We start from the raw sequence: 72,089 nt of genomic DNA, 5'->3' as shown, positions 1-72,089 counted from the left end.
AATATGTAAAAAGTTAAACAGATCTACCTATTGTCATGTGACTGAATTTTTTCAGTGAAACAAGTTATATCAGTAAAAATTTCTCTTCTGAAAGAATATTTTACCTTGTAGATATCCTTATTCATTTGTCCATCAACAACCCACATATTTTTCAAAAAACTAGGATTTTGCTCCTCCTCAAAAAATCCTGTCTTTAAAAGGATGTGTTCTATTGAGTTACAGTCACAATTAATAATCAACAGGAAGCAAACTGGGTGCAAAAAGCTACCATGACACTAAGGTTTGGAATTTAAAATAACAATTTTCAAAGCGGTATCTGTCAGATGCAAGACAATATATCTAATCTTACATATCTGCTTGAAACTAGGATGTTCCATCATTATTTATTTATTGATTTATTTATTTATGTACTTTAAAAGCTTTGTGGATATTTTGCATCATATCCAGATGAATTGTGGCAAAATGCAACCTACCCTCTTATTGAACAGACACTCCGTTAAACCAAAACAAAATGCCAAATCACCTTTTGTACCATAATCTGGAGATCATCTGTTCCAGAAATAACTATCTGTGGCTCTATAGTTAGGGAAGATTACACACAAAGAACTGATATATTAAGGAGCAATAAAGACAATAAGTATGAATGTAATCTGTAAAGTTGAAATTTTAAGCAAATTTTGAGCAATAAAGACAATAAGTATGAATGTAATCTGTAAAGAGTCAACATAATTAGTATTTGCAAAAGAAAGTGCTTATTTTAAAATTTGGTTAATAGGATTTAAGCAAATAAAGTTACTATTTAATTCTGAGTTTTTATAAGTAACATAATTAACATGTCATTAAGGCCCCTTGTTAGTTTCACTGGGAAATTATCTTTTCATTGCATATGTCCAGGCTGACTACAATTCATTTTATTGTCTCCTATAACTCACTTCTTCTGGTTTTATGAAAGCACACGTAGCAGTTTCACCTCTGGCTCTACCCTCCATCACAAACTCATTTAAATAGTGATATTAATGATTTTAGAAATCACTACAAATGGTTGGCAGCATCGTTGTCGTTAATGTCTCAAGGGAGCCACACAAGCGAGTTTTATCAGCTTGAGGCTGAGGTATTTGATGAAATAATAACAAACTAGCTCTGAATTGTCTTTCATTACCCTTTATCTCTCCTAGAGAGAATATAATCTTATTCAAATTATAATGGCCTTTGTTATCAATGAGTTTTACTATTTATTTACCTGCATCCACACATGCAAATGCACATGCATTCTGCTTTTTCAACCTACCTATAATGAAATTTCTTCATTATTAGAATCATGCACAATCACAAATTACAAACTAGTTACTAGTATAATTTGCTTAGTATAAAAAAACCTTAGTCATTCTTTTAATATACTATCTTGATTAAAGGAGTAAAATCCAATCATTAGGGTTGAAATACAGAATATGCTAAGCAACTTTTAAAATAAGATCACTATTTCAATTATAAAGTAGTTCTGTTTGGCTTTTCTCTTAAGCAACATATGAAGTTAAATTGTGCTGAGGCTAACTTAGGTTAAGTAGAAAATTGTTAAAGACTGTGGTTCTCCTGTTTGGCACAGATCACTTGGTATCTAGATAATTACTTTTAGTTGTAGCCTAGTTATCTTTATTTATGATAATATTTTGGTATTTGTGTAAGCTAGATAATTTCAAAGAGCTTTCATACTCCATATCAATTTTATCCCCTTAACCAATCTGTAAAGCAGGGTAAGGAGGTATAATTATGTAGAGCTGACAGAGAGGAACTACAATTCAGAGATGTGCTCTGATGTCATATAAAGAGAATCAAGGCAAAAGTGTCCACTAGGCTATTTTTCTTTTCTCTCTGCCTAGTCTGCTTTTCACCTTGACAATAAATCTACCTTCCTTGTCTCTTTTAACATATGCTAACAATGCAAAGAATAATTCTTACAATGAAGTTAATGGTGATCTGTAAACTAAACCCCTTTTTAAAATTTATTCATTCATACAACAAATATTTACTGACTACTTACTCTGTGCCAGATACTGTTCTAGATATGGAGGATAATGCAGTGATGATATCAAATCATCTAACAATTCCAAATATGTTCTAAGCATCAGTAACTAGAAAGCACTTGAAATTAATAAAACTCATATTCATTATATCAGGTTCTTTTCTTAGCATTAAATGATTGAAACACCACTACTGTTATCGTGTTTCAGGTCAGAAAAGTGAGCCACAGAGAGAATTTTTCTAACAGCCAACAACTCTCAGTACCAAGATTTGGGTACATAATCTTAACTACTTCACTCCATAAAATTCCTCTTTGAACTATCCCAAAAGATTATGAATGTTTCCTTTGAATTATTATAATTATAATATTTCCTTTGAAAGATTGTAAATGTTTCCAATACATTGCCCAAGTCTAGGGAGTGCCATTTGCATTATTGCTACATAACCACAGAAAATAATGTGAATAATTTCCCTTGGGTTGGACAGTATGAAGGTCATTGTTTTATTTGGAATGCTTTGAACAATGTCATCTTCCTCCTAATTCTACTTTCTCCTTCTCTTTCTGACTGGTGAGTAGTTAAATACTTGCCCACAAACGCAATTTATCATTTTTCTATTCACCACTAGAGGAAATGTTAGAAAAAGTGTAAATATAAGAAAAAAAATGAATATCTTAATTCTATAATATTTGTATTTAAATATGCATTGGAAAGCTTGGATTTATACCTGGAGGAAGGAGGAAACCCCATCAAAATCATAACACAAATTTTGGTGATAGTTGCTAAGAGTTGGGGAGGCTTATGCAAGACTTTTCCACATACTATGAAAAGTGAGCTCTTTCTTCTTTGCCTTAAGGTGAAAGGAAAGGTGTAAGATAGAGGAAGCATGTCATAGCTTGTATGCTTCATGAGGATCTACGTAATGGCATGAAGCTCTATACTCTGTGCCCAGTACACAATGTTTATGAAATCGCAGAAGTGAGTAATATTCCTCAGTGATCTATATTAGAGTTATTCAAAGTATATTCTGCAGAGTACATAAGTAGAATATTAAGAAGTGTTATACAAAACAAAATTCTAGCAGATACATTTTAAAAATGCTTAAAGAAAGTTAGTCAAGTGTTATTTTTGAAAAACTTCTTGGAAGTTTTAGTATTCCAATGTGAGTTGTAAGTATTCAAGAGGCGGTTATAGGTTGCAGTGCTCCCCACGTTAACTTGAAGTCAAAATTACGTTTTCATAAAAAAGAATGATGAACCTTGGAGTTTACTTGAGGTTGTTGATTATTCTGATTGGTAGTGACAGGAAAAGCAAGTTAGCTTATCTCACTCACCAGTTAATCATGTAAAAAGAGTAACTAGTATGGTTATGATAGATAGAAGATAAATGGAGAGAAATTACTTGATAGGATTTTGATATAAGGTGTTGACTGTTCCTAGAGGTAAGATTCTCTATATTCAAATACAGGTTAAATTACATTGCTATCATCTTAGAAAAAACTTAGGATATATAAAACTATAGTTGAAGATTTTAAGATTATTTCCAAAAATTTATTTTAAAAGGGTCTTTTTATACCTAGATATATGTATTTCTTTTAATTCTTCTTAGAATTAATTATTGTTTATATGTATTATAAAATTTAAAAGATTTGTAAAAAATCATTAATAATTACAAAAATGATGTGTATTCCTATAGGTTCTATTTTTTACCTAAATGACAAATTTAGCTTTTTAGACCTTGAGCTCATTGTAAGAATAGATACCATTTATAAGTAGCCGTTTCCTCAAATGTAAGTACTGGTACCCAGAAAGAAGTAGCCTCTAGCGTTCTAATTTTGCATATTCAGTCAATAAAGTAGGAGAACATATGAGACTAAAATTCATTAACTAGGTCTCTTCCTGAATCTAGGATATGTAACAAATAAAATACTGAAGAGATGAGTATGAAATTTATTTCATAGAATTTTCTGAGTCTTGGAAATGAAGAGGATTATACCAAACAAATGAAAAATCAAATGACAAATAAATAAGAGATCAAATAAATGAAAGATCAAATGAGAATACTTTTACCTCCCACTTCCCACCTGGCCACAAACAAGCCCATAGGCTTCCTTAAGTTAATGCTCAGAGCAAATATCTTAAGGGACCTCTTCCCTTCAAATACTGGATGTGACCACCAAAGTAACTAAAGATAAATGGTGATGCCTGGCAGAATATTAGAGGGGTTTAAGGTAGGAAGGAAAATATGGTGAAAGAAAGGGGATTCCATAGAGCTTGACCAAGTAGTTAATACAAATATAGTGTTTGGTGAACTTTTTAGGAATTTCTAAAATATGTTTTATTGAAGGATAACACACAAAAAAAGGAAAGAGTAGATAAATCATTAATGTGCAGTAAAATTAATCATCATAAAGAGAACACAGCCAGGTAAAGATATGCCAGGGAAATGCCCTTGAATCCCTGCCAAATATAACTACCCCTCTCCTTTCCAAAAGGAACATCATAGATTTTCTTGTCTCCTTTTGAATCTTACATAAATAGAATCATATACTATGTACTCTGCTTTCACTCAACATTATGAGATTCATCCATGTCATGCCATCATGTGATAACTGTACTGAGTTGAAATTTTAAAAAATAACCAAGTTACTTATGGCAAATCATAGAAAGTAATATATAAAATTTCCAACATTTTGAGACAGATGTTTATTTGGGTAAACCAATAACTTTTTTTTCTTTATTTCAAATACGGAGCTGATGATTATTAACTAAATGTAAGCCTTTAGTTTCTTTATTTTAGTTTCTTTATTTTAGTTTCTTTATTTCTTTATTTCAAATATGGAGCTGATGATTAATAACTAAATGTAAGCCTTTAGTTTCCTACATTAAACTGGACATAGAATAGGGCTAAATATTTCCATTATTGGGCTATCATCAAAAGCCAAAGAATTATCCTGAGTGCTTTACACAAAATTATGATAAAAATTAAATACAATATCACATGAACATAGGAATTCTCTTATGCACATAGGAAGTGTAACTACAATGTAGAAAGAGTGATTTTCCTGTATGGTCTATAGGATGCTTTTTGTTTCTTGGCCTTTGAATCATGGGACCTTTTGAGAATCTGGAGATCATTTACATTGGAAGATCATTCACTGGAAAATTTTCCATATCTACATACACAACATTCTGCATTTAGCTTCAGAGTGTCAGAGATCACGTGAGGGAATTCACAAATCTATGATGCTGAGATGAAGAACATTAATTTTGAGTTATACTCTTGCAAATGTTTCTTTAAGAAACCACGAAAGACTGTTTAGAACAATACTCATACTCTTCTGTAGAGAGGAAAGTCACAAAGGCTTTTGTCATCTTTTAAAATGTAATGATAAGTCGGCAAAGAGTTTGCTTTTCTGGTAACTGAAATGAAGCCACTGAGGTAGAACTGGTCTCGTCTTTGAGTTGTCTAAGAATTGTCTCCTAAATCATTTCAAATGCCCTTGTTCTATGCTTGTCCCACACTTGTCCCCAGATACAACGTATCGGGATTCTCTCTCAATCTCTTCATCCTTCTCCCTCTCTCTCTCTCTGATACTCTATTCTAACAGGTAATTTTTTCAAACATCTTCAGAAATTCTTCTCTTTGTTCCCATTTTATCACTGAATCATTTTGTGAAAATACCAGCATCAGTCAGGGTCTAGCTCACAGCTACCAGAAACTGCTGTAGGTATTTCTGCAGAAAAGGCACTTAAAAGGAATTCAATGCTAACAAAAATCAATGTTTAGGCCTCCTTGAATAATTCCAAAATCACGTCACAGAATTGACCACTAGGCTGCCAAAATCAGGAAATGAAAGGAGGACACTGCTCTCCCAAAGTCTGGCTTCAGGATCACAAGATCTTAGCAGGAACTTGGAGAGCAGAGAGCTGCATTGTAATTGCTGGTTTGGGGAACACACGGCCTGTTGTGAACCAGGAATAAAGAGGCTCCACCAGAATGGCTGCCTGCAGGCTCTGCTCCCCCAACCAGACTGATGCTAGGCCCTTCTCTCCACTTAGGGCAGCTCTGAATTCAAGTCTTACATGAGTACACATGATCAGTAGAAACCAAATTACATCCAGAATTCTTTCTACAAGGTACCCCTGAAAATGCAGTCTTTAGCATTTCACATCTGCACAACACAGGAAAGGCCGCAAGGAAGTGGAAGAGGTACTGATAAGATAATTTGCTTTATGTGCCATGAATACCTAGCAGCATTCAATCCTGGCTTTACAACCATTAGGATGTGGTTATCACAAGAACAGTAATAAAACTCCAAAATAAATTTGATTTAAAGGCTATTCATTTTTTTAAAAAAAGGTTACCCTGTATTTAAGCATCAGGGTTATTATAGAACTAAAGCCATGTCTATTGAATCACATACAGTGAATAACAGAGATTGCTCAAAATATCTTGCTCTACTGAAATTACTTTGCATTAAATATTGTTTGAGATAAGAGCTTGAAATCTGCTAGGACTTACCTTTTTGAAAAAATGTGTGTGTGTTCTACTTATAGAGGGATTTTTCGCTTCATTAGCATTTTTTGTAATAGAATTTGATATTCATGTTCCAGACGTCTAGAAAGACAACAAGAAAAGCAGAACATTATTTTTTTCTGTATTTAATTAAATTTTTTCTTTACACAAGTTAAAAAGTTAAATATATTTTTTAAACATTTGCCTCAAAAATGCTCTATAAAAGTAATGTCACATATGCACTTCCTGAAAGCAGATGTTTTGTTTTTAGTATATAAAAACAAGAGATCAGAATTTTTTTGTTCATTCTTTGAATATCCACGTAGCTGATCTAAGTGTCAGGCTGCTTTTGAACTCTAAAGAATGGACACTTGAATTAGTTCCCTTTTTTGGTAATTTATGTATAATAAAAATAATTCTGGTTATAATCAATAGCTAGAAAAGTTCTTATATAGTATGGTAAAATATAGAGAAAAATAAGTTAGTAACTGAGACATTCATCATATGTCAAAAATAAGGTGTCAGATACATCCTTATATCTTTCATTCATTATGACTAAAAGAAAAACTCTTTGGTATGCTAATACAGATATTTTTAGGACATTGCTCTGTAAAATTGACCTTTATATATAAGTCTTGTTAGTAGGTGATAACACTATTTGATATACGACCTCAGTTAACACTGAATTCCACCCAAAGAACTAGGAAAAGATGCCAATTTGAACAGCCCAAAACTACTGTATAGGCATTGTTAAAGCAAGATTATAAACAATAATATATCAAACAAAAAACGTGCAGTGTAATGGAAGCTAAATGCATCCAGAGCCTTAATTATAAGAAAATACGCCTGCATTTCTCACAATTGCAGAAAGGAAAGTGTGTCTTCATTTCCACCACCGCATTTCTCCACTCTGACTTTCACTGATTATTACTCCATTTCCAGCAGGAGGTGAGAGAACCACAGTAGAAGACCTCTGGTCAGTCAGCCATGCAGCTTGGTGCCCTGGTCCCACCTCTGGCGATTTCTGGTGTATCTCACACTGAGAAGCTTTGATCTTTGTGTGTCTGTGTCTGTGTGTCAATGGGAAAGGGAGTGTCGGAAAGGGAGTATCAGAAAGTGGTGGGGATAATGAAAACTCTTTCCAGTGTTGTCATAATTTTTCTCAACCCCTCCTTCTACTATCAGGAACTATCAGCACCCCCTACTGGGGAGCAAGGATGTAAGCCTGGGTTGAAATTCAGGCTCCAGTGTTTTCTAATTCTATTCCCTGGGGCCAATCCCAGCATTTGTGAGTGTCAGAAAGGCTATTTACCCTTAAATACGGAAGTCCTATCTTCAAAGCTATTGTAAGAATTACATAATTGTATGTAATATATATATAAATGCCAAGCCTCAATGTCCAGGGAGAGTAGATTCTCAATACATGTTAGTCCCCTTCCTCTTGCCCCAGCTCACACAAATCTGTATTTGTCCTCCCCCTAGTGGCAGACCTCCCACCTGCATTATTTGCGTAAATTACTCACACCAAACACTGTTTTGCTTTCAACAATCCGCCCAAAAAGTCAAAAGATAAGACAATATTATGACCAAATTAAACACTGTGGAAAACAAACAAAATGCAGACCTTCTAGAAATAAAAAGAATACAAATACTAAATGGAGTAATTCTTTTAGCCAGAAAAGAGATAAAGATGAGAAAATATAAACAGCATAATTACAGAGAAGGAAGCACACGTGCTGCTTGCCCAGCCTGGATGTAATTTTTGGTTCTGGTTGTCACAATTACAAGTTAAGTAGCATTATATTGTTCATGGGTAATTTACTTCTGGGCTGTTTGAAAGGACCAGCTCTCAGTGTGTTTTTTGTGTCGACACATCTGTTGACATGGCCGCCATCTTAGAGTCAAACTGCATAAGTTGATGATGATTAGGGATTCCATCCTCTGCTTAGAAATAAGACTGCTTTCTAAGAAACTTTTGTTTCTGTATTGCAAAAATCTCTGCTGTAATTTCAAACATTGCAAACCATGTTTTTTTACTATAGCCCTATTTCTCTCTTTTAGTGTAATTTTACTGGTCACGTTTTAAGGGTTAGACACAAGGTAACTTCTTTGTTCTTACTGTATGTAACATTGACAGTGTTGTCTAGTCATTCACAGAGGCTTTTTATTTTTATTGTACAAACACCAAAAAAGCAAAATTTTTAAAATTTCTAATAGGTATGAATGGCTTAAAATTTTTATTGACTTGTGAATTAAAAGTTAAATTTTCTTAAAGAGAATAAATTTTTACCAGAATATATTTTTGAGAGAAAGACACTTTTGTAGCACCTTTTGTACCTATGTTCAAGTATCTCCTAAATACCCTGAAAAACTCATATTTAATAATGTTTATTAAATAAAGGTTTCTTGAATATTATTTCTAGGAGATAATTAATATTGGAGTTACAGAATTAGCTATTTTGTGGTGACTTTTTTCCTCCTTTATAACTCTACTTATCTTCATTTGTTGTCTTTTACAGATAAGAAACATTCAGGTCAGCCACATCAATAGGTTTTATTACAAAAAAACAGATGTTATCATCACCTATTATGTCAGTATAATTAGAAATATTGAAATGTGTTATATCCCTGTTAAGCTTAAGACTGTGGAAAATAGCTTGTTTTCCAAGTTCTTCAAATTCTTATACAGTGGCTACTTCAAAAAATGAATCATTGTTCACATTTTAATGGGACCAGAGAAGAAGCAAAATTTTGGCATTTTTTTAAACTTTTAAACAAATAATCTAGAATGTTTTAGTAAGGTCTGATAGCGGTACGCGGGCTTCTCACTGTTGGGGCCTCTCCCACTGCGGAGCACAGGCCCCGGTCGCACAGGCTCAGCGGCCATAGCTCACGGGCCCAGCTGCTCTGCGGCATGTGGGATCTTCCCAGACCGGGGCACGAACCCGCATCCCTTGCATCGGCAGGCGGACTTCCAACCACTGCGCCACCAGGGAAGCCCAGGTCTGATAGCTTTTAATCCTACAGATCATGACACTATTTTAGAGGCATAAGCCCCAAAGAGATGAATTTTAACAAGCAGTCTTTGCAAGTTTCCTCCCTGTCTACACACCTAGTTCATGCTATAGTTATTTATGGTGAGAGCTCCCTTCCTGGAACAGGTCATCTGTCTACATTCTTTTTGGCAGTTATGGGGAAAGTCAAAGTTTCCTCCTAAGTCTTTTGGGCCTTAAAAAAAAAGTCAACCTAGGGCTTCCCTGGTGGCGCAGTGGTTGAGAGTCCGCCTGCCGATGCGGGGGACACGGGTTTGTGCCCCGGTCCGGGAGGATCCCACATGCCGCGGAGCAGCTGGGCCCGTGAGCCATGGCCGCTGGGCCTGCGCATCCGGGGCCTGTGCCCCGCAGCAGGAAAGGCCACAACAGTGAGAGGCCCGCGTACCACAAAAAAAAAAAAAAAAAAAAAAGTCAACCTAAATTAATTCTCATGCCAAAGGGACACCATTTGGGGTGTTGCTCCCTTACAACTCTGTCCTTCAAAGTACTAGCAACTACACAACAACAATGAGGTCATCTAAATAGTGGGCTTAAAGGGGAAGGCAAAATCTTCTGTTCATGAGTTTGTGACTTTTTAATATATATTTGAAAGATTTAGTTATTGTACTTCTGATTCTCAGCTACATTATGAATTAAGTTGTTAAATAGAAAAATTCTGAGTGATTTGAGTGCCATATGGAAAGTACAGCTCAAATAGGCAAAGAATCGTGCATATACACAATAACTGTTGTATAGGTATTTAGATGTAAGTGCATATTTCGGAACATCTTATTAATATTCTCCCTAGTTAAAGTTAAATCTTGCCCAGTGAGCATACATTTATTTCCCCCTGTATTTACTGGTGTGCACTCGTGTAAGGCTAGATCCAGGTTGGAAGAGACCAGCACATTCCAATTTAAATAGTTTTCTAATTCCCTGTTGCTGTCTTACATTGGAAAACAAGTACTTTAGTGGAATGAAGCCACTGAATCTACAAGAGTGCTAGAGAACCACTCAGCAAATAAGAAAAAGACTTTCACATAAGTGCAGAATATGTCTGATAGACTTGGCTTCCTAGGTATAACAAGTAACAAATTAAGGTTTGAGATTATCAGAAATACAATATTTATGAAACAATAAAATCCTGGCATAGACACAAAAATAGAGGCTCACACACATACATTCATGCACCAACAAAATCATCTTATACAAAATTGCCACAAACAAAACCATATAAAACCTATTTCTATCCCATAGAAAATATTTCCAAAATGTCTCCTAACTTCCCAACAGGAAAATTAGCCTTTCTTATGGAGTGTGATATTAAAACTGTGCCCAAGGAGAGCAATTCACATTCAGAGAACACCATATCTGTATTCTGTTCCCTCATGAATGAAGGCATTGAATTAAATTGTCAGAGTTGGAAACTGCAACTAGAAAACCTGGAGTTCATTTTTTCCAGCTTCAAATGCTAGTTAGGAAAATTAACTTCAAATTCTTATTAGTAAAATTCTGCAATTAATTGTTTTCTAGTGATTGATGTTTACCATATAATTTAACCCACTGAAGGATGCAAGTAGCTAGTTAAGACATGTTCTCTACAGTAATATTTTTTCAATTATTTAGTTTTATTTTAAAACTAGTTTCTGATTTGTTCTACTAACATATTAAAGAGAGCCTGAAAAAAAAAAAAAAGGTTTTGAAGAACCTAAGGTCAGTATGGGAATAAAGTTGCAGACCTACTAGAGAATGGACTTGAGGACACAGGGAAGGGGAAGGGGAAGCTGGGACGAAGTGAGAGAGTGGCATGGACATGTATACACTACCAAACATAAAATCGATAGCTAGTGGGAAGCAGCCGCGTAGCACAGGAAGATCAGCTCGGTACTTTGTGACCACCTAGAGAGGTGGGATAAGGAGGGTTGGAGGGAGGGAGTCGCAAGAGGGAAGAGATATGGGGATATATGTATATGCATAGCTGATTCACTTTGTTAAAAAGCAGAAACTAACACACCATTGTAAAGCAATTATACTAATAAAGATGTTAAATAAATAAATAAATAAAAATTAACAAAATAAAGACAACCTGACAAAATAGTTGACAATGACAGTGTGTCCACTGCCAGCACAGTCTAGAAGTTTTCAACATCCAAAGTAAAGAAATGCCTTTCCAAACGGTACCTACAGGCTCAAGTAAGACAATAGATTACTAGAAATAATATTACACTTATAGAACATGGTAAAGAAGACTTCCAAGAGTGAAATTCCTCAAAACAGACAACAGGAGGATTTGGAAATCGAAAGACTGAAGTTCTAATCGCTGCTTCACTTCTTGCAACACAAATTAAGTGATTTTTTTTTTCTTATAACAAGAGTCCTAACTCAGAGCCTCAGTATCTTGATCTATAAAATGAGAATAATAACACTAAAACAAGTTTAGTATTTATTATTTAGTGCAAGGTAGTGTGAGTGAACACAGATGTGAATATAATCCAGAGATATATTAGTTTAATTTTCACACCAGAGTATCATTCACTTTTCTGAATTTTATGCAAACCTCATGTGTTCCCTTCCTAGATAAATAAGGGTGAGTTATGTACCTGAGTTTGGAAACCAGGAGAGAAAGAAAATCCTCACTTTCCTACAAAGATGCTCTCAGGATGTATCAGAAATGCCCCAGGTCAAGACAATGTTTCTGAGTCTATTAATTGCCTCAGTGCTTGGTCACAATAACTGATATCAAGATAGGAGTATGATATTTTGCAGTTACCCTCAAGGTGTTTCTGTCCTGCATAATGTCAGAGCATTCTGAATACACAGTTCCTGAAGAACTGTGACCGTAAATAAAAGCATAATGTGATAGAAACACTAGAAAACTCAGAAAGCGTGATTGTACTGACTTAACAAGATGACAGCAACAGGACATTGGAAGCTATCGTTGGAGGAAAAATATTCCAAGCAATAGATTGTTTTTGGTTGCTTCTCCAACATTCATTTCCCTTTATGTCTTCTTAATGAGGCTCTGAATTTCCAGAGGGCATCCCCTGACTAGGCTAAATCATTCCATGTATGCCAAAACCCCTTAGCTGCAGTGTAGGTGTGGGGATGGTCACTTTAACCATAAATACTTGTTCTACTTCAAACCAGTCAAAGGAAAACTAGAGATCTGTTGTTGATAAAGGAAAGAAGTCCTCTCTTTTTCTGTGAAGGAGGAAGACTTTAGCCCCTGAATTGACAGAAGTCATCTTGTTACCATGATAAAGAAGCCAGTTGAAAATGGAGGGCAAAGCTGAGATCCAGAAAAGCCTCATTCATGAGCTTCTGCTCCTGGATATTTGTTCATGTGAACAAATCCCAGTTTGAGTTGCATTTGTCTATATCTTGCTACTGAAACCATCATAACCGATACACAAAAGTAATAAATCTGCCACTAAAATTTGATGCTTCGTGATATCATGTAATGAAATCAGACTAATCATGATTAACTTAAGAATGGTATTATAAGCAAAACCTATGAGGTAGAGAAAGATACTAAGAATTGGAAAGAAACAATATATAAGTGTGTAGTAACAGGAGAAGAATAATGAGAACTTGCAGACAATGTAAAAATTCAAAAGTGGCTGTGAGCACATTGTAGCATTATTCACAGTAGCCAAGAAGTGGTAGCAATCTGAATGTCCATTGTCAGATGAATGGATAAAGAAAATATGGTATAAATACACAATAGAATATTATTCAGCCTTAATTTTAAAAGAAGAAAAAAATCCTGCCAGATGCTCCAACACTGATGAACCCAGAGGGTATTATGCCAAGTGAAATAAACTGGTCACAATAAGACAAATAGTGTAGGATTCCACCTGTGCAAGGTATCTAAAGCAGTCAAACTTACAGAAACCGTACGTGGAATGGTGGCTGCCCAAGACTGGGGTAAGGGTGGGCAATTGTTGGTGAATGGGTACAGAGTTTCAGTTTTATAAGATGAAAAACTCGTAAAGGTTTGTTGTACAACAGTGTGAACTCGGGTAACATTGAACTGTACACTTAAAAATGGCTAAGATGGTAAATTTTGTGTTACTCGTTTTTACCACAGTTTTTAAAAAATGGCTCTGGAGTGAGCAGAGAATGGAGATAGATTGCTCAGTAGGTATGGAGTTTTTTAGGGGGTGATAAAAAATGGTTTAGAACTAGGTAGAGGTGGTGGTTGCATAACATGTTGAAGGTACTGCATACAAATTTACTAAAATGGTGAGTGTGAATTTTTAATGGTAATGTTTATGTGAATTTCACATCAACAAAAAATAGAGAAAAAATGTGACTTTTAAATCTATGCAAAGCAGTAGCAAAGTTCACACATACCTAGGGTTTACTATGACCCAGTCAAAATTTAACTGCTTTATATGTACTAAAATCATTTAATTATCACAAGCCTATAGAGTAGGTGTTATTACCATCTGTATTTTACAGAAGACAAATGAAAATATTTTCCAAGAACACAAACTTGTAGGTCACTCTAGTGAGGACTGAAGTGAAGCTATCCTCAATACCACTTCTTGGGAAAGAAATAGTAATGAAGCTGGTCTCCAGAGGTGTTTCACTTACTAAAAGAATTCTTCTTCCAGGTTCAGTCCATGTGATTACTAATTACAAATCACATGTTTATTAAAGCAGCTGGAATGAGTCTCTGTTCCTTGCAACCAAATGACCCTACCTAGAACTCAAATGGAGAGGGGATTATAGAACAAGATGGGCCCTTGTGCTCAGAAGAAGAGCCTGAAATCAGGATCAGATTATCAGCAAAGTAAAGGTGATACTGAGTAAAAACAACAGAGGATGAAGAGAAGCAGGACCTGGAAAGACCCAGTTGGTCAGAATCAATTTATTTCTGCATGATGAAGAGAAAGTTGTAGTGGATTGAAATCAAGTTTAGTCAGATGGTTGAATCGGAATCTCAAAAATTTTAGATAGGACTCTCACCACCTATATAGTCCCTGGAAAGTAAATTAAATTTACTTTCAGCTGCTCCTGCAAAAAGTGATCATGTTGTTCATAGAGGGATACTATAGCTTAGGCTATGCTATTTTCTGCAGTATTATTAGTTATGGACTCATGATCCATCACCCTTTTAAAAATGTGAGGTCTTGGAGTTAGAATAGTTTGAGTCCAATTTGCCACTTACTAGTCAAACCATTTGAATATGTCCCTGAGTATCAGTTCTTCACAGGTAAGACGGAGACAAAAATATGCTCCTTGACAAACGTGGAGAAGGATAAAACAGAAAATATGTAAATTAACTAGTCAGTGCCTCATTGGTGATTCCAAGTGGTTCACTATTATGTTACTATAATACCTATGATTATCATTACATGTGTAAAATATCCAACCACATAGAAAAAGTCCTAAAATAACAATCACTCAGTAAAAGCAAGGTCCGATTTTTTCCACATATTAATTAGTTATATTGACTATATTTCCCACATTGGACATTTCATACACATGGCACAATTATTTTGTAACTGAAAGTTTGTACCTCTTAATCTCCTTTCCCGATTTCTCTCCTCCCTTCATCCCCACTCCCACTGTGACAGCCATCTGCTTAGTTTCTGTATCTATGACTCTGTTCCTATTTAATAATGTTTGTTTCATTTCTTTTGTTTTTTTAGATTCTACATATAAGTGAAATCATTCAGTATTTGTCTTTCTCTGTCTGACTTATTACACTTAGCATAATACGCTCTAGGTCCATCTATGTTTTGGCAAATGGCAATATTTCATTTTTTATGATATATATGTATATACCATATGTGTGTGTGTGTATATATATATATACATATACATATATATATATGTATGTATATATATATATACATATATATATATACATACATACATATATATATATATATATACATATATATATATATATATACCATCTTCTTTATCCATTCATCTATTGATGGGCACTTAGGTTGCTTCCATATCTCCATATCTTAACTATTGTAAATAATGCTGTTGTGAACATTGGAGTGCATGTATCTTTTCTAACGAGTGTTTTCCTTTTCTTTGGAGAAAATCCAGGAGTGGAATTGCTGAATTGTATAGTAGTTCTATTTTTATTTTTTTGAGGAATTTCCATACTGTTTTTCCATAGTGGCTGTACCAATCTACATTTTCAGCAATAGTGAATGAAAGTTCCCTTTTCTCCACATTCTTTCCAACACTTGTTATTGTTTTGTCTTTTTGATAATAGCCTTTCTGACAAGAATAAAGTGATATCTCAGTTATGGTTTTGATTTTCATCTCCCTAATTATTAGTAGTGCTGAGCATTTTTTCATGTGCCTGCTATCACTTGTATATCTTCTTTGGAAAACTGTGTATTTGAGTCATTTGCCCATTTTTAGTAGTCAGGTTGTTTTTTCAATGCTGAGTTGTATGAGTTCTTTGTATATTTTGGGTATTAACCCTTTATCAGATATACCATTTGCAAATATTTACCTTTACTTTTGAAAAATATTTTCACTATATAGATTTCTAGGTTGAGGGTGGTTCCTATCAGCATGTTGAAGATTTAATTCAACTTTCCTCTGGCTTCCATCACACCCATGAAAAACTGAGCTGTCAGTTTCATGGTTGCTGCTTTGAAGGACAAGTGACTATTTCTCTGTCTGCTTTTATTTTTTTTATCTTCGATTTTCAATGGTCTTAACAGTATGTACTTAGATGTAATTTTTACTGGATTCATATTTATTGAGTTTTTCAGTACTTCTTGGGTGTGTTTTAACTAATTTTTCCAATATTTTCTAGTATGAAGTATTCCACTATTTTCTAATATTAATGGTTCTTATATTAATTTTTCCCCACATTCCATGTCCTCTATTCCTGGACTTCATCAATATTAATGTTAGACCTTCTTTCTGAGTCTGACATTTACTCTGACACTCTTTTTTCCCCAATGTTTATAATTTTTCTCTATGCAAATGTTCCAATATCTTCCATTGTCATAATATTTAGTTTTGTAATCCTATCATCTGCTGTATCTAATCTAATGTTAGACTCTGTTAATGAGTCATTTTGCCTAAAGATAAATATATATATATATATACAATAAAAGAATCTACATCTGTCTGTATTACATAGATGTCCATTTATATTTCTGTTTTCCTCTTGGTTTTTGTCCTTATGATACTGTCTTTTGCCATGTTTTTTAACTTCTGATTGAATTTCAGATATTATGACTCTAAAATATTGTAGAGTTTCATATCATATTTTCAAATGTTATTTTGTATATCTGTGAAAAGCCTATCTTCCGTTTCACTGTACAGATAGAGCAGTGACTGATCATCTTAATCCAACCAGATTATGATAAATTAAAGGGGGTGAAGTTCTAGTAAGGTTTAGTCTACCTCTGATTTATACTGCTTTCTAGGTTTTTGTTTTGTTTTTATTTTAAACTAAGAATATGATATACTCTGTGGAGTGCTTTCCCTACTAGGTAAAAAACTCTAATCTCTATTCTCATGAGAATGCTGAAAACTCTCTTATGTTCTTCATTTTTTTCTGCTATTCTTACCCTTGGACTCCATGGAGCCCCAGCATTTGGCAAGTGTACTGAAGGAAAATTAGCAATGTACTTGAGTCTCTAAATTTACATCCAAAGTCTTTGATTTTCTCTGCCCTTTCTCAGTAACTTCTCTTGGATTTTGTAATGGACTTCCAGCTTCTTCAAATGCCCGGGCTTTGCAAATGCCCACAGGTTGTTAAGTGTTTCAGAAGCCATCTTTCATCTCCAAGTTTTTTCTCCCAGAATTTTCTCGAGTTCTTTTGACCCCAGCAACCCTCCATTTCCTTCAGGTTTTTTTTTTTTTTTCTGTATTTTAGCCATATTTGATGTATTTTATTTTATTTATTTTATATATTTTATTTACATTTATCTATACTAGATGGGAATGCTCATCTGCTGTTAAGTACCATATCTTAATCAGAGCTGAAAATTCACAAGGCAAAAATCATAAATACATTTGTAACTTAACAATATATAAAGTTAATTATTTTCTTTAATCTTCTTCTGAAAATTCATGCTCTTTTCTAGCATTCTAGTCCTGTTCTGAATATTTATCTATTTAATTGACATAATATTCTTACTGTTTTACACTGTCATTGTTTGTCTAGATTCAACTACATTTACAATATATCTGATGCATTACTGTTACATCTTGGGCTTTCCTTCTGGGAGTATTTTTATGTTTCTTATATGTACATCCTTTGGGTAATAAACATAAATCATAACTAATTAAGTCTGCTGTGTAACCGCCTGAGTTTCTAGGTGCTACTCTATTTAACTTTGAAATCTAAATGAAAAGTAGACAATTGTAAACGAATATTAATGCACTAAGCTCCCAAAGATAGTTTTAGAACCAGGAAAGGGTCACATTCAAAATTACATACATTATTATTTGTTTATATCTTTTGTCTGAGAGCTTTGGTGTTACTCTGCAACTATGAGACTCCATGAAATTAATTAAGTCTGGTTTCTTCTCATCTTTTTGTGAAACTAAAGCTAATGATGCTGGTTTAAAGTGATGCTTAATCTATGTTAATAGAATGCAGATTATTATGGAAGCTATAGTAATCACAGGGAAATTGATAATGACTTGAATCAGTGCCTATCTTGTTAATTGTAAAGCTTTTACTATAAAAGGAAATTATTTAACAACTGCACTTAACTAGTTTTAATAGACATAGAGATTAATGGTTCTTATGATATCTAGCACAGGATATAAAATTATTGTGTTTATGGTAAAACTGTGATCTTCACATGTTGATAATCTATATCCAGGTAAAGATTTGGAAATCCTAATGTTTCATTTTTTCCATGATTATATATTTAAATGATTTTATTGACAATAATATAGTGATAGAAGTTTTGTGACTAATAGAGCCAAATATTCAAATAGAGTGACACTTGAACAACACAGGTTCGAACTTCTCAGGTCCACTTATACACAGATTTTTTTCAATAAATACATACTACAGTACTACATGATGAATGATTGGTTGAATCCATGGATGTAGAACCTTGGAAACAGAGGGCCAACTGTAAAATTATAAGTGGATTCTTTATTTCACAAGGGGTTGTCACCTCTAACCCTCACCATTGTTCAAGAGTCAACTGTATTATCACCTCCTACAGATAAGACTTACTGAAAGAAACTGTATCTCAATTCCACCAGCTTAAACATTTTAGAATCCACTTTAATACAGAATAAATTTGATACTTTACTATTACATATAAAGCTTAAAATTTGAAGGCCCTCAGAACAAGCAATTCACTCACAAAACTCCCTTTAGTGTAATTTCCTGATATTAGACCCTTTCAAGAAAATATATTTTAATAAAGAAAAGTAGATGAAGAGGTAAGAAACACTTATTGATTGGCTTTTGCTTGTTGTACAGTATACTAGTTGCTTTAAAAATGCTAGCTGGGGCCTCCCTGGTGGCGCAGTGGTTGAGAGTCCGCCTGCCGATGCAGGGGATACGGGTTCGTGCCCCGGTCTGGGAGGATCCCATATGCCGCGGAGCGGCTGGGCCCGTGAGCCATGGCCGCTGAGCCTGTGCGTCCGGAGCCTGTGCTCCGCAACGGGAGAGGCCACAACAGTGAGAGGCCCGTGTACAGCAAAATAAATAAATAAATAAATAAATAAATAAAAATAAAAATGCTAGCTGATTTAACAGCTCCAATTTTATAAAATAGACATTGCTATTTTTATGTTCAAGATGCAACAAACAACTGCAACAAACAAAGTTTAGCACCTTGTCACAAATCTTGAGGCTACTGAGTATGAATCTTTAATTTGAAAAGAAGGTATGTCCAAATTTTCCCACCCAGTAGATATTAAATGTAAAAGTTACAGACCAATAGAAGGTGGAAAGTTTTAAAGGAGAAGAAGAGAATGAGTGCCTAAAAACAGCTTCATTATCCTCATGAACTTCTGGTGAGGCAGTGCTATAGATTCCCCCAAATCCGATGACCACTTGCTTAATTTTTCACATCTTCTCCTTCCATTTTATATATACTCCATTTTATTGCTTAGAAGATTCCATTAGGAGTGACCTAAGAGAAGGAGGTGTAGAGAGAAAGAGAGGAAGAGAGAGAGAAAGAAACAGAAAGAGACAGAGAGAGAGAGAAAGGGTGTGCTTTGAGTATATTTGGTGGTGTTCACACGATTACAATATTTACCATCATCCAAATTAACACCAAGAATTAACTGCAGTCCTTCTCAATGGCTTTGTATTCTGTAACTAGATGAGGTCCAATAGGTTGACACAGGAAGATAATAGAGAATGCATTTCAGGTCACGGTAAAGATTATTGACTTTAATGGCAAGGAAGCTTCTGGAGAAATGGCCAATTTGTATTTCCCTTTGTGAAACATTTTCTGATCTGTACAAGAGAAAAAAATAAGGGAAAGAGACCTAACAAAGAAAAACTAAAAAGGAAAGAAAAAAAAAGGAATAGGAAATTAAAATAAAAAGAAAAGAAAGGAAAACAAAGGAAAAGAAAGAAAAAAAATAAAATTAAATAGAAGAAAACTCCTCTATAGTCCCAAAGCACTTTTATACCACTAGTGTGATCCAGATAAACAGCAAACTTTTCCCCTTATGCTGCTTTATAAGGAGATTTCTAGCTGAAACTATTCAGTTATTTGTGATAACAGAAGGAGAGTTGCCAAGTCAGGGGAAATTAAATCAGGCTATAAAATAATACAAAAGAAAGAGGAGAAAATATTACCAAGTTGGGACTAGTGTTTTGAGAGAGGAAAAGACTTTTGTTTTAGATGGAATTACAAAAATTGTAGGAGGATACCTGTAATATTTAGGACTTTGGGTAGACTAGCAAAGGTAAGTGGAATTTTAGGTGGTTTGCTCTGTGACATGTGATATAATTTCTTTTGCCACTTATTTGAGAAATTTTAGTGAAGATATAAATTGCTTTTCAGTGCTTTGCAGACTTCAAATTGGCGACTTTTTTGAATATACGTTGATGCTGAAATTGGCTTCAGGACAGCTCAATAACTAGAGCAGTGGAATGGATGTTATGTTAGAATTAGTTGTAGGTGTTCCCACTGTTAGTGACCTCCTCGAGAATAAGTGTCATATGCCTTGGTGCTTATTTTCCCAGTCCTTTCTCTTCTATGCTATAGGTGACACCATTTCCTCTTGCAGGTGCAGGTATATCCATGTGTAGCCCCGACTATGATCTCAGTCAATAGAAATTTAAGAGCCTGCTTCGGGTTCCTTATTCCTGTATGAGAGAAATGCACACAAGCATGTCATCTGTTCTTTATCTAGAATTTGAAGGTGCTTATGTAATTCACTGTCTTCCTCCTTGTACAGCTAATGACCCTTATATCAAGGTATTCTTCTGAGGGAGTAGTGAATCTGTTTGGTCCTAGTTTGTGTGAAACCATAAACTAGAAAGCACATACAATATCTACCACAAGAGTACTTTTAGCAAGTAGCATATAAGATTTTAATTAAAACTCAGTGAATGTATAGATTAAATGAATTCTGGGGCATCTGTTCTATTCTTTAATTCCAAGCTCTCAATTCTTAAAGAAATATACACTTCATTAATAATAAAACCACTGTTATTTCAAGACTGCAGTTAAATTATTGCTTGGTAGAGCTTATTTTGTGGCAACTACACTAGTTGTTCATCTCTTTTATGGCTGTGTTCAGTGAATAGTTTTATAAAAGTATTCCACTTGATCTAAGAGTCTTGGAACTTTAATTTTACTATGTAAGTGTGAGGTCCCTCTTTCAGTTCAAAAAGGTAAAGGAACACTATTTGGTGCCTATGGAAGGAAAAGAGTTTCACTCTATATACCTCGAGAATTATTCTTCCTAAGCCTAGACAGCCACCCCATGCCCATAGCTTGTCATCCTCACTTGTCAAAGTGGTGAGTACTTTCTCCTATGTATTGATACTTCCTAATCTTCATATAGGACACGTATATAATGGGATGATTCTAGTAGCAGCAGCTGACACATTCTGCATGCTTCCTGGTAGCCCACAGTAGTAAAGAAAGAATCTAGAATGATTCATTCTGCCTCATGTATGGATTTATTCAAAGTGAAGCTGAAAACACTGTCTTCTCTGACTACACATAATACAAACATCTGTTTCACTATGGTAGCAGTTATACTACAGGATAAGGAAGAAAGTTCTTATCAGTGTTTGAAAATGTGCTTTTAAACAGTTGACTTTGGTGCACCAACAGAAAGCCAAGAATAAGATAACCAAAATACCAAAATCTTTTATTCTCATATATAATGTTATGCCATTCAAAACATACTCTCATCAGCTCACTCCTAAAAACTCAGAACTCCCCCAAGATATAGGAAAAACACTTATAAAAGTGAGTGGCTTTTCCAAGATGAAAACTTTCTAGAGATCTGCTGTACAACATTGTGTGTAGAGTTAACAACACTGCACTATACACTTAAAAGTTTGTTAAAAGATAGATCATATGTTATACATGTTTAACCACAATAAAAACAGTGAGTGACTTGTCCACAATATCATATATTAGTGATAAAATTAGAATCTAGTACTCTGCTTCTTGGAAATACTTACCCTCTTCTCTCTCTCTCTCACTTTCTCTCCCTCTCTCTTTTCTCGCCCCCTACACTCCTTAAAATATATTTTTTAAAAATTTAAATGTATAGCTGCAAAAGTAAGAAAGTGTCATGTGGGAAATTACCTTCACACAAAGGTAGCTTCCAAGCACCCTACCAGACAAGTTTCACAGAGATCAGGGAAAGGAAAAAATCACGGAAAATTGAATTCCTTTAGTCAATTTAAAGCACACAGCACAAAGCAAAGTGAAAGAGATGGGTGAGTTAATGGGCTTAGGATATCATGCAATTAAATTGAAAGGACACTTCCTGATTCCGGGGAATTTTAATATTCATATGTCTCTCTACTATATCAGCCTTCCCCACTGATGGTTTGGACGCAAGGATAAAAAGTGAGGTTTGAGTGTTTCTTGGGTGGAGGATTCGTGGGGCCATGATGGGAGTCATCAAACTTTGGCTGAATTAAGACTAAAGGAATATTAAATGTCTCATATATATTTCGTATGTCATGGAATACCTAATGTCCCAGGTACCTCGTGAATATTAGGTAGGTATCTCTGCACTCTTCCATCCCTTTCTATATTCACACATATATGACCTACTTTGTCTTTCTAAAATGCATCACAGTTTACTAATTTACCTCTGCTTACCACGTAAATTATTCCATTCACTTTCCTTTCTTCCATAACAGAATTGAATATTTTCAAACATAGAAAATGCACTTTACAATAAGAAAAATCCCCCGGGGACTAAATGCAGGAGATGCTGAGAAACCAAAGAAAGAATGGATAAGCAAATGTGCTATCATACAGTGCTGGAGATGGTGTAAGTTTGAAAAGTTTCCAAGAAAGTAATTTGGCAATATGTATCAAAAGTCTTAAAACAATGCATAGCATTTGACATTTTCCTATTCTAGAATGTTATCTTATTTATATAATGATTCTATGGAAAAATACAGGCATGATAATACATATCACAGCATAATTTATTATAACAAAATTGAAAAAACATAAAGTGTATCTATAGAGCATTGATTAAATAAGTGTTACACATAAAATATGGTAATGAAATTTAAGATGATTATGTGAAAAAAAATATTGTCACATAGATGGTTAAAATCAGATAAAATATAACTTTATAATTTACTTTGTGGAATTTTTTAATGTATAAAACTGAAATGATAAACAATATTATGCTAAAGACACAGCATCTATAAAATCAGCAATATGTATTAATTAGATAATTAGTGAAAACTTTAAAATTTCTTATTTTTCCCATTAAATGAAAACAGTTTTTAAAATGACTCCTGAAATAGTATTTCATGACAAAAAGATACAAATATTTCACAAGACTGAGGTGTATGTGTCTCTGTATGTCTTGAAGGAATTGTATTAAAGGGGGCATAATTTCCCTATGTATTATTTCTACCTTCCCCTCCAAGTTCACGAGAAATTTAAAACTTCCAAGTTGTACATTTAATCCTTAAAATACCCAATGAAATAATAAAACAGTACACTGGTGAGGGGTAAGAACTCTTACCAAAAGTCAACTTGGAGTAGGCTTTGAAGTAAATGTGATTGATTAAAAGAAAAAAATTAGAAACAATGATTAAAGTGCAGCTAATAATTCTGACCCAAGTCAATATTGGGTTTGGAAAACAATGGGAGTTATTTTTTTTAATTTTTAAAAATAGAAAGAAGGAAGGAAAGGAGGGAAGGAGGGAGGGAGGGAAGAACTTTCTTTAGGGTCTTAACTATATCTTAAGTATTGTATATAACCACTCCAAAACATATCATTTAAAATTCAAAAACAATTTGCATACATTTACTTTTTGTAATCAAAGGGAATATAACTATGCATAATGGTACAAGGAAATCAGAATTGATTTCTCCTTTTCACATAAAAATGTAACTGAAATAATTTAAACTTTTTAAAAAAATTATAGAAATTCAAACCAACCTACTAATTTTGGTATGGTTTTGACTATTCTAAATTTGAAAATGTATATAAAATCATAGGATGTATAACTTTTGTGGAACTGACCAAAATGAAAAAAAAAAAGGAATATACATATATTTTCTTGTCCTACCCCTCTCTAAATTTAGTAATAAAGTAACAATTATGTCAGAAAAAAGTGAATAATAGAGTTATTTAAAATGTTATTTTGTGATTTTAATTTGATTTTATTTTTTAATAAAACACTAAATCTATGCATTGTCACACACAAAGATGAAGAAAATCAGATTTTTAGTATGTAGGCTCTTGATACATAATGACAAATAGATTATGTGAAGTTGAATCAATGTGTATGCTACCAGCAGGGTATGGAAATGCCAACCTCACTGTATTGGTTTTGGCATTGAACATTATCTTCATCTTAACATTTGTCAATATGATAGGCCAAACAATATTTTCAGTTTTGTATTTTAATTTATCTGGTTAAGAGGAACTTGAATGATTTTTTATCTATTCATTGGCTATTTGTATTTTCTTCTTTGTGACCCTTACTCATTTTATATGGCATTGCTGCTGTTTTTATTTTCTTTTGATTTATGAGACAATATTAAGTATTGAAGACATGACATTTATCACCTAAAAATTAAAGAAATATGCTCTGGAAATTCACTGGTTTTATTTATTTATTACCACAAATAAAATATTTAAATTTTTATGACATTCCTACTCATCATTAACTGAATTTTTTTTGCAGCTCTTGACTTTTATATTTTGGTTTTAACACATATAATGTGTGAGAAAGAACACTTTCTGATCAGATCCTGTACAAAGGCAAATCTATTATAGTGTCTTTTGTTATATTTTTCATTATTTCTAAGGATATAATAAACCTTAAATTGGAAGAATATTTTACAGTTACATTGTGAGATGTTTCAATAACTAAAGTATATTTACATGGCAACTTCAATGCTTCTGTAAATAATGGTCAATTTATCTATCCCTTTACTAAGGGATACTCAATTATCCAAAATGATCCAGTGCATTTTGAAAATCCCCCCCAAAACATTAATAAATGCAGAGAATAGAGTGGGGCATTTTAATATCAAGCCCTTCTACAAGACGGGCATTTTCTATCACAGGGACTTGGTTATCAGTGCCAACTTAAATTTTCTGCATCTACTTTATACAAAATACAGTTCCCTACTTGAAGAATTCTGAAATTTCATTCCCTTCAATAAATGATTTTTGCATATTTATTATATTCTTAGACCATGCATGTAAATGTCCTACACCATTATGGCTTCATAGTATTATTAATGGACAAAAATGCATCTATCAAAGATTAATTTTTTCCACACATATATTTATAAAAATCTGAATATATCCACTTAGAAACAGCATAATGAACTAGAAATATTTCATGTGTTAAGAGACAGTTATAAAATAGCCCAAGTGGTATGAAGGAAAGAATTAACCACTAATACTACAGGGAATGAAAAAAGAAAAAGGAACCTATTTGGCTAGAGTATGTTGGAAATGTTTATGGAAGAATAGGAAATTGAGTGGCATTATTAGGCACTGAGATTACTCTTCTAATAAGAGACATAATTGATCCTGAGAATATTCTCCTCATTAATTTTAAGAAAATAATATCGGCAAGTTCATATCAGGTTACCAAACTGAAATAAGGCTTAAGCCACAATTTGAAATTACTATCATAAAAATGCCACTCTCTGAAAAAAAAAAATGTTCACACAAATAAATAACCACAGATTAGATTAGTAATATACAGATGTCTTCCCAGAGATGTATACTTAAGAGATCATTTCTGGGCAGCATGAGATAAAGGGGGCTGCCTAATCTTCATTATGATTCCTCAGTGTTTCTCTAAAAATGAAGATATTATAGAGTCTTTCAAGAAGCAATATAAGTTATGGTAAGTTTTCATAGCAAATGAAAAATACTGAAGAAAAAAAAAGATGACATTTCCACGGAAATGACCATTCAAATCCATTTAGAAATTTTATCCTTATATGGAATACAAATTTGGATGCAGAAGATACTTGGGAAAGCCAGACTAGACAAGTGATCTTTAAGTGATTTTTCCTACCTGTTTGTACTCGTTGTGAGGACTGGAACTATGATTAAAATTGTAGGCTTCATGAAAGTAACTATGTTTATGCCATATAAGTATTACAATAATATTATAGACCCTCCAGGTTCCAGGTTAACACTCTCAGCTGGTTTTCTTCCTGCCTTTTAAAATTCTCATCTCTCAGCCTCCTTAGAGAAGGGTGGTCATATGTCCTGGCTGGTCTGGGCCAGAACCCATTTATGCCCATCACCTCTTATTACTGTAATTATTACTAGGGTCTCTTTCACTCTTGAGTGACCTCTTTTGAAAAATCAATTATGTGTTAATAGTCTTAGTTATTTCCTCCTCTGCCTGTTATTCCTCTCAAGGTTTCTATACTAGGCGTGCTTTTCTTCTCCCTAAATTCAAGTCTCCAGACATTAATGTCCATTTATAAGACTTTGAATTTCTCCCATGTACATCTGACTCTTCAAACTGTAACACACACACTTATATACTGAACTCAAAAATGTTATACTCATCTCCTACTGGACATGCTACATGGATGTTCCAGAGGCACCATAAACCCAATATCTAAAAATGAATGTATTCTCTTTCCTCTCTAACCCACTCCTATTATATTCATTTGTGCCGGTGAAAAGCATCATAACCCACCTCAAATCCCAGGCATCATCTCCATCCTTTCTATCTCTTTTGTCCTATAAGAAACCATCAATTCTATCTACTTTACCTTCTATGTAGCTCCCTAATCTGCTGCTTCATTTGTTAGACAGAATAACATAGCTGTTAAGAATATGGTAGCTGAGTCAGAGAGATGTGGATCTGAATCCTTGCCTTACCATTTACTAATTATATAAAATACTTAATTACCCTGAGTTCAGGTTTTCTGTTTTGTCTGTATAAGGATAATAATAGTTCCCATGTACCTCATTGGGCACTTTTAAAATATAGGTAAGAAATTCTTGTAAAGCGGTTTTCCTGGTGCATAATTGTTCAGCAAAAATTGGCTTTGACTTTTACTATTGTTAATTGTTATTAGTGCAAGTGACTACCACCTCATGGTTAGATCATGGCAACCACCTCCTAACTCTGGTTTCCCTGATTCCATTCTTTCCTTCACATTGCCTTGCTTTATGTTGCAGGTAGAATCATATTTTTAAAGCACAAATGTGTGCATATTACTCCCTTGCCCCATGGGTACCCGTTAATTTCAGCGTAAATCCCAAACCCCTAATCACCATGCCTAACCCATTCCTGATCTGTCTCCTGCTTATCACGCCAGATTTTTTCTTGCATTCTTCTTTGACAAAAAGGTTTACAAGCTTGAGTGTGCCAAGAATTACTAAAAACTGTATTCAGACTGGTTCTTATCATATACCCACAGATTTTCATTTAGTAAAATAAACCCAGGGTGGGGCTCAGAACTTTGCATTTTAAATTAACTTTACCTCCTGCACCTCCTCAGGCCGTCCCCACCCCACCCAACGCCAAGAGGTTCTGACGAGGGAACACAACTTCAGAAACTTTGGCTTGTATTGTATTATACTCCAAAGGCCTTTTTCAGCATTTTTTGCCTAACTGTCTCTTTTTTTTTTTTTTTACTCACCTTAGAAGTCACTTTTTCAAGGAAGCAGTAAAATGTTGAGCTTCTTTTATTTTAATTCTTTGCAGAAAAGCAGACTTCTGATATTAATTTGGTCTCTTATACAAGTTCTCCTATTGAGAAGATAATTCATTGTGTAGTTGAAAGTTACTATATTTCCTCATTTTACATTAATACTTTGTCATCCTAGTGCACGTGTCTCTCATGACTTTGGTCAGCATGAATAAAATGTTCCTGAAATCTGAACTCTACCAGGCAAAGCAGTAAAACTGAGATCATTAATATTTAGAAATGAAGAGTAGATCCTGAAATAGAATACATCTTGTGAGGTATCGCCTAAAAACAAAACAAAAGGACACGCATCTGTCTTAGGTTTGGCTTATTTTCAACAACATCTGGGATGAAACATAACTGCTGTCTCTCTGCACCCAGTGGCTTGTACCTTTTGTCCTAACGGTGGCATTTGTATTTACTGAAATACTCAGCCATTTCATTTAAGGCATAAAATTGAAGAGAACTAATATTATTTATTGTTATTTTTCCCCTTTTACAACAAGAGTCATCCCTTGCATGCTCTTGATTTTATTTAAATTTTCCCTCAGGTCATAAGTAATTTGATAGCTAGGTGTGTGTGTGTATGTGTGTGTGTGTGTGTGTGTTTGTGTATATGTGTTAGAGAGAGAGAGAGAGAGAGAGAGAGAATTTGTATCTTTGTGATTTATTTTTAAAAGCTCTTCCCCGTAAAATCAGTAAGATTTTGCCTTTTTTTCTCCCAGCATTTGACAGATATAGACATAGAGATAAGAATCATGATAGGCTGTTGAATAGTTTATCTGTTTGTAGTTTAACTTCAAATATATGACTCTAAATTTCAGAATAGATATCTCACTTGGTGTAGTTCAGATAATTGATTCATAAGTCAGCTGCATCAGGCAGGTTTTGATGGTATCTTTATAAATAGGCCAGAGCTTTCAAATGCCTGATCGTATCTCTCATGCTGACATGAAAGGCACTTAGAGGTTGGAATATGCTAGCAGTACAACTTGTATTCTAGATACAGTTCATGAGGCCTATTAGCTTCCTATGGTACAAGTAACAAAATATCACTGAATGTAATAAATTGAATGATAATCCCAGAAATGCTTTTCTAATTGTGTTTTAAAGGAGCCATGCGAGTTATGACTTTCACATTAGATGTTTAGAAATAAAACACAAGTCATTTTAATACGTTTAAAACATAAACCAGCATGCTAATAAAATAAGAGGATTAAAAATTCCAGAGACATATCCACCAGCGCATACTGCTAAGATGGTTTCTCATCCATATGTGAGTCACATGGAGCCTGCTTTTACAAAGTGCATTCACTCAATCTGTCTTCATAATTCCAGATGTATGCACACACATCTTTTATCCTAAGATTAGGTAATGGATTAGGAGTTTGCATAGTGAGATATGTGTCAGATAACAGTAAACATACAAGATTCTGAGCTAGAAACAATATATTAGACAAATTTATCTGTTTAATTCTAACCAGATCCCTTGTACACTTTGTGAATTTCTTTGGGGCCAAGCATTCTATACCATACATTATACATCGTCTCCTCCCTGACTGCTGTCCTAACCTGACTTTCTGGTCAGTTCTCATGTACATAGAGGATTTTTTTTTTTTCTGGATAGGCTTGAAATACTTCATTCTAAGTACTGTTTCCCCACTCCATTCTGTACCACAAAAATAAGCACAAAACCCTATAATCCTAGAAGATAGCTATATCTGTTTGAAGAAAATCAGAATAGGTCACCCCAAAATACGCCACTTTGGCATATGGAGTATTTTGACTTCAAGGCACTTAAACAGCAGGTGAAAGAAAGACTCTTACCCTCTTTTTTCTTCCAAAAAGTTCCTCAGCAAATATCAAAAAGTGCACAACAAGAAACACACTGGGAAGAAAACCTCTAGCATCCCAAATTTGGAATGTGTTATCTGTCAAAGGAGAACATCTTGAAGCATGACACCCGGAGTTGTCTGAACCAATCCTAACAAGGCTTCACGTGCAGGAAGTGCCTGGAGACCTTCTGCTGGAGGATGGAGTTGCCGGTACGATTGGCATCCCACACGGGGGAGATGCCCTCCAAGTGTTGGGCCTGCTCGCAGCAGCTCATGAAGAAGAAGTTCATGCAGAGCTAAGGGACCAAGCTGCATGGAGCTCCCAAGCTCCATACCTGTCCCACCCGGGCCAAGTTCTTTTTGTCCCAAAGGGAACTGCAGCTGCACCAGGCTTTTAAACACTGCAGGGAGCTGTTTGCGTGCAAGTTCTGTGTGTGCAGCCAGAATGGCCTGCAGATGCACACCAAGGCCAAACACAGGAATTAGAGGGCATGTGTCTGCAAGTTCTGCAGCCACACCTTTACCCAGAAGGCAGGTCTCAACCTGCACCTGAGCAGGCACGTGGGCCAGAAGCCCTTCCAGTGTCACCTCTGTGGCTACACCTTCTGCATCCAAGCTGGCCTGGAGAAGCACAACCACACCACACCAGTGAGAGGCCTGCAGCTGTGAGTTCAGCACCCAGAAAGGCCCCTGCTGAGAAGCACAGGACTCTTACCAAATGCGAGGCCCTGTGCCTGATGCACAGTGAGGCCAAACACCACCAAAACTTCGGAGTTTGGAACATAGAAAGGTTCACTGCAGGGTTATGCAAGAGGAGGGTGGCTCATGCCTTAAAAACCCCAAACTCCCCGAAAGCTTTCAGCAAAGCGCTTTTATAGGAAAGGTGAGGGAGGGGCGTGGCTAGTTGGTGCACACTTCTTGGTGTCAGAGCCTTTGTCCTTAAGGTCAGGTCACCGTCAGGTCATGATGTTCCTGTAAACCTCCACCAAAACAAATGTTACTCTCCATTCTGTAAAGAAAGGGCAAGGTCACAAGGCTCAGCTTTCACCCTCTGAGGTCCAGGCCCCGGTTAAGTGGGAGGGGAGTGGCCTGTGCAGGCTGGCCGCCCGGACCGAGAGCACTCATCCAGCACCCGGCCTGGCTCCTCCCACCAGTGCCCAGGCTGAAGAGGCAGATTTCAGCTGACGGCACCTCAGAGCCAGGTGCCCAGACCCTGCCCAGCCGTCATCACCGAGGGACCCAGGTGCCAAGCCCCAGCCGGCCCTCAGGCTTTTCAGTTAAACTGGAGATAATCATTTGTATAGGATCAGTAGGAATACAGGTTGTAGCAAATACCCGTCAGGTGAATTCCCAGCTCACAGCAATTGCCCTTCTTTGAGAATAGCCCCAACACAGAGGTGGACCTGAAATAATGATGCGCAATGTCCTTGCAACTTAACCCTGACCTCTGGCCAGCTCCTAGGGGTAGACAACTGATCTAAGCTGGACCAAGTTTTGCAACTTGAACAGAGAGACTGAAGCTGGCTGAAGCTGTTACCTTAATGGCAGCATCCATATACTCCAGTTGCTGAAGCGTCCGTGGACTGCGACTCATGGAGATGGCTCTGCCATTAGGTCGCAGAGATAGGGATGGGGGAGAGGTCTGCTGCTACTTCAAGGCCAGCGGGAGGCCCTGGTGAGGGCTCTGGAGCTCCGCAGGACACAGCCCTTAGCCTGTCCCCGGCCCCCAAGCTCACCTGCCGGCCCGAAGGCAAGAGGGCCTGGAAGGCCCTGGGGAGAAAGCCAGAATCCACCTCCAGCCACATTCAATGCACCAAGACCACTGTTGCCTGAGCAAGACATCTGACCCCCATGCTGATTGTTGGGCAATGATGGTTACTCGCTAATGGCTGCATGCCCACTCTGCCCTGTTACATGACTGGCCGCCACCAGCAGGGTGCCACCAGGAGGGTCCCACTTCTGCCAGATCTGTGGGAAGACCTTTAAAGTGGTGGCCCAGTTGCGTGGGCACGTCAGACAGCACAAGGGAGTGAGGAAGTTCAATGGCACCGAGCGTGGCTCCAAGTTCATCCAGTAGGCCCACCTATGACCTGTGCAGAACTGCAATCCACCAGAGCACAAGCTGGACCCTGGTCATTGAAAACCAAACAATGGTGGTGGGCTCAGCTGAGATGGTGAAGTGCCTGGCCCAGGGTGGCCTGGTCAGCGTCTGTGTGCAGAGGAGAGCCGGGGTTCCTGCATCCCTCATTCATCCTCACGGCTGCCATCTCTGAGAAAGGTGACACGTAGCTCCCCTGCCCACCACAGCCCACTTGGCCCTGGCCCCCAGTAAGCCACAGGGCTTTGGACTCTAAAGAAAACAACTGCTTTTTTTTTTTTTTGAATGCTTTACTCCCGACCACCTTCATGTTTTGCTCAAAAGATCTTCTCATGAAGTCCATACCTAACTCCCATTTAAAATAGCCACCCTGCTTTCACCCACTCCTGAGACATGTGTGTCCTTCTTGGCTGCTTAGTTTTCCTCTGCAGTCCTTGTGCACTCAACATTATCTAACATCCTGTATCATTTACATACTTTCTTTATCATTGTCTCTTCCCATTAAACTATAGGCTTTATGAAGGTATGGCATTTAATATATTTTGTTTGCTGCTGTATCTCCAAAGCTTAGAACAAAGCCTGACCCATAAGAGATTATCGATAAACAATAATTGTTTTATTTGTTTTTTAAAAGAATATATGTGTTTTATGTTTGTAAGTGCAAAGATAAGAATGAAAGAAATACACCAAACTAATAATATTGACTACTCTGGGAGTGATCATTTGAGAATTGTATAAGAGAACTATCAGCATTTTTTTCTTTATACTTTTATATTATTTTAAGCACTTTCTTTTTATTAATAGCATGTATTTCTATCACCAAAGAATATTATAATAAAACTAACCATTAAAAAATAGCACAGTGCCTGCTATATAATATGCACTCAAACATTTTTTTCAATAAGCATGTTATGGGCTCCAATTATATGCCAGACACTGTGGTAAGACCCGGGGTAGATGGTAGTGAAAATGAATCACAAGAACTCCACTTTCTTGGAGCTTGAAGTCATGTAATATGGGTCTGTTCATTGCCTAAAGATTGCATGTACTTTCTATTGTTTATAAAGGTATATTTATATTTGTGAAAATACGGCAAACTGATTTCCAGATTGCTTGGAAAGGGGCACAAGAACAGTTTCCAGAATGATGGAAATGTTCTGCATCATGATTTGACAGCAGTTACACAGGTGAATACATTTGTTAAAATTCACTGAACTGTGCACATAAAATATGTGCATTTTATTGTATGTAAATTGTCTTAATCAAAAATGCAAAAGTGTATATATTTTGTTTTCTAAATTATAACACCTGGTCTTGTAGGAAATTAGTGAGAGGTAATCCATCTTTAAAATAAAAAATTAATAAATGTGATTAATAAGATTTGTGATTAGACTTAGATTGACAAATAAAAATCTATAGATATTAGTAATAAACTGAGGAGAGTTTTAGGATCCATATAAAAATTTTACTGTGCAAATCAGCCCAATAGACTCTTTCAATATTTGTAAATATGAAGTAACCTTTAGTTGTCCTTTGATTACAAAATTAATCAATGTTTATTTACAGAAAATTTGGAATCACAGATAGAAAATCATCCAAGGGCTAATAATCATTTGGCATATTCTATGGCAATCATTTTTCAAAGATACTTTTGTACATGAATGAAATTATACTTACCTATACTTTTGTATCTGGCTTTCATATTTACTATCAAAACATAGGCATCAACCCCCAAATTAAAAACCACTTGTAGATATGATTTTAAATGTGTGTCTGTTTTTCAGTGGTATTGAGGGAATGTGGTTGGTAGAGAAAACAGTATAGAGACCCAGCTACATTCCTTTCTGAATCCCAGCTTAGCCAATAGCTAGCCTTTGACTAGATTAATCTTTTTGTCTGTGTTGAGGTGTGTAAATGATATAACTTAGTTAGGCAAAATGAGATAACAATATCTTCTTTGCAGGGCACCTTTATATATTTATATAAAATATATTTAAACCATCTAGCACTGTGCTATGTACCTAGCATGCACTCAATAAGTGATTATACAGTTCACATACCACAATTATTTTAACCACACTTTTAGACAATGTTATTGTTTAAAATTTTCTCTGTTTTAACAAAGTGTACCTGAACTAGTCTGTTTTTCGGATTAACCATAGCCTAGATGTCAAGATTTGTCAGTTTAGGGTCACGGATGATAAATAACATCACATATATCATTCTAGGCATATAATCAGTCTTATCACAATTTTTTATACTATAGCCTTCTAGTTCTTAAACTCTTAATTTTAATTATTCTGTTTATTGGAATTGAAACATTGATAATCTTTCAGTAATACTATTGAGTATATTTTCAGAGCACTTGCATATTAGAAATTCTTTGTCTTCGTATTTCAACCAGAATGTTTGCCCTTATAACTAGAATTTTGCAAAAGTTCCCCTCAAAACTCTTTAGACTTTTCACTTTTCTTAACTAATTTATGTAGTTGCAAAGAAATTTAGGCCATATTACATTTTTCCATTTACCTGCTTTTTCTTTCTGGGAGACCTATGTAATTTTTTTTTTTTTTCTGATACACGCTGAATCCTATTTGAGACTTACAATTTTACCTATCTCCTTGCATTACAAAGGCAGGGGCTGTTGTTTCTACTATAGATTTCTGAGTTTATTATAATTATTTTAGGTTAGATTCTTATCTTCATGCCTATAATATTTATTTATATTGTATTATGATATGTTTTAATATATTCATTCCTTTGTCCTTCTTTGGATTCTTAAAAACCTCCTCTTGTTTTACATCAGTGTCACTTAACTAATTTTCTGTAATGCCAATGCAACTCTTCGTTGCCTAAAATGCATATTTTAAAGTCTGTTCTAGACTTTCTATTTATTCTTCATTTTAAAAATTATTTTAGGATATATACTTTCCCATTTCAGATTAATATTTCTATGTTCTTGTCTTGAGTAATATTTTCAAAAATCCATTATTATTAATGTGTACGTATGGTGGGGGGGCATTTAACTGTTTGTTCTGTTTTATGTTTCTTGATCCTTATAAAAGGAAGGAGCTTTTGTGGTCTGGTTTGCCAACATATGGTGCTTCCATTTTTATCCTTATCTTCATCACCCTCTCAATCATTATTTTGGAAAGAGTGGAAAGAGATAGTGTAGCTTTCTCAAATCTCATACTTGAAGTCTAGTTGTTGTGCCATCTCAGCATAATTTCTAGGCATAATCAGAATTGACTGAGTTTGGCTGTGCTTTGTGGAGGTGGAGAGGGTTCCCAAACTTGCCATCTTCTCATTACAAGGAAGAACAAATATGTAATGAATAACATGACACAAATTGTTTTGTTTTTGTCTATTTTTAACAAATGCTATCCATGAATAATTCTAAATCACAGCTCTTTGGGACCCTGCCCCAACATTTCCAACAACCAAATCTCTACCTCATCTGTGTTTGCCTTTATCCATGAGTACAATACAGATTAAGAAAGTTTGCCACTATTGCTCTTCTTATTTCTCAAGCTGTGCATGTTTAAAGAAAGATAGATGTTGGTAGTGGGTCCTGAGTAATAAGAGATAAGGTATATGGTTCAGAAAATCACTCTCATGGAGGGAAGGGACAGCTGGTCTCTTTTCTGGTTGTGCAGAGCTTATGTGAAGCAAGGATTTAAGAAAAGGGTAATATAGGCAAACTGCATTTTTAGTCCAGAAGGTAACACAAAGATAGCTATGATTTTATCTCTGATTTCTATTCTCGATTCAGTTAGTGAAACACTGAATTTGTGTTATATGACTTCTGTTATATGAAACTTCAATGTTATTATAAAATGTCATTATTCAACTTAAAAAATTGAATTTTAACAGAAAATTGTGAAATGGCAGATTCAGCCCTCTTAACTAGTCAATGTCTCAATTAAACCCCATGATTAAATAATATATGCCAATATGTGTCCAATATTACAGTTCTGTTATAGATGATCCCTTACTGGTGGTTATGTAAAGGTGAAATAAAATCATTAAAGCTCTGTTGTTTTATATTTTTCTTATAGATGAATTCAGTTTGTTTAAATATATTTAATAAAAGAACATCATTAGAGAGATATAGAGACATAGATATATAGTATAGATATACAGTATATCTATATACACTATACCATATGTGTGTATTAGTTTTAAGTCTACCAACAAATATGTTTATCTTCAAAAAGATGCTATTAAGAAAACAATAAATATTAATTTAGAATGACCAAATTCCATAATTTTTAAACTATTTTTGAGCAGGTTTTGCTCAAAACCTCTCCTGTTGTGGAGAACAATATGAGTAAAATATAGACTTCTTTTATATAAGGCTTCAAAATCTTCTGTTAAATGTCAACCAACCGGTTATTATTTTACAATTATTGTTTGAATGAATTAAACTTTCTGTCCCCAGCTCAACACCAAAATTTTAACCCCAAATATGTTTGTGTGTAGAAATAACCCCAAATTTTGCAAACCTAAATAGTTTCTTACCTTGAAAGTAAATTTATATCTGGAAAAAATATCAGTTTAATTTAATATGTGTTTTGAAATGTTTTCACGTATCTAGTTGTTTAATACTCACTTTTAAAACAGAGTTGACTAAACAACTAAAACTGAGTTGTTAAATACTCAGTCTTATAAAATGGTCTAAAAACTACAGAGGTAATGCATGTTCATACTTCCACAAAATGGCGCAAATAATTCCATATCTTACTCTTCTTCAATGTTCTGTTTTTTCCTAATTCTTTATGTCTTAGTTGTTCCAGGATTACTAAAATGTTGGTCAAATTTCACATTGCAACTGATACTTTTCATCGCTAATTCCCTCCTTACAGGAACTAATAGTTCCATTATTAAAAATAAACTTATTATATCTCTATCCAAAATAAACAAAAATAATGTTTGGTGGTTTATACATTTGAATATTATGATGAACTTCTTCTTTGCTTTGAAATAATATGTTGTCACTAAGAAGTATATTCTCAGTTTATAGTGTCTTTTTTTTTCCCTTGGGAATTTAAAATACTTTAAATAATTTGGGCTTTGCCTGATTCCCCCAGAAGTGTAGAGTATGACTGATAACTGCCTTTAGGATCCCTAATAGCTAAATTACAATTATTATGCAAAGTCCTACAACAGACAGTTATATGGATTGTTAAATGACTTTGCCTTTTTTGCAAACTATAATCATTTTCCTTTATTAGCTGAAGGATTTCATAATTTAAGGAAAATGAAAAACCTATAAGTCACACTTTCAAAGAAGGAACATGGATATTGCAAACATTAAATTCCCCCATAAAAATGTTACGGCATCATTAAACTAGGTTCAGATTAATACAATTCAGTCAACTCTAGATAGATATCTCCCATAATAAGCTGAAACAATACCTAGTGATCTAAGATGTAAAATATTTTACTACAGCCAATTTATAAGCCTATAAAACATATAGGTATCATTCAACTTCTTTATTAATAGTGCATGCCTTGTATTAAATCAAAACCATTTTAAACGCCCTCCCCTTTGACATTCCCTTCCTCAGCTCTTGCCCCTCATCATGTGTTATCTCACTGAAGCTCATCCAAAGTGAATGACAGCATCTTTTTTTACTAGAAGCAGCATAGGCAATTCCCAGTCTAGTGCTACAGCTTAACTATCTTTCAGATTTAGACACACTTGCTACCTTCAACCTACAACATTCTATGGCCTTATGTTGATGTATTTGTTTCTCTACTGTAAGTAGATGTGGTTTCTCTCATTTTGGAAAACTGAAATTTATTATTTTTAGGTTTTTGCAAGTTGCTTTACACGTGAATCATGTTCCCAAGAAAACTGATACTGGGAGAACTTTATGTTGTAGCCAATTCTTTTGAATCAGGAAGATCCTTTTTTTCACCCTGTTTTTGCCCAATAAGAAAGCCAAACATTTCAAACTGGCTGAGTTACTGGGGGTTTTAATGAGTTATTGGTCTGGTTATCTATTGCCACATAACAACCTTCCCCTAACAAAACAAGGATATATACTGGGCTCACAATTCTGCAAGTGGGGATAATTCATCCCTGCTCTACCTGGCAACGGCTAGAGTAGTCCTAGGTTAGAGGCTGAAATCACCTGAAGATTAACTTGTCTGTTTGTTGGTTGTTTGGTCACTAACCCCATGTGGTATCTCTGGCCTAGTGCCTTCAGGGCAGCCAGGTTGATCCATGCTGATTCTGAACAATGCAGAGTCCCAGGAAGAGATGGGAGCTCGAGCTCTTTCCAACCTGGTCTCATAAGTCCTTCCCATTACTTCCACCTCATTCCATGTGTTAAAAGAGAGTCAACATGGATGATCCATAATCAAGGTGAGGGGAATCCAACTCAACATTTTAATGGGAGAAGTATCAAAAAATGTGTGGACATGTTTTATAACTGTCACATTATAAAAGGGGAAATTAACCCAGAACTTTTAAATATCACTATGAAAAATAATCAGTGGTTCATTTCTAAAGTTGCCTCACAGAAACTATTTTTAAGATATAAATTCCTGGGCCTCCCTGGTGGCGCAGTGGTTGAGAGTCCGCCTGCCGATGCAGGGGATGCGGGTTCGTGCCCCGGTCTGGGAGGATCCCATATGCCGCGGAGCGGCTGGGCCCGTGAGCCATGGCCGCTGGGCCTGCGTGTCCGGAGCCTGTGCTCCGCAACGGGAGAGGCCACAACAGTGAGAGGCCCGCATACCGCAAAAAGAAAAAAAAAAAAAAAAAAAAAGATATAAATTCCTTTTTTAATGTAAAACAATTTTTTCAGCTTTAATGAGGTATAATTGACAAATAAAATTTCAACTTATTTAAAGTGTACAACATAATGGTTTCTTATATGTATAGAGTGTGAAATGATTACCACAATTAAGTTAACTAACACAACTATCACCTCACATAGTTATCTTTTTCTTTTCTTTTTGTTGAGAATGCTTGTTCTTATTCCTTTTTTCCATAGACTCCTTACAACAAGATGTGTCACTCAGATCACCTTGTTAAAAAAACAGGGTATAGGGCCTCCCTGGTGGCGCAGTGGTTGAGAGTCCGCCTGCCGATGCAGGGGATACGGGTTCGTGCCCCGGTCTGGGAGGATCCCATATGCCGCGGAGCGGCTGGGCCCGTGAGCCATGGCCGCTGGGCCTGCGCATCCGGAGCCTGTGCTCCGCAACGGGAGAGGCCACAACAGTGAGAGGCCCGCATACCGCAAAAAGAAAAAAAAAAAAAAAAAAAAACAGGGTATAATAAAGAAAAAAATTTTAATGTATACAAATATGAGTAGTATACTTACCAGAGAAATTTTGAACTGTGACTCATCACAGATACATATGCTATGAAATTAAGATTATGCTATGATTAAGATTAAGATTAAATCATAGATTAAGCTATGAAAGAATTTTCATACCATTTTGACAGTAGAGTTCTTCCATATAACATGGATAAATATGTTATTTTTAATGCAAAATCATCCCAAAAGAATCTTTCTTTAACTAAGAAAAGAATTTTAAAGAATGAAGACCAAATCTCTAAGATTATTCAGACAAATAATAAGAACAAAATAAAACCAAAAAAAGATTAAAGTATAAATGCTTAACCTGATCTATATGTACATATACTTATATGGTCAAGATTAATATTATAAAAGATTAATAAAATCACTATAAATAGTTGATCAAAAAAGTATATAACTGACTTTACTAGAATAACTACACAATAAAAGTTTATTTCTCATTTACAAAGCAATCTAATCTGAATATTCCCAGTTGATAAGAAGCACTCCTCACTTAAGCTTGATGTGTTAGTGCCAAGCAAAAGAAGACTGGGCCTCATTACAGTTCCGCCCAGAGGTAACCATGAAGCTCGTCAGTAAAAGGAAATTATCCCATTTGCCAAAGCTTCAAGAAGTACACTTTGCTGTGTACCTCATAAGTCAAGAAAGGTATAATGTGGTAGAGAGTCCTAGGCTGTGATCAGTGGTTTCGCCAGTTGGTCAGAGGTATCTGTAAAGAGGTAAGACTGGAAGAACAGTGCCAAGAAGGACTGGAGAATAAGCATGTGAATGAATCTCTCAGAGAGGGCATCATATTTACAGATCTTTATGTATCACTTTAATGCCAACTGGAAAGCATCCACCAATGAGAAGTCACTTTACAACCAAATGGACAAGATGAACTGCCCTACAGATAACCTGCCTTTTTTCTTGACTACCTTTGTGCTTATATGTAATGGACCCATGATAACAGTGGCCTTGGTGGCAGGGATGGGAGCAATGCTTGAGCCCACAATATGGACTTTGTCTCAATATAGCTTCTAAGTTTCCAACCAACCAGTATCAGAAATGGAGCCTCTACCCTGGGTATGGCACAATTTCTCTGGGGGCTGAGTGAGTGGGTAAACAGGTTATGAGGTTAAACAGGCATCAGGTTAAATGCTGGCATCCAGATTCTGCTGTCCCAGGAGTCTATCATCTGTCTTAATATTGAGGAGTGCAATTCAGTGGAAGCATCCCGACTGTCAACTCTGACCCATGGAGCACAGTCACTAGGAAGCTTGTCTAAGTTGTCTTTGCCTCCTCACCACGGCTTTCCTCACTTCCTTAGTAAAGGAAGTTCCTCTGAATCGTCCCAGAGGACACAGTCAGATGGTGGGTTCTTGGGTCCAATCTACCATAGCAATTCTAACCCCCCCATCTTCATGAACATTCTGGACTATTTTGTATACTACCACACAAGGTTCCCTTACTTCCACTCTTTTTACTCTAGTGCATCATCAAGGTTAGATTTCCACAGATCAAAAAAGCTAAATGTTGAATCATGACTCACATGAGCAAGACCATGTCAATGACTTAATTCTCTCCTGCCCAGACTAATAGTCTGTGTCACCCTCCCTGACTCCAGTCTACCACCCTCTACTCAAGATCTTCTACGTGGTCCCCTAGTTAGTGCTGACACATGTTAACCAAGTGTGCATGCAGCATTGCGAGTATGCCCAGGTTAACTTCTCCAAAATCTAACCTTACTTATCAACGATTTAGCTGAAGTTAGGCCTAGGGCTGCAACTTGAAACTCAGCAGGTGACAAGCTCATCAGGGACAGCAGAAGGGATGCTGCAGTCCAGGAGGTGGACAGTTGACTTCTGAAGGAAATTGTACCCAATGTAATCTGAGAAGGCCCAAAATGTTTGTATCTAATACAGGATTTCTTTCAGGACAATAAGGCCTTCAAGGTTATATATTTACCAAACAGTTTTTACTTTTTTCTTTTCCTATGATGTATGGATTTATAAATGAACTTTTAAAAACCCCTTATCTTTTAATCTAAAATGTATCTTAGTTGTATAAGTTAATTTTTCTATGATAATTGCCCTTGTTAGCTTAGCATACAATAAGGAAAGGCAGACTTTTTCATTATCAGACCAACTGTAAACTACATACTTACGGGTAAGGAATTTAACTTCTTAAGGCCTTAGTTGTAAGTAAAATTTATGTAATATCAAATAATTCACTGGTTTATTATAAAGACACTTTCAAAAATAAATCCATGCATTTCAATTAAATAGACCATGAATTTCACAAATTGATAATTTAAGCCCTATAATATATTAACTATATGAATATAACTATATATTTCATTAAAAAGATATATATAAAATAAAGGTAAATTGAGCCCTGTAGAATGGTAATTTAATAAAATTATATAGTAATCCACCCGTAGGTTATACTCATATTATTCTGTGTAATAAAGAAAAGGTTAAGTGTGAAGCAAAATGTACAAGATACAAACAACTAAGAAGGCAAACTATATATTTGAAAACACAGTTGTGGTTCATGGCCAATTATTTCATATCTCTAAGAGAATTTTTTAATTGCATACAAAGGGTAAATTTAATTACCATACAAACGTTTGAAACTCTCTGATATAATAAATCCCTTAGGATCACATGTCAATTAAACAGATTTCCTTCTCTTTCCAAATACATTATTGATCAGTTTGGCCATGGATTTAGATCCACTGGGTCTTCTCTTTTCTTTGAGTTTGAAGTTTGTCAGGATGCCCTTGATAATTCTGATAAACATCATTTCCACCTCCAGAGATTGCTCTGCTGCAGACAGTTCACAGAATTGGCACCGGTTATCCAATGCCAGTTTTTGCCCTTCTTCCCAGCCAACCTCTCGCACATGACAGAGATCTTGCTTGTTACCCACCAAAAGCACAGCTGATTCCACAGCTCTGAAACACAGATACACAATTCTTTGACAAGACTGTTTTAAAAATTCTTTTTTTTTTATTAAGTAGGTTTATATCAAAAAGAATTATGGACCAAAAGAAAGAATACTGTGTGTGTATGTGTGTTATTTGTGGTCATATATGTGTGTATCTCATTTACTTACAAAAATTATTTTAGATAAAATGTAGTAAATGACACAGAAGCAACAAAGCTCTTAAAGCAAAACATTTGAAGTGGTACAAACTTATTCCTGGAATTATGGCTCTGTTTACTAAAAAGACATGATTGTAACATTTTCCACTTTCAATTCCCTTATATGTAAAAAAAAAAAAAAAAAAAAAAAAGGTAAAATAGTCCTCGTCACACAGAATGCTCACAGAGGTTAAATGAAGATGTGTATAAAAATCTAGCCCAGTGCCAGGCAATAAAGTATGCTTACTAAGTATTATCTTTCATTTCCTTATCAACTGAAAGAGAGGGACTAACTAATGCCTCTTTACTAATTCAATACTTGTTGCTGTTTGTTAATATTCATTACAGCATACTTTAAAGAAAATTTTACAGTCTCTTGACCTTGTACAATTTTTCTGTTTATTGAAGAAATATATCGCTTTGGTAAGGTAATGTCTTTGGCAAATATCAATATAGTCTCCTCAGTTACAGTGTAACATTCCTAAAGCAAAGTTTCATTTGAAGAATACAGTAAGGCTACTAGGTCTTAAATGACATGGAACTCTGCCAAGATATCGCCTATAGGGAAGAAATGGGAAAATGAAAACAGTCTTCAGGCTGGTTTCATTCACATGACAGTGTGAGCCGTAAGGGAAAAAGCACTGTATGTGTTGGATTTTGAGGGCACTAAGAGTATCTTTTTCTATAGAGTTCAGAAAATTATTGTGAAGAATTAATGGGGAAGAATAAATGAAACATTTTCAATGGTGAATCACAAATATCAGATGTAATTTTATAAAACAATGCCATAATTTTGCTTTTTATCTACAGATAAGATACTCTAGTTTACCTAGAGATTGAGAACTGGAAAAACTCAAAAATTATTTGGTCGATACATTAAAAAGTTTGCCTGAAAAATATCAAATATAGGGATTTTTAAAATATACTTTTTTGCCTATTCGTGAGTGATTCTTTTGATTTGTAAGAATAGAAAGTAGTTTTAATTACTTTCCCTTACCTAAGTTATGGTGCTTAAATATAAGGCATTTAGCACTTGAAACAATAGAGGTCCCTCAAAATCAATAATATTATAGGAAATCAGAGCTATGAGGTACCTTAGTAAAATCACATTCTTTTCCCCTACCGTGTTTCCATCAGTTTTATAGTCAGAAAAAGGAGGTCTAGAGATTAAAGGGTTTACCCAAGGTCAATCAGATATAAACAAGAATTTAGATCAAATGACTCTAGGGAAATATAACATCAATTATTATCTGATTATTTCTTGATAGTAGGCATTTAAAATAGATATAAAAAGCACAGGTACCAATTTTCAGGAATAATATTGTGCTTTTTTGCTTCCCAGATTAGAATGCTATTTTAGATTTTAAGGGCAAATCTGGTTACGATCACAAAGAATCCCTTATACCAGCAGGTTAAACAAAAATAAATATTTTAAATGGAAAGGCTAAAACAATTTTTAAAAAAAGGAAAACTAAAATGGGAAATTCATAGGTTTAAATTTATATCTACTAATGCAAAATTAGTTTAAGGCACAGTTATGTTTTCCTTCATAGTCACTTGTGTCAAGACATTAGCAATCGGGAGTCGTTGATCAGCTCTTTGTTTTAGGAGGTGAAATGGAGAAAAAGGTACTCTCATACTTAGAATCTGTAACAGTTTGATTATTCAGTCTATTTTGCTTTGATTGATTGAACAGCTCAATGACTAGGAATTGGATGCCAAGTGTAATAAATCTGGATTTATTTAGTAGCCTTCACATTTTTTGTGGGAGTGAAAAAGAAAGGTGGAAAGGGAACTATCTGTGTACAGAGGACCATTATTTTGCAAGTGAATGTCATGTTAACAATAGAAGCTGTCTTGTAAAATAGCCATTTACTCGGGGCAAGTAACTGTTTATGTCAGCCAGGATATAAAGTATTCTCATCTTATTCCTTTTACTACATGTGTAACTCCTGTGGAATGGAAGGTGGATTGTTCAGGGCTGTTAAATTTTGTAATTGGAAGCCTGTATTAAACTCTTCCTAATGATGCTTACAGCTCTATGATGATTTACTAAAAAGAAAGGAGAGAGGAAAGAAAAATACCTCACCTTTTACAATGACTAGTCTGTGGCTCCCGAATTCTGTAGATTAGTGCTTTTGCAAAAGCAAACGAAGACCTGTCACTGATGTCATACACAATAACAAACCCATCTGCCCAATGCAGCTCACTTGTGAGGGAAAATTTTGCTTTCTGTGGCTGAAAATAAATGAAGCACGTTGAAAGTGGTGGGATCTGATCCCTGTATTTTACCTGTTAGACAGTTAATTAATGGAGACCCATTTCACCTGGAAGAGAATTCAGTAAGCCAAATACTGATATTTTCTAAAATGTAGTCTCTGTTTCTTTTTTATCATCCTCTTTCTTTAAACAAAAGTGATTAAATTTTAAAAAATAAAGAACTATAATAAAGTTATATCCAAAATCAATATCCACATATATGTTTGAAAAGAGATGATATTTTCTATCCTTATTAGTAAATGGAATATGTTTTGATTTTTGGTACTAGATTTAAATCAGTAAAAAAAAAAACCAGTATTCATAAGGTTTAGCTAAAAAGATTTGAGGGATATCTTCTTCAAATCATAATTGAAAACATATTTTGTTGTACTTACCTGAGAACAAGAGTCGTATATTTCTAGATTCAATTGCTTCCCTTCCAAATACAAATGCTTTTTATAGATAGGTTCTGAAAAATATGCATATACTCATTGTCAGTATGGAAATCCTCCAGAGTTTAAAAAATGGCCTTATATTTGGATCACAGTCCTGCAAAGTCAACCAGTCATATTTTAATTGAGTACTACAGTAGCTCTTCTTTATTTCTAGTGGTCAAAAAAACATATATTTGCTAATGTATATTTCTTACAAATGAACTTTACCACTATACCTATTCACCTACATGTTTTTCTGCCTATATACTTATCTTCCATTCTATTACTATGGATGAATTATCTGTGTTTCTATCTAAGGCCAGTCCATTCACTATGAACTATTTCCTCTGACCTGCTGAAAGACATGGCTCCAACAAGTCTACCTCCCTCTTCTGCATCACAAAATGTTCCTCTTTATTATATCATTACTAGCAGCTGAATTTCTCCTAACTTAACAACCCTTTGGATCCCAACTATTGCTCTATTTCTCTGTTGGCCTTTTGATAAATATCTATACTCCCTGTGTCCAAATTCTCTCCTTCCATGACCTTCAAATTATTACAATCAGGCTTTAATTCCAATTACGTGACTAAAACTGTTCTTATCAGGGTTATGGTTTTAGACTCAGTGGAAAGTTATTGATCTTACCTGCCCTGTCAGTAGTATTAGTATAGTTGATCACATCTACCTCCTACCTCCATGTGAAAAATGTTTTTTTCACATGGTTTTCAAGGCAACATACTCTCCTGGGTTTTTTCTTTATTCCATATTGCTTTGTATTAATCTTTTTTATTTGTCCCACAATATCTTCTCTCACTCCAACTGTGATTCTAGTTTATGGATTTCTTCTCTATCTACACTTACTCCCTTGCTAATCTCATCCAGTCAGAGTCTTTATGTAACAATTATTGCTGATAAACCCATTTCTGTAGTCTGGACCTCTTCCCTGGACTCTAGACATCTACCACCACTGGGTGCCTCCATTTAGATACCTGATGGACATCTCAACCTTAACATGCTTAATAAGGAACCTCTGATCTCCCCGCAAAGACTGCATATCCCACAAGTTTCCATTTCATTAAATGACATATCCATAACTAGTCTCACAGGTTAAAAGCCTCAAGGGCATCCCTGATTCTTTCTTTCTCTTACATCTTATATTTATTCTATTAAAAATTCATTTTTACTCTATCTTCAAAGAATATTTTGAATTTGTCTGCTTCTCATCACCTCCTTTGCTCACACTCTGGTCCAAGCTATCATTACTTTTGCCTGTATTATTAGAAAACCTCCTAACTCAGCTCTTTGCTTTATCCCTCCCCTAACTCCCTTCTTGCTCTCAGTTTATTCTCAATCCAGGAGCAAAAACCAATTTGTAGACAGATCATGTCACTTGCCTGATCAAATCTCTCCAATCTCCCCATCTCACTTGGATAAACCTAAGCTTTTAAAATGCCTGAGAATTTCCCTAGTTATCTAGTCTCCCATGACCCCTATGATCTCAGTAGACCTCTTTGGCTATTGTCTCCCACATTCCTCCACTGAAGCTACACAGTCCTCCATACCATTCCTCACATTTTTCAGAAAGTTCCTTCCTCTGAACTTCGGCAACTGTTTCTTCTACCTGGAATGTAACTGTCCAAATATCTTCATGGCTCAGTTTTTATCACCTGCGGGTCTGTTCAAATGTCTCCATCTCAGCCAGGTCTACCCTGACTACCCTATTTTAAATGACCACACACCACTCCCCTATGCTTTCTTTTCCTTCATAACATTGATCATCATAAGACATTATATATATATATATATATATATATATATATGTAGATATGTAGATATATATATATATGTATAGATATAGATAGATAAATGCATTTTTAATTAGCTGACCCTTCCCTCCAGAATGTAAATCTTATGAAGGCTCAGATATTTGATCATTACTATAGCCTCTTTACCTAGAAGAGTACCTGCCACATGACAGGTATTCAATAAATATTTGTTGAATGAACGAAGGACTTCGTTTCTGTAACTGTCCCTCCAGTGTTTTAATACAAGACCTACCTCTCTCCAAAATTGCATACTGACACAAAATCATGACCCATTCTGGCAAATACTCTGTAACCTGTGGTTAGCAAAATGTAGTGGACATTTGGGAAAGCCGACTTTAGGAGGTTAGGGATGAATTTTTAAATCCTTCTAGGTTACATTTAATGAAATTTGTTAGTGTTTCATTAAATCTTAAAATGTCTTCAGACAGTTTATTCTAAACTTTATAAGCTTACTACTGTGAACCATATACTGTCCTTCTAAGACATTTTAAAATACTCACTCTCAAAACTCAAAAACTGCCAACAGGGGTCACCAGCTCTTAACTTTTTAAAAGTTTATTATTTTCCCCTTCTAGTCCTCATTTACAAATGGGGTCATTTTTTTGCTAATTAATCCTCATGTGGTGGTGAATTTTGCTCATTTTTTTTTGTCTTTAAGAATGTCTCTAGGTCTTATATTTTTAATAGAGATGTAACAGCCAGAAACGTGTACATTTCATTTGCTTATTTATCTATTGATATATCTATATATCTATTGATATATCTTATAAAAGATTAAGATGATGTTTTTATTTTGTTGTTGCTGTTACTGCTTTTTGTGTGTGTTCTTTTATTTATGTTTTGTTTTATAGTTTTAGAACATTTTCTCATGTCTGACTCCTAGTTTGTGTGTTACCTTTTTTGACTGAGGTTGCTGACCTGAGAAATGAAACAATAAGAATTTCTCTTCCTATGTATTTCTTCTCTCTATAATCAGTTTTCAAGTGCTTGCCCTAAAACATTTGGCAAATGGCATATGGACTGAAATACTATGTGGGCTACACGTAGGAAACAATGCAATACTTTAAAGTTATTTTCTAAAATACTCTAATAATGCTATATCATAAATGAATGCTAAAGATTTTTGTTGTTTATTTCTCATGAAAACACTTCCAATCATAACTTATTCTTACTCTAAATAAGTATTATTGAACAAAAGAATAATTTCCCTTTCTCCCAATTCTCATATTTCTTAAAATCTTTGTTCTTATTTTAAAAACCCTCAAAACCTTTCCCCACCACACCTTCAGTCAGGTAAGATATTAGTAGCATTATATAGATTAATTGCTGAGCCAAAAATATATTCAAACCTCTGGCAAAATTCCCTGCTTGTTATTAATTCCCCACTGTGGCATTTCCCATATGTCATGCTAATTCTGATCAAAATAACAGAAATTTACAGTAGAGTTAGTGAAATGATCCTAAGATTATATCAAGGTGCCCTGGCATCTGTTTTAGAATTTCTCTGAAACTTACATAAGCAACCTAGCTAATTATGATATGATCTTTAATCATAGCATAATTTTCCAGTTATTGTCACATGCTTTTGCAATAAAAATAAGCATTTATTTTGTAGTTACTTGTGCTTTTATAATTAATTTGTCTTTATTTTTCAACAGATGTTGCTTTAATTTCAAATTGTTTCAAATTGCTTACAAAAAATCCACACTCGCGTGCTCTACAACACTTGGCACAGGCGGCAGGTCCCAGTTTTAATGTTTTTCTAGTTCTAGACTGAAACCAACTGGATTTCTAATCCATTTTATTTAACATCAAATTGGATAACTTTTTATCATAAAAGAACAATTAATTCAAATACTTATTTGGGCTTTTCTAACCAGAACCCATGAATAAATAAATTGCTTAAAAGTGCAAAAATGGGGAACTTCCCTGGTGGTGCAGTGGTTAAGAATCCGCCTGCCAATTCAGGAGACACGGGTTCGAGCCCTGTTCCAGGAAGACCCCACATGCCTCAGAGCGACTAAGCCCGTGAGCCACAACTACTGAGCCCGAGTGCCACAACTACTGAAGCCCGCATGCCTAGAGCACATGCTCTGCCGCAAGAGAAGCCACCGCAATGAGAAGCCTGCGCACTGCAAAGAAGTGTAGCTCCCACTGACGGCAGCTAGAGAAAACCTGCGTTCAACAACGAAGACCCCACGCAGCCAAAAATAAATAAATAAAATTATTCTTTAAAAAGTGCAAAAATGGAAGATTCTATTAAAATGTTTCTCTGATATTAATTATGATGCTGAAGTTTTAAGGTGAAAAATTCTAAAGTAGTGACTTACCAAAATTAGAAGCATATTCTCCAATAAATCGCTTGGTAAGAAACCTTACTGTAAGGGCTGTAAAACAAAACAAGCTGGATTTGGGGTCTTATCTGTTTTAGGATACAAATAATTTAGTAATGTACATAAGCATCTAGCATCTCCGCTCAAAATTTACTAAGTATTAATGAAGACTTAAAACTTTACTCAATTCTGGTCTAAGAATTTCCACTGTACAGCCGTAAAAATTAGGAGGCTAGAAAGTGATCTCAGTGTGCTGCCCACTCAAATCACTGCGTAAGTAATTTACAAATGCAAAGACACGTAAGACAACTCACCTTTGTAACAGAGACAGATTTCTCATTAAATATGAGATGCAAGAACTATAACATCTCTATATTTTCTTTATAAAATTAATTGTGGCTCCATGGTGCTGCATGCTAATAGTGGCCAGGACGGTCTCAAGCATTTGCAATTGTTTAAAGGAAATAGGGACTTCAAAATGCAGGAAACAGAGGAACGACCTCTAGTGTTGGTTTATCTTATTGCAGCTCCTGGGTCTGGCCCGTTGTTAAGATTCATTAGGCTACGGTGGTTCTATTGGCGGCATGCTTAGTATCATCATAATGTGACCAAAAACAAAACAAAAGAAAACAAAAACATAGCTTCCAAGGTCTGGTCTGGGCACCTCTTGCTCATTTCTGGGCATTTAAAAAGCCATGCCCCTCCAAAGTTTTTCTCACTTTGATAATGTGAAAAAAATGACATTTAAGAAATAATTCATAGGTCTCCACACATCTCTCTCCACCTTTAGTCTCAGGGAAGCAGAATCTTTTCAAGGGCATTGTTTGGCCACTGGTAGGTGTGGAGGCAGGTGTGCTGGAGTGAGAAGTAGGTGGGATAGTGATGGGAGGGATTTCCTGTTATTCCAATGAATTTCAAACATCAGTAGAACAAGATACAAATTAATAATTCAAACAGTTATATTCCTCAACCTGTATATAAATTTTATATACAGGTAATTGCATTACTTGCTTATAAAGCAAAAACTCCTACTTAAAAATAATATATAGTTATATCAAGTTTATATACATAGAGTATGTTATAATGTAATATATATCATGTCAATATATTTCTCACTCTTTATGTACTCTACACCATGCCACAGAAAACAACACCACTTACCAGATTTGCCTGTTCCTTCACCACCCAAGACAGCAAGTTTCACATCATTCATCTTGCTTTTCTGCTCCTTCTTGGTCCCTCCTGACTTCTGGAGATATACTGACTTGAGCCAAGCATGTGTTTTCCAAAATCCTTTTTATTATTGCTGCTCTCATTTCCCTAAGGCCAACTCCACCCCATACCCCTACTATCCAATAATAACTTTAAAAATATTTTCCTAGAGTAGTTTTTAACATGTCTCAAAAGAAAAAAAAAAAACAGTGGACTTACTATTTAGACACAAAGGTTTACTAAGCCAATAGTTAAGAGTTTAACAGAAGCGTAGCTCATCTTCTACTTTCATGTGCCTGGAATCTACCTTCTCCTAGAACCTAGAAAGATGATCTCTCTTCATTAAGAAAGTTTTTAGAGGATGGGTAAACATTCCTGTAAATTTCCTTTGAGTGGATTAATTTTGCTTTTTCTATTAATACCTGAGGCTACATCTTCTTGGGTTTCTCCTGTGAAAGACAAGGGGGAATAAGTTAATTCAATCATGAAAAGAAATGAAAGAAGGGAGAGGATGGCTCTCTTGGATGGATTAGCTCAGGGTTGACAGCAATGCACGTGAATATCCAGCCCATGTTTTTGTGTCATTTGAGGCTCTCAAGGAGAAATATGGGAACCCCAGAGTTTCACCTTTCTAATGTCTTCCTTAGAAAGTAACTTTTCTCTTTCTTTTTAAAAAAGTGTTATACAAATAGACAACAGTAAGATTTCTGGAAAAAAATAATAAAGCAATCAGCCTCATGTTGGTTAAATAGCACTAAACAGGAACATGTCATGTTTCCTTACATAGTACTTTTTTAAAAAGAAAAGAACATTTGGAAGGGGTGTTCTGACATAATTCACTCTTGCTATGAAATAAAAAGGCAAATTTGATATGCACAATTATCACTATTTTATACTTCTTTTCATCAATTGTCACTGCTACTCCAAGTCCCCAAATTATTTTCTTCCCTTTCTTTCTCCCCATTTGTATATGTATAAATATGAAAGTTGAGAAAAGAGTACAATAAAAAAATAGAAGAATTCAACTTTTGTGGACTACATTTTAAGACCCAGGTAAAGAAGTTTCGTTTCCAGGTTGGGTCTATCACAGAAATACATGCTTCTTTAAAATGCATTTATTTAACAAATATTGATTAATTGCCACTCTCTGTTAAAGCTATATTTGGTTTAATTAAATAGATCAACAATTAAGTAATGAATTTTCTCACCTGATGGAGTCTACAGTCTACCAATAGAAAATCGAAACAGAATTACAACAAATATTATCATTGCTAAAATGGGGCTCTGATCAAGTAGATAGAAAGGTCTTCAAAAAGTAGGTAAAGTTTGAAACATGATCAGGACCTACAGAGAGAGGAAGGAAAAAGTGATTGGGGAAGGAAAAGAGGAAGGAAAAAGTGATTGGGGAGATGTGTCTGTTCTAAAAGAAGAAACAGACTCTGTAAAGAAAAAAAGGCAAGAGAGAGTGTATCAGTTTGTGGGATCAACAAGGTAACATCTGAATAACTTAGATTTTTTCCTTTTATTACAAATTATAAAAAAATTTTAAATAAGCTATGTTTTCCCTTTAATCCATGCCACTGTATTAAAGTAACAGAGTGTTTTTTTTAAGGGAGTTTAACAGTTGATTTAGTACACTATGGAATTAAATGCTTTTCTTCTTTTTGGAGAAGTCCTATTCTTATTTTCTTAAGAAACTTCTGATTGATGTCTTTAGGAAGTTTAGTATATCTACTGATAGGAAGGAAGAACTTCACTTCATGACATGCATGACATTGAAAACAACATATAAAGGGCTGTTATCAAGACACCTGCATTCTTTCATCATAGCCTCTTCCTCCCTTTGTCCATTGCTATCCCAAAGTAAATCTAGTTAAGAAAGCAGCCTGGAGCTAGAATAGAGTGAAGTTATAAACCTGAACAAAGAGAATATAGTTATGCACATACTTTTCTAAGAAACAGAGTGCCAATATATATATATTCTTTCGACCTCATGTAAAGGGTGCTAAAAAGTTAGTGTTCTAATAGACACATTATTATACTACCTAGAATTTTCTCACATCTCCCTAAAGAAACATCCATTCACAACCAAAGCAAAATCATTTATTACTTTATTCATTTACTGAATGAACAAAAATTTATTGAGTGTCTACCATGGGCTTGGCACTAATCTTCGCTGCTAAAAACATATCAATAAACAAAGTATTCATAGATTCTGGTCATAGGAGATGGACATGTGACACTAAAAAAAACCCCATCTAGTTACGTATCGGTATTCATGAATGTTATAGTTTTATCTGCTTAGTTTTGTTTCTCTGAGGTCAGATTACCCAGCCCTTCTCATCTAATCTCATTTCCCTATAGTATCTGTTAGAGTAGATGCACCATTTCCATCACAAGCTTCAGATTCACAAGAGTGGAGTGATTCAAACAAATACCTAAGGAGAAAGAGTATCTTTTTTCCATTATCCTGTTCCAGATCTTGAAAAGATGAAATACTTCCCAACTTATTTTCTGTATCTATCATAAACTTAAACCAGGCATAAATGGTATACACACACAGAGAGAGAACAAAGAAATAACCAATGTCATTTATGAATATAGAGCCCAGGTCCTAAGAATATGAGCAAATCAAATCCAGAAACGTATTTAAAGAACCAAGCATAATGAGCTAGTAGAACCTATTCTAAAAATATTAAATTGGTTGAACATTAGGACACTTGGTAGACTATTTTAATACATTACCAAGATAAAGGAGAAAAACTATATGTCTCATATGCTCCCAAAAACATTTCATGAAATTTAACAGCTACTTAAAAAAAAAAAAACTTTTGTAATCTAAAAATAGGGGATTTCTTAACGTGATTAAGGTTATAATTTTTAGAAATCCAAATATCAAAAAAAATGCCTATAGATTTATTGCTCCTAATTTTCCTCTAAAAAGAGGATATTGTCTGTTGCTTTTTAGCATGGAATTGGTAGTCCTATCCAACACAATGAGGAAATAGCACATATGAAAAAGAGGAGACAAAATGATTATTATCTACAAATAATAGTTTTCTATAGCTATATTATCTGCACTTTTAGCATACATTAAAACCATTCAGTAAGGTGGCCAGATAAAAGATACCATAACAAAAGCAATAATTCCAAACAGTAAAACTAGCAGCTAACACGTGTTTAACACAATATAATAACAGGCAATTTTTAAAAATGTTTTCCAGGTATACAACATTTAATCCTCTGAGAAACTTCATGAAGTAGGTGTCATTAATAACTTCTAACATGATAGAAATACAGTCCTTTTCACAAAGAAAGAGGAGTGGGGAAAAGGATGCAAAGAAGAATAAAACTAAAAGGGAGTGTATAACATTTATATGATAAATTCTCTAATCCTTTACTGAAGATTATAAAACAATCTTTGAATATGTGGACAAACATGACTAGAAAGACTCAATGTTGTAATTACTGCCAAATTAATATGCAAGCAAAATGTAATGACAATTAAAAACCCAACAAAGGGGCTTCCCTGGTGGCGCAGTGGTTGAGAGTCCGCCTGCCGATGCAGGGGACATGGGTTCGTGCCCCGGTCTGGGAAGATCTCACATGCTGCGGAGCAGCTAGGCCCGTGAGCCATGGCCGCTGAGCCTGCACGTCCGGAGCCTGTGCTCCGCAACGAGAGAGGCCACAACAGTGAGAGGCCCGCGTACCGCAAAAAAAAAAAAAAAAAAAAAAAAAAAAAAAAAAAAAACCAAAGATTGTTTAATTGAATGTGGACAGCCTGTTTTGGAAAAGGAAAATATGCAATAATAATTGAGAAATTTTAAGGTAAAATAGTAAGAAAATATCTCTTATGAGCCAAATCATACCAAAAAATAATTAAATGCTACTTTATTAGAACTGGATTGATATGCTCATTAATAGAATAGCTATTTGAGTATAGAAATTGAGTACATAGAAATTAATTTTATTATAAAGTTTTTAATATGTGCTATCATTAAATTGCATTGATACTATCAGAAAAAGTCACTGAATAATAAGTAATATTTGTACCTCACATGCAGAAAAATGAATTATGAATATTAAAAGCCTTAACATGAAAAACTAGAAAAGGGTCAAATTGACATATATATGGGAATCTTCCAAATAATCTCGAAGAGGGTAAAGTCTTCCTAGGCAAAAAATGAATCCATAGACAAAGGGAAAATACATATAGAAAAAAAGTATCCAGTGACTTTTCATAATTGAACTTTAAGTGTCGGCTATATTAGTCCCATGGGATTATTTACCAAAGTGAGTGCATATGTCGATTTATTAATAGCACAATAAGTATCTACATACAAATGGATCGTTTTTAATCAGAATGGAGGTACTCATCTCACCTCTAATTATAATGCAAGTTACTGAAGGAATTAAAGTTCTAGCAGAAGCAAATGTTTTTAAGATGGAATTACTTCTGCATACTTTTATGTGCTAATATGGAAATTCATCATGGAAGAGTAGTGGATTTTTTTAAGAAGAAGAAAATGCTATTTTAATCTCACAAAATACATGTTTTCAAACAGCTAACAGATTTAAACTTCATTGAGGTGTACGAACATTTGCACATTATAGTGGGGTTAGGTAAGGAATCTAAAGGGAAAATTTTACAGAAAAAAACAACAACAACATTTGATTGCTAAGCTCTGGTTTTTTTCTGTCCTCAAAGCACTTTTTGCAATTCGTCATGGCACAAATAGCACAGGTAACATTCCCAGCCAGAGATCAGAAGCAATTTCTCTGCAATCACAAATCCTCCAAAACCTCTTCCAATGAAATTATTCAAATCCAGACATTTACTCTAATAACCAAATGATGAAGATATTGCAATAGTGGCTACAATACAAAACTTCCATTAATATGAAAAGTAGTTACTATGAAGAAGAGTGCTTTCTTGTTTGCTAATATTGTAATAAAATACTTTATACATTAAATTCAATTTACAGAAAAAGATAAAGTTTGATAACTTTTGTAGTAGAATTTGTAACTGGACATAATCCTCATCATAATAAAATTCACCTTTATGAACTAGTATTGTTCTATGTTACAATAAACATTTATGTATTAATATATTTATAAAATATGATTTTTTCTCTATGATAAGTGTGTGTGTGTAAATTGCAACTGAACAAGGTAAAGATGTTTATATCATCCCAAGCAATTTAAAAACTCAGTTGACATCATTAATAGAATTGACCTATGACACTCATGCCTTTATTATTCTAAATCATTTTTAGAACAAGCTTTGAAAGATAATCTTTCACAAGGGTATCAAATTCTAAAGAAATGTTTTATTCAATATGTAATGTTAGTAATTAACTAAATTACATGGGCTTTTTTGGTAAAAGAAAAATGATGAATACTTCACCAATTTTCAAGGGTTTTCAAAGCATATGTGAGACTAAATAATTGAATGGCTTTGCTAATTTTTCACAGCATGTATACTTATAATTGCAATTATCTTTTGAAGGTAATGATTCAGTATTTATTTTACTCTTCTAAATTATTCTTGAGGTGTTTATTGTTTCATAAGGTTTTAGTTTCCCGCTATGTTTATAATAGTTAAAACATGATAGCTAACAGTAATTACGACTTAGCTAGTCACACCCTTTGTCTCCTCTACAAATTTGTGTCATCTTTCCACAGACACAAGAAATCTTTGAAGCTACTTTAGTTCTCCTCAAAAGTCATAAGTAGGCTAAAATTTTAGTTAGCTCTTTCTTAATCACTTGAAGTTGGCCAGTAGATACAAAAGCGTGGTCTTCAAAAACAGTCTTCCTTCTGTAACACAGCTGCTGCAACAGGAAGCCTGATTGAGTGCACATTCTGCAGAAATAATGAGTTTAAAAAGCTGAGCAAGGCAGATGTGAGAAAAATGTCGCTCATATTTTCTCGACTCCTTTCATTACCCTTTAGAAATAAATATTCCAAAATTAAAATTAAATTTTCAGGATTAAGATTGCTGTGTTGCCATAACATCTTATGGAAAAACCCGAACGAACTTTTCGACCAACCTAATATATGTATACGTGTGTGTATACACACACACATATCCATCTATCTATCATCTATCTATCTATATCAGACCCTATTGTCTCTGTTCCTCTAGAATACTCTGACTAATAAAACTTCCAAGAAGAAATTTTATTCTAATAGTATACTTTGAGTTGTAATTTGCTCAGGGTGACACAAGGAGTAAGTATTGAAGCCAGGTTGGCACAAAGCCTGCAGTCTTTCCACTATAACACCCTGCCACCCACCACAGATCTCCCCTTTCCCTGCTCCTTTGTTCTTATGTGAAGCAGACTCTTCCCTCTCCGATATTTTCTGCAAAATTCTGATCACCTATGCTTTAGCCTTAATGATGTTATTCTAACAGGTTTATGATACATGTTTACATTTGGCTTTTTTCTTTTACCCACCTCCTTGGCTTTTTCTCAAAAGTTGAGTCAAGCCCATTAGAGTGTCCTCTCTTTATATTCATAAAGTCATGGTTAATTTTTTAAGAGTAAATATAATTGAATTTTTTTTATGTTTGCTTTATATCAAGCATTTTCCTCTATGATTTCTACTACTTGAAGATTCTGAAATGGCTTTCTTACATTTCTGCCAATGCTATATTACAAAGAAAGTTATGTCCTGCATTAGATTACTTTTGCTGCAAACTAATTATGACAAACTTAATGACAAAACAACACATACTTATTATTTCACAGTTTCTATAGGTCAGAAGTCCAGGCAATTGAATATTCTGATTCACGGTCTCATCAGCCTGCAACCCACGTGTCAGCTGGGGCTGTGATCGTCTCTGAGGCCCTACTGGTGAAAGAGTCACTTCCACTCTTCTTGTGGCCATAGGACTCTGGTTCCTCTTGTTTTTTTCTGGTTGTCATCCAGTGGCCTCTCTCAGCTTTTGGAGGCTACCTGCAGTTCCTTGCCACATGGTCTTGTCCATATGCCCATGCACAATGTGGCAGCTTACTTCTGCAAAGCCAGCAGTGAAGGGCCATCTCTCTAGGGCATGCTGGCAATACAAACATAGATAGATAGATAGATAGATAGATAGATAGATAGATAGATAGATAGATAGTTAGTTAGATCTTGTGTGTGTGTAGCAGTGGATCATATATATATATTTATTTATTTATTTATTTATTTATTTATTTATTTATTTATCTATCTTGTAACATAATTATAGGATGGATATTCCATCACTTTTGCTGTATTATAGTGGTTAGAAGGGTAGAGGATTATACAAGGGTTTAACTCATTGGGGATCACTTTAGGGCATATGTGTCACATGCCCTAACACTTTATTTGATGCTACTCCTGAACAAAGCATACCTTTATCACATTTTATTTACAGATGTAAGTATTAATGGTGATAAGATCACATTTCACATTAACAGATAAGCATGTAGGTACATAACTATTTTTTAATGTGGTAATCTGCGTCAGAGTGTTCTATATAATTCCATTGGCCAGTTATGTCTTGGAATTTTTATCCTAAGAAAATGAATTCGTAAACCAGCATTTGAAAAATGAAGTATTTTTATTTGCATTATTTTATTAGCTAGGGTCAGAAAGCAAGCCGCACTGGCTATGAGGTCCTCCAGATAGCAAGAAAAGCATGTGCTATCCTTTTTGTTCCTTCCATCTGGGTAAGTCATCCATTTTGAAAATAAAAGAGCAGAACTGACTTCATTTCAAAAGTTCAAGAAATATGCATTAATTGCCTACTATATGGCAGATACCTTGCTAGGGCACAGGGGGTAAGAAAGGAAGATAAATAAAATCATCCTCTGGCCTTGAGGAAGATTTAATATTTGTATATCAATTATAAATTGAAGTAAACATAAGGTGCCATGGGTGCACAGATAAAAGAAACCTAGCTAAATTCTAAACAGATAGTATAATAGGCTGAATAATAGCCCTCAAAGATATCAGGTCCTAATTAATTTCTGGAACCTGTAAATGTTAAGTTATATAAGAAAAGTTAACTGCAACTGTGATTAAGTTAAGAATCTTGAGATGTGGAGATTATCCTAGATTATCAGGGTGAGCCCTAAATGCAATCACAAGTACCTTTATAAGAAGGAGGTAGAGGGATATTTGACAGAAGAAGAGAAGATAATGGGACCACAGAAGCAGAAATTGAAGTAATGCATCCACAAGCCAAGGAAGGCTGGAAGCCACCAAAAACTGGAAGAAGCAAGGAATAGACTCTCCCCTAGTGACTCTGAGGGAGCAGGACCCGGTGGACACCTTGATTCCAACCCAGTGAAACTGATTTGGGACTTCTGACCTAAGTAGCTGTAAGAGGATACATGTATGTGGTTTTATGCCACAACATTTGTAGTAATTGCTTACAGGAGCCATAGGAAACTAGTAGAGAAGGTATTATAGACAGAGAAAGGCTTGAGCACAGTCAGGAAAGGAGGAGCAGATGAGAGATACTGGACACTGAAAAACCTCTGCATTACTTGAGAGCAAAGAATGAGTGAAAACGGTGGGAGCTGAGGCTCATTTAAAAGACAAGGAGAAATCAGAGTGGCCTTATACACCATACTAAAGACATTATCCTGTAGGCATAAAGAGTTATCAAGAATTTTTAAGTAGGAGAGAAATGCTTTATTATTTATTTATTATTATGTATTATTTATTATTATTATCTATTATTTATACTCTACTCTGTAAAGTAATACAAAATACGGTTTGGAGATAGTGCAATAAAGGAGTTAAAAGAAGCTGAAGAGGGAGAAGCAGGAACACCTCTTAAAAGGCTATCTTATATTTTCAAAGGTTCTGAGTTAGAGCAGCAATGAGATCAAAGGAAACTTGTTTTGAGAAATACGTAGCCAATAAAAATAAGAAAATCTGGAGAGGTAGTATGAGAAAGTCAGAGTAAACCTTAGATGAGTAGCAAATTCTGATTTAAATGATTAGGTTGAGAGTGGTGTCATTAACAGGGTTTTGTTGTTTAATTTCACTTTGAGAAGCAGATTGAAGGAACAGACGCTTTCATTTTTAGACATGTTAAGTTGAAGGTACCCTCGGGGCTGTGCAGTAGTGAGTTGGCTGTACAAGTCTAATGCTAGTGAGAGAGGACGCAGAGCTGGTAGAACATGCAGTTCGTCTTATCAATAAATTTTCAGTTCAGAGTTCAGATTTTGTTTGTTTGTTTGTTTGTTTCCGGACAGGGATTTCAAATTGATGTATGAAAGATTTTTGGAAAAAACACCCACTTTGATCTCTGGAGAAGAGAAAAAGATGTTCACATAGACTTTTACACATTTGGTTTTTTAGATGGTTTCTTAAACCAAAGTGCCCTAGATATTTTGGAAATTCTAAAAAACATATTAAGTAATATACTTCTGCTTATTTTAACAACCCATTAAATAGGCATTATAGATAGTAGTCTTCCCCGTTTATATGCATGCATGCTGAGTCTCAGAGGGGATTTTAAGTATGCAACCCAGAGAAACACTCTTAGTAAGTAGAAGTTAAAATTTAAGCTACAATTTCTTTGATACATAATCCCAGTGTTCTTTCTACTCCACCCTACTGTCTCTTGGCTTTAAGATATTTTTTCTCAAATCTAAATGATTCTTCTTCTTAACATTTGTTGAAGCTGATTTTTTATCAGCTTTTTAGTACTATGTAACAAAACCAAAAATGTGACAGAAATCAATTTTAGAAACAAATTATAGTCCTTTAATATATAGCATAGCACTTACCACATAGCAGTTCTTACAACTGTCATTCATTCATTGTTGTCTGAAAATCTGAGTGTTCACAATCAAACCAAGGTTACTTGCTGAGTTTGTATTTTAATAGATGAGATGTATATAGCCAAGTTATTATTCTAACTTCCGTTCCAGAGAGATCCTTTGTTTCTGATAGACATTATCTATTTATCTAAGCAAATATTTGTGCTCTGTCACTCTTATAATTAAGTTCTTCCCAAAGGAACTCCAGCTGAGAACAGAAACCTTCCCATGAGAATCTAAACCAGAATTTCCTTTTGCAAATCCGTGTAATCTCATGGTCCTTATTCTTAGACTTGTTTTCCTTATTCAATGATGACATTATTTAGCTATGTTCCATACAAGTTGCAAACAGAACTCTATTTTGTTATAGGAATCTTTGAAAATAAAATCACAAAAAGTATATTTGATCAAGAAAGAACACTGACAGTTGCCTTCCTCAAGAAAATGGTTTTTACACATTACCAGTGCCTTGTTTAGTTTTCTGCCCTATATGTACACATTTTTAAAAAACATTTCTACCACTAGCCTGGTTCCTAAGAGCTTGGATTTGTTCTCACTCTTCGTTGTCTACCTGATTTAAAATTGTCATAGTGACCATTTGGGGAATTTGAGTTGGGCAGTAGTTCTCCACTGGACTTTAGGCCTGGACAAGCCAGCTGCTTCTCAGGGACTTGTCTCTGTGGCTGGGATTCACATACCCACCTCCATCTCAACCAAGCATAGCCCTCAGTCTGGGGTGTTCTATACCTTAGTGATCATTGATAACAAGTAAGCTTTAATATTTCAGTCAAGTCCTGCTGAATGAACAGAATTAATATAGAGAAACAAAAGATGTTCAAAGATGTTCAGGACACCATTAATGGTAATAACCCTGGGGCTAATCAGTGGTAATGAAAATGAATGAGAAATATTTGTGAAAATTTGTTTGCAGAAACAGAATGGCTTAAGGATGATAAAAAGTTTTCCAGTCTGTAATATGGGGATACTAACTGCCTTATTAACAGGAGTGGGGAAATCGAGAAGAAAGGAACATTTAAATTCAAGATATATTCTATTTGAGAGTAAGCTGATTATTTCAATAGCTATTAAATTTATTAATTAAGAAATATTTCATAAGATCTCAGCGATATTACTCAGTTTTAGAAAAGGGAAAGCAGGAGTGTCTGGATGTGAATATGAACTAGTTTTTTAGATAGTTCCTATGAAGAGATGTTTTATTTTTTAAAGATATATTTATTCTAAAACTTTCAGATATTTAACTATTCCACTTATAGTGCATATATACCTCTTATTTAGTAGCCCTCAAAGTCTTTTCCCAACAGGTTAGGTTCTGGTAAAATAGTTTTCTCCAGAGGGCAGGCCTTGTTAAGAAGAACAGAATGATCTGGCATATTTCAAAATGGTTCCTTGTCCTCTCCTCTTGCCAGAGGGCTATATTTTTCCCTTGGGTACACACTGTAAGAATCTGATAGAGCTCCTGAGAGTAAAACTCACAAAAACATAGGGGCTTCCCTACAACTGGGTTCCCCTGGAGATTTTTACTGTCACACTTGTCTACACTGAGCCCCCAGCAATTCATTAGTTACAGTTCAGGTTTTTCTATCACGGCACTGGTTCCCACAGAGATTTTTGCTTGTGGGTTTCTGTTCTGGTAAGTAGTGATTCTCTGTACTTGACTGTCTGTCTCTTTAATTTTGGTGCATTGGTTTGCACTGTGACCTCATTTTTCTGATGGATCTAAGAAAAGTTGTTGATATTTTAGTTTGTTCAGCCTGTTACTTGTTAGGAGTGAGTGGTGACTTCTAATCTTCTTATGTACCTATGAGACCCCTATATTTCCTTTTTAGGGAAAAAACATTGGTAACAGAAATCTATATAGTATGCTGGTTGAAATGGACAGGGCAATTATTATTATACTATTTTACAGTTGCTAAGAAGATTCTGGGAGGGATTAAATAATTACCCCATGATTACACATCAAAAATCAGCAAATGTATGCTTTCAACAAGCTTTGGCATTAATATTACACTTTAGAATTTCTTAGAAAAGGGGAAGCACATTTACAGAATTTCCAACATTTCTTAAGTTGGAATACATATTTTTCAGATAGCTGCCATCTTGTAAGTCACCAGTCAAGAACTCAAATGCATTAAAGTATTAGGCAGGTAAAACAAATGTGTGAAATGACATGAAATGGACTGAGATAAAGCAAAGGAGGTTCTGCACATGATGGTTAACTGAGGAGTGAATGCCTACCCCCATTTAAAGGTGTTCAAGTACAAATTTAGGGGAAAAAACAAGCTAAAAATTCTCTGGCTGGGCTTGTGCCCTAAGTCACAGTTTTTAAAAACCTCTTTAAGTAATCAAATTTTCTTTTCTTGAAGAATTTTTAAAATGATATGACATAATTAGTTTATGAGTTTCAATCATTTTGAATGCACCCAAGCATAAGAAATCAAGATTTATGCCCTCAAACTACTCTATTGGTTCAAATCCAGGACTAAAATATCTCACAGAACAGAGAAAACCAAAAAAGAAAATGAATGCATTACCAAAAATAAAGTTGAAGATAAATTATAAGACAAGCTAAAAATAAAACATATGGGAACCAAACAAATATACTTATCATGAAGGGAATCTGCTTATGGGACTAATACCCTTTTTAAATATTTTGTAGCTAAAATATAATATGAACTTCTGCAAACCCTACATCATTTAGACCTCACAATAATGATATCAGTAATAGAGTTCTTTTTCTTAATCCTTAAAATCACATGGTATTACTATCATCAGTTTTTACAGTCCAAGTGACTTTTTTTAGATTTATCTTCATCATACAAATGCCTATTATATTTCAGATCTTCCCTATAGAATAATTTCCTTCTCCTGAAATTATATCCTTGCAAGCTCCTTTAGTAACAATCTATTGGAAGTAAACTGTATGCTTATTTTGTCTGAAATTGTCTTTACTTATCTCTTGTTCTTGAGAGAAAATTTCTTTGAATATATTGGTTGGTATGTATTTGGCCTCTGAAGTGATCATACCATTTTATTCTGCCTTTCATTGTTGCTATTGCTACTGTCAGACTTTGAAGGTAATCTCTATTTGCTTTCTGGCTTTTTTTCCTCTAGGATCTTTATCTTGCACTTGTTATTCTTCAATTTTATGATAATGTGTTTATGTCTGTATTTTGGGTAACTTGTTTTGTTTGGGATTTCTGTGTTTTTATTCAATTATATAAAGTACTCAGCTAATATTTATTTAATTACAGCCTCTCAACTTTTTATTTTATTCTCTGGAACTCAACTGGATATGTGTTAACATTCTCTTTAGATGTACTATGACATTTAACCTCTGTTTCATGTATTTCTCTTTTAAAATTTTCAGACCATACAGTATTCTATGTAGCTCCTTCAGATCTATATTGCAGTTCACTAATTTTCTCTTCAGCTTCTATTTATCCAACTCATTAAAATATATGTGATATTAAGAATGGATGATTTATGACATGTTAGTAAAGATACTACTTATAGGATTTAGGGAAAACAACAAGGAATGGTGCAGTATCTTAGGGGAAAAAAAATCTGGGAAGAGTTACTATACCTAAGCCTGAAGGCATAAGAGAAGACAGCAGTCTTAAGAAGCTGTAAAGAAAGCTGCTTGGACAGCACAACCTAACAAGATTTCCGATCTTTGTAGAATGATATAGCCAAGCAAAACAACCCAGCAGAAAGCGATACTGGAGGACAATACTTCAGCCTCATTCTTCTGCCACCTTCCAGTTTACTATAATTTACTACAATGGGCGCCACTGGTGTAACCCAACCAAAAGCCAGAGGGCAAGAAAGCAAGCCAATACAATTCATTCTAGTCAGTATCTCAAGGCACAGAACAAAGCAGAAGAAAATGGAGGAGCAAAGAGAAAACATCCAGCACAATGGGACATGTTATTATTACCTTAGTCTATGTAGTATTTTTGATTAAAGCTCTATATATGATCACTTTTTAAATTGTTCTTTTCAAAGGAACAAAAAAAGAAAAAGCAAGTGCTGCCATTGTATTGTTCCTTCCATTCAATTCAGAATGTTCCTTCAGAAATGTTTTAGTCATTCAACACAGAGAGCTGATATAGTCCTAAGTGTCACTCACCATTGAGGTCAAGAGGTTCATTACAGTACTGGGGTAAAGTATATATTAGATTTATTCATTAAGGCATTCAGTTTTGGAATGAATGTGGCAAAATTTTCTTTGCAGAAAGATAAAAGTCTAGTTCTCACCTGTTACATCTTTATTTTTTATTTATCCCTTCAGTTGCAATTATCATCATTGTTATCATCATCAAAACCTCTGTGTGTGACTGAATTTAAAGTTAAGGAAAGCATTTCAATATTCTTTCATATAAGATCACCTAGAATAATGCCAGACAAAAAATTAGGATAATTAATTTTATTCTCTGACTTAAATTCTAGTTTGTCACAATACACTAGTTTAAAAGTGTAATCCTTAAATATTCTCAGTGCATCTTCAAAAAACCTAAAATCTAGACTCATGAAATTAATTGCTCTTTCCTTCTTAACCCTGATCCAAATAAGTAATCTAAATATATCTGTGAAAAGATAATTATGCCAGTTAGATTTAGTTGATCTAAAAACCTAGAGCCCAGTAAATTACTCTTTATATATTGCTAATTCAAATGTTTTGTAATGTTTAGAGTTTAATTTATATTGAGTATTTTAACTTAATTTTTGTACGAATACAGGACTAAAAGTCTATGGTTTTTAATAGGAGACTCTCTCTTTAATTCCAATTCCAGCTTAGTAGGAGAGCCAAAGATCATGAGTAAATTCCAGAATCCATTGTTTCAAAGACTTATTATAAACATATCTAATACTTATTCACACCTTACCCTTTTTCCTGCCTGTTTCATATCAGTTCTCACACTTCCTCTTTTCTGCAAACCACTGACTTTTTTTAAACATTTCTGCTTTTGGCCTTGGCTCTGATATGTGTAATTTCTGATCCAGTTTTTGCCTTCTGGCTCATAGTTTGTCTTTATCCAAAGCATGAGCATATTTGAGCCAAATTCCCAACTAATTCACATATCAGATTTGGCCTTTGGCAAGTCTCATGAGTTCTTCTTAGTGTGGCTTCTGTGAATACAGACCACCATGTTTAGAACCAAAATCTCTCCCAGCTTTAAGTCTAACAGATTCAGATTTTTAACGTTATCAGGTCCTCTATTTTGTAGATTGACAAGACTTGGAAAACAAATAAAAACCGTTAACGTCATTTCAAATCGGCAAGTTGACTATTCTACAGAAAGTATCTGATCTGTGGGTGAAAATTTCCTGTTAAGTAGTTTACAGAAAATATTCTGATAAAGTTGACCTTTTCTACAGCAGGGCAATCTCAAGAGTATGCTGTTTTTCATAAAATGACCCCTGAGATAATAGAAGATCCAAAAAAAATGTGTAGAGGTTAAGAACATATATATGTGTGTGTGTGTGTGTGTATATATATATATATATATATGTATATATATATATGTATAACTGAATCACTTTGCTGTAGAGCAGTAATTAACACAACACTGTAATTCAACTATACTTCAATAAAAAATAAATTTAAAAAGGAATCAAAAGTAAAGAAAAATCCTATATATACTATATCCCTTGAAGTTTTTATCACATGACTATGAAATATAAGCTAGAAATCAATAAACTCTCTTCTACAAAAAAAAAAAAACTGTAGAGGTTAAAACGTTAAACTGAATTCTCAGCATCCACCAATTATAACTATATAAATTTGGAAAATTTTCTTAACCTTTTTTTGTATCAGGTTTTTCATGTATAAAATGGGCATAATAAGAGTGATTCTGTCAAGAGGCTGATGGAGGAATAAGTTAATGTATAGAAGTAAGCACTCAACAAGTGCCACCTCATTATGATTTCACAGTTCCTTTTGAATTTAGGAGCCTTATGATTCTCCAAGTCTCTAGTTTCCTATGACAGGCTGAGAGATTTTCCTGTTCTTCTATTCTTCTAGCAAAGGGGAAAAACATATTGTATCAAAAGACACAATAACAAACAAACAGATATTTACTCTGAGTTCTGGATTCTGAGTGTTTCTATAGGGTCTACTATGTCTATTTAAAATGGCAGAAGACATGGATGACACATCTATATGATCTATCCCAGATGACAGTATAATAACTGCAACTTTTGTTGGCTTTGGGGGTAAAAGCCCTATAAACTTCTATGCAATACATTTACAACCTCAAGCCAAAATTATACCTGGAAAAATGATTTTCTCTTAAGTAGGGATCCAAACACTTTAGTGCATCTAAACTCCTGGAAAAAATTGTTAAAATGCAGTTCCCAGGGCTACAACCCAACCTACTCAATAGGAATTTCTGCAGAGTCTGGCCTCAAGAAAATGCATTTTACACCCGGGTTGGGACACACAATTTTAAGGACACTAGCCTGCTGTGGCCCTCTTTGCCTGGCAAAGCAATAAAGCTATTCTTTTCTACTTCATCCTCCCCCACACACACAAAAATGCATTTTAACATGTACCCTAGGTAATCTTGAAGCAGATGTTAGGTGGCTCCAATGTAACTGGAAAACACTTCTCAAGGTGCTGTAACTAAAGGCCCAAGTAAATGAGATGCCTATGGAGACCTAATAAGAGTACTTATTTAATTAACCCATTTGTAAACAGAGATTGGTCCACCATTCGCACGTGCTTGCTTTCCAGTTCCCAAAGTAATGCCTGCCCAAGTATATTCTATGGCCATTACCCTAGAAGATGATGCATCTGGTTGGTGGAGTGGGATGTTCCTCAGTTGTATTTTATACAGTGAGCATGGGAAAGATGGAATGATGGGCCATTTTGCATATTTGGAGTGTCTGAGGAATTGAGAACTCATACTATTTAATGTAGTAAATCAAGGAGGAGAGTTTATATTAGATGATATACAAATAGACATAGGGTAGATCATGGAATAATTTGTAGGTTAAAGTAATGATTTTGAATTGTATTTTGAGAACTAGGGGAAGTCTTTATAGATGACCAGTTTTGCCTGTGTGTAGGGAATGAGTTATAGAGGCAAGAGTGGAAGCAGAAAGATTAGATAAAAGGTCAACCCAGCAGTCTAGGCAGGAAAGAACAACAGCTTGATTAAAATGAAGCAAGAAGGGCTTCCCTGGTGGCGCAGTGGTTGAGAGTCCACCTGCCGATGCAGGGGACACGGGTTTGTGCCCCGGTCCGGGAGGATCCCACATGCCGCGGAGTGTCTGGGCCCGTGAGCCATGGCCGCTGAGCCTGCGCGTCCGGAGCCTGTGCTCCGCAACGGGAGAGGCCACAACAGTGAGAGGCCCATGCACCGCAAAAAAAATAAATAAATAAATAAAATAAAATAAAATGAAGCAAGAAAAATGGAGAGAAGAGATTAGATTCAAGATGTATGAAGATAGAGTAAACAAAAATCGGAAATAAATTGAAAATAAAGAAAAATGTAAAGAAAGAAATCAATATTCTTCAAGAACTTTGGATTGGGGAAAATAGGATTTATGGTACCATTTCCTGAGATTAAAAAAAAAAAAGAGTTGGCAGGATCTGGGAACAAATTGGAAGACGTGAAGAATCAAGAACTTCATTTTGAACCTCTTGAAATTTAGGATATTAGATCTGAGTCAGCTTCTCAGAGAAGATTCTGGATAAAAATGTATTTTTGTAATCATCAGCATAAAAATGGAGGTCGACATAAAAGGAAACATTTCTGCCAATCTATAGAAATTTAAATTGCCTGAGAAACAATTATTGTCATGTATCCAGTTCATGTATTATAGCTTCTTGTAAAACTGCATTTGAAAGGAGAGTTTTCTCTCTAAGAATGCTATTTGCATTGAATCAGAAGCATCAACTTAACCTGGGAGCATATTAGGAATATAGAATTGCAGGTCTCACTCCTGGCTTACTGAATCAGTATCTACATTTTAACAAAATTCCTAGGTGGTTCATATGCACATTAAAGTACAAGATGGTACCACTTTAGCTTATGGAATGGTGGGAAAGAGGGAAAAGAGTTAAGGAAAGGCAGTATACTGCTATACATGGGAATCTGGGGCCACTGACCTGGCCTCCAGTGCTTTGAAATTTCTCTTTTTTTTCAAATTTATTTATTTTATTTATTTATTTTTGGTTGCATTGGGTCTTTGTTGCTGCGCGCGGGCTTTCTCTAGTTGCGGTGAGTGGGGGTTACTCTTCGTTGCAGTGCACAGGCTTCTCATTGTAGTGGCTTCTCCTGTTGCAGAGCATGGGCTCTAGGTGCACAGGTTTCAATAGTCGTGGCACACGGGCTTCAGTAGTTGTGGTTCACGGGCTCTAGACCGCAGGCTCAGTAGTTGTGGTGCATGGGCTTAGTTGCTCTGCGGCATGTGGGATCTTCCAGACCAGGGCTTGAACCCGTGTCCCCTGCATTGGCAGGTGGATTCTTAACCACTGTGCCACCAGGGAAGCCCTGAAATATCTCTTTACTATGCATTTGTGTGCTGCTACCGCTGCTACGAGGATTATACAAAAGAATTCACCAACCTGTACAACAAGAACAGTGTATAGTTTCCACTGAGGTCAAGAATAATAATTAATTCTTCTGTGTATGCTCAGTACTTATCTTGGATATATATGTAAATGTCAGTATATAATATCTCCAGGGAAAAGTGGAATGAATGAAGGCAAGTTACCAAATTCAGAGCAATTTTCCCCCTAGAATCATAGAATGTGTAACTAAGGGAATCTCAGAGGTCATTTAGCTCAGCCCATTTAGCTAACAGGCATTTTAAAGGAGGCTCTTTGCAGAATTTTCTCAGTTTATTATTTGATCTTATACATTTATATCACTTTAATTCCAGACCATTTGTTTTTCCTTAATTACTATTTTGAAATTTTATGTTTGATGAAGTCTATATAAATCAATATGTTTCATCACTGTTGTATCACTCTAAATTACTTTTATTATTGTTCTTTCTCTAAATTACTTTTATTATTGTTCTTTAATATTATAATGTAATTTTAACTTTACAATATTTGTGTCATTTTAATTAAAAATTCTTCTTTTGAAACTAAAAGCTACACTTTAAGGCTAAATAACCACTTTGTGTGTATATGAATAGTTAATATAAATACATCAAAATGAGTTACAGACTAATTAAATTAGTTTAAGAACATTTATAGATTTATAAAAGCTTTTACTCATAAATAAATACTGTAGTTATCCCCACAGGCCCAAATGTACCAATCAAAAATTTGGCTTGGGTATTAAGATTGATAGCACACATCAAGAGGTTCTGAAAAGGTTTATTACTCATATAATGAGGCTTTCTTGGATAGCAGTGCAGGCTCCCAAGCAGATCCAAAATGGCTAAGGAGCAGGGAATGGGGCTGGGTTGAGGGTGCCAGTGCACATGGCCAATGCTTGAAGTGTTCAAACTTCCTGCTGGCACCAAATGAGGAAGTGCCTGGGCTGTTTTATCAGCTTGTGTGCATATGTGGTAGAGGGGGCAAGGGGAGTTGTGTGATGTGAAATCTATCAGCAGTCAAACATTAAAAATTCAGTCAGTCTTATTATAATAAGAAATAAACATTTTAATTTTAAATATTTAGCTACATTGGTAAAACTTAAAGAAAGAATAATTTCTGAGACATCTTTAAAATATACATCATGTATTTCCCAATAATTAAACTAACTGCAATCAATAGCTACTAAGGGACTGCAAAAATTTTTCAATATGGAGATAAATTTAATAATTTCTTTGATAACTCAAATTTTTCACTGTTCTTTTTTTCCATGTTGCAATGTTTCTCACAGTTCAAGATGTTTCCCACAGTTAGAAGGTTTATAATTTAAAACAAGAACATGCAATTATTTTATATTGGTTTAAACAGTTTGATTTATATTGATTACTTTAAATATTTTCCATCTTTAAAAAAAAAACTTTATCCTTTTAACTAACCATCTTATTTACAGATATGATGGTTACAAATCCACACACAAAAAAGTGTATTCTAAAATTCATAAGATTTTATCATAATTTAAAAACATGTTACATGACTTGACTTTCTAATATTGACTCTTATCCTCTGAAGAAACCCTTACTGTATTAGCAGAAGGTTATCCTAAAACATCAGCATTTCTACCATAATGAGAGAACAGAGGCTGAAAATTTCTGAGCCTACTCATGACTTAACTGTTTCTACTTTTAGAGCAGGACTGACCTTTCTCAAGCACAGGATTTGAAGGGACATTCATACAACTTTTGGGGACTTCAAAAAGTTAGGAACTTTCACCCCTGAGTTTAATATGATTGATGTCCATACACTTCAAATTTTAGAGCTTTGGTGAATGGCTATGATGAAAATCAATGTTATTTTGACAATTTGGTGGTAAAAAAAAAAAGCTCTAAGGAATGTTCTTTTTTAAAAATATCACAAAATGTCTATTATGGGAATATGAGACTGGTTAAGCAAATGCTAGTTAACTAGAAATTATCATTCCTATTTTATATTCATTTTGTGTATGTGTGTCCTCTTTTCCTTTGCTGAGATATAAAAATGTACGTGAAAGAACAGTGATTTATATATGTAAACTGACATATGTTGAAAGAACATAATGAAGCTGGAATATGCATTTCTTCTTTTAAAAATAGCAAGAATATTTCTTTTGTTGAAATTTTAGTACCCATCAAGCCCAGTTCAAAATTTACTTTGTCATTCATATTTACCCTGGTCTACCCAGATATATTTAATCTCCCTTCTACTTAAAGATTTAAAGAACAACGACAAGAAACAACCAAGCTCATAGATACAGAGAACAGACTGGTGGTTTCCAGAGGCAGGGGATGGAGCGTGAGCAAATGAGTTAAGGGGGGGTTAAAGGGACAAACTTCCAGTTATAAATTAAAGAAATCATGGGGATGTATTGTACTTTTGAAAGACAGTAAGGGAGTAGATTTTAAAAATCTTCACCACAAGCAAAAAAATTTATGTATGGGGACGATATTATTAGACTTATTGTAGTGATCATTTCACAATATATATGAATATTGAATCATTATATTGTACACTTGAAACTAATATAATATTATACATCATTTATACCTCAAAAAAAGATTTGTGTTTATCCTTCATTTAGTCACATTCTGCCTTGACTATTGCTTTGAATTTATTTACCTCTACTGAAGCTTCTACTACAAAAATCCAGTCTTACATTAATATGATTCAAAGAAATATATATATGTGTATATATGTATATACATACATACACACACACACACACACACACATATATATACAATCTTTGCAAGACTGAAAGATAGATGAGAAAGTAATCTTGAGGAGAAGCATATGAATAGCATATGACTAGACCTCTGGGACTGTGCACAGTATATGAGGATATTTGTGTCCCATTTGTGCTGACCAGAGAGCACCCATGAAGAGGAGACTTTTAATAGTTAAGTAACATGACCCATCCTATGAAATTCTGTCAGGCGCCATTCTGTGTACTTATAAAGCGTCCATGACAGCAGGAAGAAAGGCTATGCATGGCCTCAAATTCATAATATCCTTCACCAAGGCTCATCTTCCAACTACCACTATTAAGGATCCTGTTGACAACAGCAAAAACAAATTCCAAGTCTTTGATCTGGCATAATTCCCTGGGAGTACCAGACGTGGTGGCAGGTTGTTTCCACTATCTCCTTGCATCATCGAAGGAGTAATGATTTACCCTCAGATGAAGAGATTCATATACCAGATTAATACACAGATTTGTTTTTCCAGTCCGAAACTTTTCTGTCAGCACCACCATTCATGCTTTATCCAAAATTTTGACATTCCACACATCATCATG

At 34.9% G+C, this 72,089-nt stretch overlaps 1 protein-coding gene across 1 annotated transcript; it reads right to left on the bottom strand.

The window, feature by feature from the left end:
• Positions 1-41,407: 41,407 nt before the first annotated feature.
• On the bottom strand, positions 41,408-50,491 carry RERGL (RERG like). Its single transcript, XM_082635617.1, has 5 exons — positions 50,321-50,491; positions 49,157-49,213; positions 44,959-45,032; positions 44,394-44,542; positions 41,408-42,114 (listed from the first exon to the last, which is right to left on the bottom strand). The coding sequence occupies exons 1-5, from the start codon at positions 50,370-50,372 to the stop codon at positions 41,832-41,834; spliced, it is 615 nt and encodes a 204-aa protein (XP_082491743.1). The 5' UTR covers positions 50,373-50,491; the 3' UTR covers positions 41,408-41,831.
• Between the last annotated feature and the right edge of the window lie 21,598 nt (positions 50,492-72,089).

Source organism: Mesoplodon mirus (assembly GCF_964341445.2).
Source record: "Mesoplodon mirus genome assembly, chromosome: 11".
Classification (NCBI taxonomy): Eukaryota; Metazoa; Chordata; class Mammalia; order Artiodactyla; family Ziphiidae; genus Mesoplodon; species Mesoplodon mirus.
The sequence above is the reverse complement of the archived record's forward strand: the minus strand, read 5'-3'. Positions and strand labels throughout refer to the sequence as shown.

Bases quoted from the DNA above. Each gene is read 5' to 3' on its own strand.
- RERGL (XM_082635617.1), bottom strand. From the start codon at position 50,372: ATGAATGATGTGAAACTTGCTGTCTTGGGTGGTGAAGGAACAGGCAAA. The intron at 49,214-50,320 runs GTAAGTGGTGTT...TTTGTTTTACAG, and splicing joins TGAAGGAACAGGCAAATCTG to CCCTTACAGTAAGGTTTCTT. The intron at 42,115-44,393 runs GTGAGGTATTTT...TCTGTGTTTCAG, and splicing joins CAGACTAGTCATTGTAAAAG to AGCTGTGGAATCAGCTGTGC.